The sequence below is a fragment of the Protopterus annectens genome, chromosome 11.part0, assembly GCF_019279795.1.
Source record: "Protopterus annectens isolate FY-2018-M chromosome 11.part0, PAN1.0, whole genome shotgun sequence".
Classification (NCBI taxonomy): Eukaryota; Metazoa; Chordata; order Ceratodontiformes; family Protopteridae; genus Protopterus; species Protopterus annectens.
The window spans coordinates 1,465,440,572-1,465,512,660 of NC_056745.1; positions in this window are offsets into that span (position 1 = coordinate 1,465,440,572).

Here is a 72,089-nt window from a genome sequence, read left to right on the forward strand (position 1 = left end):
GTAGTTTTTAACAGTTTAACATACAGGCAGATAACACATATGTGAGTTTATTTTCCTTCTTTTAAGGTGTCAGGGACTGATAGGCAATATCCACGCAAATGATATGGTTGGTATTTAGCTGGGGGTTTCCTGAAGAGTGGATGAGAAGCCTTGGATGAAAGTAGTCCAGGGGAAGGATGTCCTTTACCACCATGTAGCAGGTAGAAAGAAAGAGTGGTAATTTGTGATAAGTTGATAACAACTTGAAGTTTGATGCACATATCAATCAAACTATCAAAACCATTAATAAAAAACTTGGCTCTCTTTACAGAATCAAACCTTTCCTTACCCCACTTGCTAGAACTGCAGTTGCCCATTCCCATCTACTATCAACTCTTCTCTACGCCTCACCTCTATTCTCCAGCTTAAATAAACAGATCTTAATAAACTATCATCCTACTATAACCACATTGCCAGATTTGCTACTGGCACAGCCTACCAGACACACCACAGTCACAACCTAAATCACCTAGGATGGCTTGAACTGCCTAGCCTACTGCAGTTCAACCAGCTAATGGTGGCACATACAGTTCTTTACCAACCAGAAAATACACTTGCACTAAAAAAATTATTATCAGCCCCTACACCAGCACCCAGCCACTGTGATCATCCACTAGATGCCTAGTTCAAACATACAAATTCAACTACTCAGCTGGGGACTTTCTGTTTGCCAACTCTGTTGGAAAAACATGGAACAGACTCCCAGCTGACGTGACCCTATAACCCTCACTAACTCAATTCAAAAACAAACTCAAGAAATATTTCAAAACTCTTTGGTTATGTCCTTGCACTAACCCCGACTAGTGACCTCACTATTACTTAGGTGCCTTACCTTCAACTACTTTTAGCTTTTTACAACCACACCATTTCAGGAAGGGTCACTTGTATACCTGCTGCTCAATGTGTCTTAAACCTGAATGTAATATTATGTATATATAACTTTGAAAATAATGTTATGTTTTGTAAAGTGTTTTATAATAAGTTAGTACTATATGTGCTAAATGATGGTATTGCTTATGACTGAAATCTGCTTAAAACTAGCATTTACTAAATGTCCGATGTGTATTATTATCTTGGAGCTTTTCTCCCTTGGCCGCCACTGAAAATGGACATATATCCAGTTGGACTATCCCAGTCAACAAATGTAAAATAAATAAATCTCTGTCTTGTTCTTTTGCCCTCCTAAAATAAACATATAAGTTCTGTTTGCTGTGCCCCATATCTCCATATTTCCCTCCCTTTGGCACGCAGCCTTATCTGGATTAAGCACTAGTTATATATTGCTCTTTTTCTGGCTGATCTTAAGCCTCACTCTTCTTGCTAGTTTCTCCATGCACATCCATGCCTGGCCCCATTCATTTGTCATACCTGACATCTTTTCCTTCCTCCTCCATATTTTAGAAACTGATGCACTTTTGGCTTGTGACTTTCCCTCTCACAAGTCTTTATAAATTGCACTGTCCCTTCCCTTTCATGGTCCTCTCCACTTATCCCACTGTAATGTTATATGCCTCCCAACCTTGTGTTTCAATATTTCTTCTCCTATGGCTTCAAGTTGCTCTTATACCAGCCATTGGCTCTGATTTGCACCATATTTCTACTAAACCTCACTAAAGTGCATTAGCTTACAAAATGCTCTTCCATCTCTTTGCATCATGCTCCTTATCAACACAATTCTCTCTTACCTTCTGCGGGCACCTTAAAATTTCTGGTTGGCTCCCTATTATGAATGTTTGACCTTTCCCCCACTCACTGTCTCTTAATCTCATAGCATCCCCTTCCATAATTATTATCTTTTCCAAAACCAAACTTTTGAATCCCCGTTCTGTCCAGTCAGTGCTGTTACTTGACTCTTCCTTTGCGTGACGTGTGCCAAGTGAAACATCAAAGTCTACTGGAGAATGCTCACTATGTTCAGTCATCCATAATGACTTGCAACAGGCAAGCTGGTTGGGCTGACCAAGCAGTGTGCTCATTCTTGAATGTTAATGGCCAGTCAATGCATAATGCTGAATACTCACTAGATTCAATCTTCCATAACAATTTAACAGTTGCAGTTTTGCTTTGATATCCTTTTACCCATATTCCTTATTACACACTTACTGAGTGGTTATTGCATAGCAAATTGATGGTGGCAAGTCAAGGCAAAGAGGTAAACTTTCAGAATGCAATGGAAGTCCAGATCAGAGAACTACTGCTGAATAAACCTGTTAACAAATTTTTCAATCTATCATATAATGAACGTGTTGCCTTGAATAGTTTAAGTAATGATGATAGCATTGTATTACTGAAAGCAGACAAGGGTAATGCAATAGTGATGTTTGATAAAATTGCTTATATAAATGCTATGTCTGAATTATTGCAAGATGCATACTATTACAAAGAGGTAACACTGGACTTCATTAAGAAGTGTTACAGGTTTATTGATGCAGCCGTGAAAGAATGGTTATGCGAAAATAGAATTAACCAAAAAGTAGCTATTTTTTTCACTAAAGATAATCCTACAATTAGCAAAATATTTGGCTTGCCTAAAATACATAAAGTCTTGGATAATATTCTGTTTAGGCTGATTGTTGCCAGTGGGGGATGTGAAACAGAGGCAATGGCCATATATATATATATATATATATATATATATATATATATATATATATATATATTGACAAAAAGTCACAAGAAATAGTGAAAACAGGGGAAACATATATTAGGGACACCTTTGCTTTTGTGAAAAATATTAAAAGAATAGAAGTAGAGGACAGAGATATATTGGTGACTATGGATGTTAATTCGCTGTACACCATGATATGTAATGATATAGGGTTAGAATTTGTGAGATTGGAGCTGATGGAATCAAACCACTTTAAGGAGGATGAAATATCTATTATTTTAGAAATTTTAGATATAATATTATCTTACAATTTTTTTGAATTTAATGGTAATTGTACCAGCAAATTAATAGGGTAGAAATGGGGGCGGCTATGGCTCCTAGCTATGCCAATTTGTTTATGACAAAATGGGAAAAATTGTATATTAAAGCTAGTAGGTATTATAGTTAGGTATTGTTTTATGGTCGTTTTATTGATGACCTTTTTTTATCTGGAGAGGTGACTTGAAGGAACTTTTATGTTTTTTGGAGAAATTAACAATGCATGTGAATATTTGAAATTCACTTGGAATTATAGTATCTGTTTTTTGGATGTTGAGGTATATAAACAGGGTACATTTTTTTTTACCAAGATATATGAAAAAGTGTTCAAAGTAATACTTATTTAAGTTTTAATAGTATGCATCCAAGTTATGTTAAAAATAATATTGTAGCAGGAGAGTTAAAAAGAGTTAGCGTTTTAACCAATTGTGATGGGTTGTATGAATAAGAGAGTAGAATGTTATGTAAAACGTTTTTAGTTAGGGTTTATCCAAAAGAACTGATGGAAATGGAAAGTAAGAAAGTACAACTAATTAAAAATAGTAAGGGGTTGTTTGGTGCAACAGATAATACGGGTACTATCCAGAAGTCTAAAAAGAAAAACAACAGAGCAAAATACTATGGATTAGGAATGGTTGTACCTACCATATTCCATAGATGGTGGGCAGATTAAATATTTGTTTAAAGATAACTGGAAAATTATAGCTAGCTTTCCAGACGTAAGGGGGGTAGTTGGAGACAAGCCCATTTTTTTTAATAAAAAGGGAAAGAGTTTGAAAAATGTTTTTCAAGATAAGTTTAAATATTTATATACAAAAAAAGAAAGGGTGACAAAGTGTTTAAACTGTAAATAGTGCAAGCATATATACAAAGGGCAAACTTTACTGTGCATAAATAATACAAAAATACATGTTTTCAATGAAAATAGGTTTGAGTTGGGAGGGTGGCCTAATGGTTAAAGTGTTTGCCTTACAAACACAAAGTACAGGGTTTGAGTCACCCAAGGGATTACTGGCTAGGCTTAAAATGGCTCGCAAGGGCAGTTAGGTTAGTACTAATCTATGAATCTATGAAAATGTTTGCATGATGAAATTTGTTGTTTATCTTTCTATCTGCATACAATGTAACTCTTGCTACATTGGTATGGCAACTACAGAATTTTACAAAAGAATTAAAGAGCACTTGTACAGTGTCCAGAAGAATGATAATTCTAATGCATGGGGTAGACATTATATGCATAATAAATGCAATGGTAGTCCCAAATTTATGACACACAAAGTTTTGAATTGTGATAGTAGGTTAGCAGCAAACGAAGAGTTAAAATGGAAAGAGTACTGATGGATTGTGAAATTAGATGCAGGTCACCCTCCTGGGTTGAATGAAAAAGAAAATTTTAAAGTTTATCTAAAAAGAAAAAGGTTGAAACATTAGCATATTACAATCTGGAATGCTAATAGTTATGTGAAATTTAAGTGTTTTAAGTTATGAATGTTTAATAATTCTAAAATGCATTTTTAATGGATTTATATCTTTAAGGTAATTGTTTGGTTAATTAATTAATTAATTAATTAATTGGTTAAAATTTTAGTATTTAAAGTGTTTAACGTGGAACAATCATTATTCAGTCTGAAGAAGTCTTTGCACGACAAAAGCACTTACTGAATAAGGTGCTGCTTATCTTGGTGAATAAAGGCTACTGTAACAATTTATTCTTTGCTGTTTGAATTTGTTGTTTTTGTTGCTAAACTTTCCATTTTATTGTATTGTAAAGAGCTAAACTAACGCAAAAATGCAAATTTGTTATTTGTTAAGTGCTTTCGTTCATTTTATTACAAAACTTCATTAGAACAATAAAATCATTACAAATCACCACATTTAAATACCCAAAGAATTCCCAATAATAATTCAGTTATTCAAACACATCACAAAACATATTTAAAGCTATCATACCTATATATATATATATATATATATATATATATATATATATATATATATATATAGATATAGATATAGATATATATATATATTTACATATGAATATATATATGTATATATATATATATATATATATATATATATATATATATATATATATATATATATATTATTTATATTTAATAAAATGAAAACCTTTGCAAATTTACATAATAAATACATCAAAACTTAAGAACACAGATACAAAAAATACAAAAAAATAATATTTTCCTAAAGTTGTAGTTATAATTTCAGCTTCCTTGATGTAAACTACAGAAGACAATTAATAATTAGTACCAGGGTGCTGGTGGCATTCAACTTAAGCTGCCATACAAGTTCCCTTTTTCCTAAAAGTGCTTCCCAATCTCCATCCCCCAATTTCTTGTGGGACCCTTTCCAATACAAAGAAATATTTTTTTTAAATCGCTACATTCTATACTTTGTTTATAAAGGGCATTTCTAATGTCTTTTTTTCCTTTATCGCATACACATGTTCATAAAAACTTTGCCTCAATGCCCTCTCAGTTGATCTGCTCTAAAACACATCACATGCCAGGCATTCTGCTAAATAAACCATGTCCTCAGTGTTGCAGTTAAATTGACTATTACCATTCAACACCCTATTTTACAAAGCAACAGAAATATTATTGCCCTCATAAATGTATCAGCATTGCAGACAAGCCCCACACTTGGATATCCTAGCCTTGCCATTAAATGTAATAATATTCCCTTCAAATATATTTTTCAAATTATGTCCCTTATTTTATACAAATTTAGGGTTGTCGGCAAACTTACTAATCAGTCCAAAACATCCAAACACACCATCCCAATTCTTACTAATAATGCCCCAAAACCAGGCATTCAAACCATTGTACATCAAGACTTTTGCCAAATTTAAATCAGTTCCACTTTCCTTTTTTCTTTCTACAACATCACAAAAATCCCAACTTAAAATGGACTTAAACCACTCCTGCCTCTCTTTCATCACCTGACTTATAACTTCATCAAACAACTGCTTCAGACAAGCCCTATTCAGAAATATCTCCTTCAACCTTAAAACTTCTAAAGCCAATATATCATCATCAGAGACCATTCTTGGCAATCAAACAAACTGTCCTTTTACAAGATTACGTTTTTTTCCAAAGGGAGTGAGCACTACTAAAATGCAGGCAACTACTTATTTATTTATTTAACATTTGTTGACCGGGAAAGTCTGACTAGGACACAGCCTATTTTCCCGGGGAGAAATGCTCCAGATGCATGTCTTTGGAATGTGCGAGGAAACCAGAGAACCTAGAGGAAACTCACACAAATGCAGGGAGTGCATGTAGACTCCACACAGAAGAAGACAACCACTGCACCACTGTACCACCCAGTACACATATTACACTATGTCTCTTTCCTATATCCAAAAATTTAATCATATTGTCATCAAAATTCATAGTAAATTTTAAAAATGTTACTGTACTGTTTAAATAGTTGAACATTTCTTCTAATCTATCAATAGATCCTTTCCAAATAATTAATAAATCTTATAAAAATCTTTAATAAGCTACTACATTTTCATAAAATCCACATCTAATTACATAAGTCATTTCCCAAAATCACAAAACAATATTTGCAAAAATTGGTGTGAATGCTGCACCCATAACCACAGCCCTAATTTGCTTATAGTACTGTCTTTCAAAATATGCAAAGTTATTACATAACACAGACTCCATCAGATTACAGTACAGAGTCAATTATCTGAACTAATTAGGGCCTAGGGTAGTTTGGATAATCAGGCTGTTCAGATAACCAAACAAAGAATTGAACTGGATAAAAACTTCTAAAATCTTGCTTTTTCTGCATGCAGGGAATACCCTTTTCAAACATTCAGTGATTCCACTGGACAATAAAGAATATTTTTCACATATGGGCAGGCTACAAGCTCAAAAAACACGCACAAGTGAATATGTATAACATTTACATATTCAGACTTTATGATTTTTCCTACCTGAAAACTTTAGAAGGTTGAGTTTGGATAATTGACATTTCAGATAATCGAAGTTCGGATAATTGACTCTCAGTTGTAACTAAAAAACTGAACCTTAGCTTGCTCAGCTGATGTCCCAACATATAAAGCCTCATGGAACAGTCCAAACCCTGTTCATGGGGTATAACTAAAAACAAATCCTTAACATAAGTAGTCATCAAAATAACACCCCCATCAACGTTTAACTTGGCAAGCTCACTCAGGCAGTGCCAGGAATCCCTTAACACATGCTTTTTTATCATCAAAAAAGGTTTTGAGTACCTTATCCACAAACTTAGCCAATGGTTCAGTTTTAGATGCCCCAGATGCCACAATAGGTCTTAACATGGGGTCCAACAGATCCTTGTGTTGAATCCCACACAGCACCCTGGTATTAATGATAAAGTTTCAATTAATAGTAGTCTGCAGTTGAGATCAGGGAAGTTATAATTATAACTATAATTTAAAAAAATATATTCTTTAATTTTCTGTATTTTTGTATGTGTGTTCTTAACACACATTATTTGCAAAGGGTTTCATCAAAAGTATTTTGTAAGGTTTGAGCCCTTTTATTAAATGGACATAACAATATATAGGTTGGATATTTTAAAATCTAATACATCAGAAATGCCCTTTAAATCTATTTTGTTATGTGATTGGATAATTGAATTATTAATGGGAATTGTTAAGGTATTTAAATGGGGTGATTTGTAATGGTTTTATTGTTCTAATGAAGTTCTGCAATAAAATGAATGAAAGTGCTTAAATAACAAATTTGAGTTTTCATGTTGGTTTAGCTCTTTGCCATGACTTGGCAGCATTTTTGTTATTAATAGTTGCATTTTTACATGGTGTAGAAAGTTTTTTTTTTTTTTGGTGTTTGCTTATAAGGATGAAATGTAATGGTTGCATGGGTAAATCACTAACTATATATTAGATATAGGGAAATCATGACCTCTATGCCATGTATTTTACCTGAGGCTATGCTAACACTCCCGATCGTTTTGATTAAATCTGTTTCCACTTTCTTCTTTAACATAGGTAAGCTTCTGAAGCAGATATATTCCCATATTTTCCTAAATATCACTGTCAAATGTCTTGAGCATGCCTTCTTCTCTATATTAGAGTTTTCTTTAGTTTACCTTTTTTCTTTAGACTCCCTTTATCCCCGTTCTTAATCATAGTTCTTAATATACTTTATCCCCAACACATCTTCAAATTATTGGAAGATTTCCAATATTCCCTTGAGTACCACAACTATATTTTCACACATCAGTAAATATTCATCTTCAAACATATAATACAATTTTTATTCCTTTATTTTTTTATTTCCCTAACTTTATAAGTGATCTCCTCCATTATTAATATAAGTAACCTCAGGGAGAGTGGGCATCCTTGCCTCATTACCCTTACTATTTCTCTTGATTTTGAGAGTTCCCCCATTAATAAGCACCCTAAATGTGGGCATTGTGTGCAATACCCTTACCCATATAAAGCACATTTCTCCAAAATAAACCTTACAAAAAACTCCAAGGGCAAGTCCCGCTTCTTAATTCCTTTTCTCTTGTTAATTCAAAATGCTGCAGGATTCCATCAGTTTGTTGCTGTTGATCTAAGGAGGAACAAATTCATTCTTTTCTGGTTCAGTTTTTGTAGGCAGGATCTTTTCTATTAATTTTGCAAGGCTTTTTTGCTTAAATTTGAATGTCTACACTGATTAACAAGACTAGGTAAAACTTAAACCCCTGGGTTTTACTACATTAATTTTAGCAGTTCTACAATTATAGTCTGATTTGTTCCCTGTAAAGTTTTTGCTCATTTATCACTATATTAAAGACTCCCAATAACTGTGCTATTAATTACTCACCTCCCCATATTTGGCTTTCTATATCACATACCCTGCAATTGTAGCCCAGTGCTTTAAAAGCACTGTTGGAGTCAGATTAACTGGTTAAGAAGGACCATTCCACACCTACAAGCACATTCTAAAGTTGCCCTTCCAGTCTTAATATTCAGTTTGTGATAACTTTACCTGAAATGTATTAGGACATCCTATAAATGTAGCGGTGATCTTACAGGTGTTACCAGATACTTGCGATTCTGTAACTATGAAAAGGTATCTGTCAGTATATATTATACATATCCAGTACCTTGTTTTTGGTTAAACAATGCCCTTCACAATCTTTTTTTTTCTATTAATGGTCTAAAGTCTTTCCTCACAGCAATATTGATATATATTTTTCTCATGGATAAATGAATGATTGACCATTTCTACCTTTAATTAGATCTCATTATTCATGGACTATGTTTTACCATAGGTTCAAAACCTTTTTACTTAATCTATTACATAATTAGATGCCTGTGAGCTGATTTAGCTCAGATTTCTTCTCAGTGAGTAAAGATGAAAGTAAAAATGTTTAAGTACAGTTAGTTACAGATATTGCATATAATTACAGATGCCATGACTTTCACTTCTGAGACTCAGTTTATAATAAAAAAAAAATCTTACCTTTATTCTTGAGAATAGTTATTGCAGAACAGTTCACTGAAGCATTTTTCTGTGAGTCATGATTCTTGCAAATGATGCAATGAAAACACTCTTTTTTTAAAAGAATACCTTTTTAAAAATAAAAATGTAGTCTTTTCTTTCAGGAGCAGATGCCCAACTTCACATTCACATACTAACCACAAGGATGAAGGCAGATATAGCTCTTGCATCCTTCTAATGAGCTCCAAAATCAGTGTTTCTCACTGGGAGAGGAAATGGACCTCATCTGCAGTGGTTCCAGAGTAGCAGCATTATAAGCTGTCAGCTGCACAACAGCTTTATATGCTGTCAGCTGTAGGGAAGCATCATAAGCTGTCAGCTGTGCAGCAGCATCATAAGGTGTCAGCTGTACAACAGCATCATAAGCTGTCAGCTGTACAGAAGCATCATAAGCTGTCAGCTGTACTGCGGCATCATAAGGTGTCAGCTGTCAGCTATACAGCAGCATCATAAGCTGTCTGATGTACAACAGCATTATAAGCTGTCAGCTGTATAGAAGCATCATAAGCTGTCAGCTGTACAGCAGCATCATAAGGTGTCAGCTGTCAGCTGTACAGCAGCATCATAACCTGTCTGATGGACAACAGCATTATAAGCTATGAGCTGTACAACAGCATTATAAGCTGTTGGCTGTACAGCAGCATTATAAGCTGTCAGCTGTACAGCAGCATTATAAACCATCAGCTTTATAGCAGCATCATAAGGTGTCAGCTGTACAACAGCATTATAAGCTATGAGCTGTACAACAGCATTATAAGCTGTTGGCTGCATAGCAGCATTAAAAGCTGTCAGCTGTACAGCAGCATTATAAGCCGTCAGCTTTATAGCAGCATCATAAGCTGTCAGCTGTACAACAGTATTATAAGCTGCCAGCTGTAGAGCAACATCATAAGCTGTCAGCTGTACGACAGCATTAAAAACTATCAGCTGCACTACAGCATTATAAGCTGTCAGCTGTACAACAGCATTAAAAGCTATCAACTTTACAGGAGCATCATAAGCTGATGTACAACAACATTATAAGCTATCGGCTGTACAACAGCATTATAAGCTGTCAGCTGTACAGAAGCATCATAAGCTGTCAGCTGTACAACTGTACAAAAAATATAGAGTACAAGCCAGCATTTTTTTCTTCTGTTTTGTATATGTTAATGTTTCCTTTTATTTTTTTTGTTTCAAGTAAACCTGTGAAACAAGCTTTCCTTTTTCCATGGCTAGCCTGAAAGCTGTGCCCAGTTAAATGATTTATTTATATATCATTTGTTGGCCAGGTTAGTCCCACTAGGCTAGTGGCCTCTTTTCAGGGAGAGACCCGAGGAGGCATTTATTCCCTTATGCCATGGCCAAATTTCCCCTATTCTTTTCAATAGGTGCCATGGCTTCTTTTACATCCACCTGAGCTACCACTAACTCAAGCAGATGGGAACTCTGGTTAATGTCTTATAAGGACAAATCTGATCAGGGTCACAAATCAGGCAAAAAGAGATTTAGATAATCAAAGCTACATCTGTAAAATAAAGTTTGTTAGTAGCTCATGGCATTTACCTCACCCCCACCCCCACCCATCCTTACAGACATCAGTGTGTCTGCAACTTTCAGTAAAATGTCTTCCATGTTAATTAAATATCTCATAATTACTTGTAGGTCTGTCAAAGTGCATGCATTATATATCATAAGATAAATGTGACTGCTTCACAGAACTGACACAACTAGTCAAGCAACCTACTAGATCCAACCTTTTTACCAAAAAATACTCCCACATTGATCTCATCTCCAATAGCCAAAACACCATCTCCAACAACACAGTTCACTCAAAATCTTTTACTGATTACTGCCCCATCAGTTTCTCCATTTTATGCCAGATCACAAAACAAAACTAGAATTAAACTCCTTCAGTTCTAAATGTTCTACCAATATTGCACAACTATCTTCATTTCTCTCTCCGTCACTTCCCATGACGGGACTCCTATTCTAGACACCACAGATTCTAACACAGCAGCTGAACATCTTACACACCTTGTCTCCAGTCTATAAGCCAGTCACTTTCCCTTAATATCTAGACTTTCTAACTACAAACCCAGAAAGTGCCTCACCCATGAATTAAAGTGTGTCCTCAAACTCTAAGATGAATCCTGGCACTCTTGGAAATCTAATCTCAGTCCAGAAACAGGGAGCAGTATACAAATCTGAGGAACTTGACCATCAGAAGACACAAAAGTAATTTTATGATACACTTCGAAAACTATCTTAAATACAGCCCTAGGAAATTTTGTAAAGAAGTCAATAACCTCACAGGTAGTAACCTACCTCACATTTCTACAAGTACTTCTTTCATCTCGTCTGCAGATGATTTCCATAGGCATCTTAATGACATCCCCAAATGTGCTGCAAAAACCCAAACAATTGTAGGATCATCCCACCAGTAAGATCTTACTATCTTTTATTTCTGGCAGATCTCATCCAACAACAAATACAGCTTGAAGGCGCCCCATGTATAGACAACATACATCAATAGTTTGTATGCGACTCTAGTGACCTCACTGTTGCACCCCTAAAACACATCTTTAATTTTTATTTTATTACCAACACCATTCCTACTGTATGGAAAACTACCATAATAGCAACACTGCCCAAACAAAAACAACCCACATTACTATCACACTATCACCTCATTTCCATCCTCCCAACCATGTACAAAATCTTTAAGAAAGTTATCTGCTTTCATCTCACAGAATATATTACCAAGTACCACCTTTTCTCATAAAAAACATGCTTCTGGTTAGGGAGGAGCATGGCCACAAACATCTGGACTCTGACTAATGAAATTTCATGTCAATGATGAAGGCATGTTCCATGGTGCAATTTTTATTGACTTCACCTGAGTCTTTGACTTGGTCAATCACTCCTCTTATAATCCACCTTTCATCCCTGATGCAATTCCTTGGTGCCAAAGGTATCTGAGTAACTGCCATCTCTCAGTAAAATACGGATGGCGCAGTGGTGCAGCAGTAGCATTGTCACCTCTCAGCAAGAGGTTCCTTGGTTCAATTCTCGGCTGGAGTGCCTTCTGTGTGGATTCTGCATATCCTCCCCATGTTCATGTGGGTTTCCTCCAGGTGCTCCTGTTTCCTCACACATTACAAAGACATGCATCTGGAGCATTTCTCCATGGACCCCTGCTGAAAACTGGCTTCATTCCAAGTTGGACTTTCCTGGTTAACAAATGTTAAATAAATAAAATATGACTCCTGTATTTCTCTCTTCTCCACTACTTAAAGGTGTACTTCAAGAAACTTTTATTTCTCCCCTACTGTTCTTCATACACATCAGTAAACTTCCTCTCAATATTCCTTACCTTCCTCTCATTTTCTCTGCAGATGATATAGTCTTCTACTGCTCCATCCACTCCCTAATGACCTTACAGCAAGATGTACAATCTGACGTCAGTCGCGTCAGTGAGTGGATTATTACTAAAATATTCAAACTAAAGGCATACAATTCTAAATCTATGCATTTTGGGACTAAAAAAACTCAGCAGAATCAAGAAATCTTTAACAATTTATCACAATAATCATTCCTTAGAGCTAGTCTTCTCTTTCAGGCATTTTGGTCTCTGGTTAGACACCCTCCCCATGGAACTTCCACTTGCATCTTGATAATATGTTTAAAAATAATCCTCTACTTTTTTGGGCACAAAAAATATCCCTGTTCCTTTCAAGGTCCACCAGGTCTGCAATAGGGAAAAAAATCTTACTCCTCCAACTTGAATCCAACCTCCATCTTATGTCAGCAGTCTCTACGAAAACCCTTCCACTATTCAAACCCAAGAAGACAAAATATATAGATTTATTATACGGTCCCCAAGAAATGACCACCACTGTATAACACTAAAAAGACAAACTGGCTCAAGTTAACCAAAGATCAGACCTACTCCTTAGATCTCAACTGTACAAACTGTACCCCGGGAATCATCTCTGTGTCACTGCTGGACAGAGGCACAACAAACTAATGGGCACATTATTTCTAACATAAGGGGTGGCGTAAGCCACATAACTTTGGGCTAGGCTTATAAATGCCTTAGGGCAGATAGCCTAGTATAAACCTATGAACCTATGAACCTATGAACCAAACTCCTACATGAACTTACTCTCCCTCCATTAACATCAAAACTAATAAGACACCCCCCCTCCATAAAACCTAACAAACTTTAACCCCTCAGGCCCTAGAACACAAATCCCACAATCCAAGCTACATATCTCTGACCATGTATTCTTAATTCTTGAGCCCAATCTGTGAGAGTCTGTCCTACCTGAAATTAAAGAGTCATCCTCTTATTTCAAGTTCTGCACTCTACTAAAAATGCATTTAGTTAAACAAGCAGAATGTACCTGCTACCCCTCAGGTTACATCACTTAAGTCTACTTTAACTCATAAACACATCCAAAAAGATCCCTTTCTGCTTTTCACATTTCTTACTCTATTCTAATTTCTCAAATGTTCTAAAACTAAAGTATATAATTGAAGTCAATACACTGGATTTATATTTAGCACTGTTCTACTATTGTACTGTTTTACTGTCACTTATGTGTTATTTGGGGAGCACTACAGAATCCTGAAAGCCCAAAATCCTGAAGACCAAACTCCTGAGACCAAAATCCTGAAAGTTCAAAATACTGAAAACTCAAAATCCTGAAAACACACAGAATACCAACACTCACTATATTCCAGCACAAGTACATACAGAAACAAATAAAACACAAACTATAGTACTGTTTTCCAAGTATAAGCAGGGGGACTAGCACCCCTGCACCCCCCACCCACGCAGGTACTAGCTCAATGGGAAAAACAGTGGGAAGTAGATATGAGCAATACATGGAAAAAGAACATCATCATGTATAATAGATTTGTGGATGACATCTTTATTTTGTGGGAAGGGGATGAAAAAACACTAAGAGATTTTGTGGAGTTTTTAACCAACACCACTACTTTCCTAAGATTTTATGTCAAGATGTCTAAAGAACAGATGGAATTCTTTGATGTGAAAGTGCTACTGGATCCTAGAGAATGCATCAATACCATGCTATTTAGAAAATCGATGTGACATAATTATATGCTGCATTATTCCAGCATGCATCCAAGACATATATTCTGGAATATTGTAGATAATCAGGTGACTCGTATATCTAGATTGTGTTCACAGGATGAGATTTTTCATCCAGGAAGAAAATAAATTAGTACATGACTTTAAGGAACGTGGCTATAAAATAGATGAGACACGAATGACTGGAGAGAGGGAAAAGTATTTCCGTGTGAAAAAAAGCAGACCTTATTACGCTGCACAGCACTCCCAAAGAACAAATGAGAAACTAAACATCTCTAAGAATAAAAAGTCGATGTTGAGGCTTAATATTACTTACAGCACAGATAACTCTGTAATCTGTGATACAATTAAGCAGTATCCTTCCTTCACCAAGAATGATGCCACAATATAGAGACAAGATGATCAGCTTTAACAATTGGCTTAATGTCTGGTGTCATTCAAAGGGGATCCAGGGTCTGTCTGCCTGGGATGACATGCTTGACAAGCCACGCTGCTTCACAAGGGACGGCTTGCACCTGTCACCCCTGGGATTCCGGATATTGGCTAAGGCTCTTGCCACCCCCATAGTGCCTTTTTTAGGCAAGGCTCAAATTCTAAACCTACCACCCTAGAAAACAAAAATGGGAAGAAACTGAGGGTAATGCTGCTCAATGCCAGAAGTCTAAATCTCAAAATGCACACACTCGAGGCCCTTCTCAGTATGGAGAACATCGATGTCTGTGCTGTAGCTGAAACCTGGTTCAAGGCTCCTGAGAGCACCCCGGCACTATTAGGTTTTACCTCATATCATGCCCGCCCCAAAACCCGGACCACACCACAAAAGGAGGGGGTGTATCCGTATTCATAAAGGATACCCACACCTCCAGGTTGGTGGCAACGCACGAAGCTTCGGAAACCATCCAGGTGCAACTAACCATAGGCAAAACTGCTCTACAAATTGTAGCATGCGACAGGCCACCCTCTCAAATTCAGGAACCCCACACAGCCTTCCTGAAGACACTGGAGGGTATAAATGTATCTCCAAACACCATCATATTGGGTGACTTCAACTACCCGAATATAGACTGGGAACATTACTCAAGCCCTAACTTTCTAGCCCAACGGTTCCTGGAGTTCATAAATTCAAATGCCATGGAACAGCTAGTCACTGTTCCCATGAGAGGAGAAAATATACTAGATCTCATTATCACAAGCATGGGGACAAAATGCTCCACACCAGAAGTATATCCCTCATTGGTAAGATCTGATCATAAACTAATCTCACTGGAAATCCACATCCCGCCCCCACCCCAAACAAAAATGACCACAGTGAAGAACTTCTCTAAAGCAAACTTCACACTACTCAAGACTGGTGTGGTATCCTTCAAGGCCCCTGAGCCAGTGGAAACCACAACCCAAGCTGCGGAAGCCCTTACAAATGCCTTCTATGAACACCTCCAGGACTGCATGGGTCAGGCAATCACAAATAAAACCAAGACTCTTTCCACAAAGGGCAAACGTCCAGTCTGGTGGACCCCAGCCATTAACAAACTTTACAATAAGAGGAGAAAGCTATTACATGATAGAACAAAATCCATAAAAGGGAAGTCACCCCTGATCATTATTAGTAAAAAAACACGAGCACTCATAAAATCAACTAAGGCCAATTTTGAGAGAAAAATTGCCATGGATTCAAAGGACAATCATAAGGCCTTTTTCAGCTATGTTAGGAACCTGGGTGGAAACTCCCAGATATGCTCAGAATTAGTCCAAAATGATACAAAAATCACTGAACCCACAGACATTGCCAACATACTGGCAGACAGGTTCAGTGCAAACTTCACCCCCCCCCCAAAGGAGAGATAACTATCCCAGCGGAGTGTAGCCTCCCAGACATCTCAAATGTGCAGGTGAAAGCTGCTCTCTCTAAAGCTAAAAACACAGCATCAATGGGACCGGATGGTGTCCCCGGCTGTGTGCTACACGAGCTAAATGAGGAATTAAACCCACACATAAGGCAGCTGTTTAATCTCAGCCTTACCACAGGATACATGCCCAAGGAGTGGCATACGGCAACTGTTGTCCCACTCCACAAAGGCGGTGCCTCTACGGACCCTGGTAATTACCGCCCCATAAGCTTAACAAGTCTAGTCTGCAAAGCTATGGAGAGGATCATAATGGAGCTCATAAACAAAGATATAGGGGACTTGCAGACATTGGACCCGACCCAGTTTGGCTTTGTCAAGGGCAGATCATGCCTTTTGAACTTGGTCGACTTCATCGAAACAGTCACCAAGGCCATTGATGAGGGAAAGGCAGTCCATACAGCCTACCTTGACCTTGCAAAGGCTTTCGACACAATATCCCACTCGGGTATTGTAGAAAAACTTACCAGCTTAAATGTAAACCCATATGTCACAAGATGGGTTGCAAACTGGCTCAAGGACAGAACCCACAGGGTTAGAGTTGCTGGCGCTATGTCAGACTCCAAGCCGGTCACAAGTGGTGTCCCACAGGGCTCGGTCCTTGGCCCCCTATTGTTCGGCATCTACTTCTCAGAAGTACAGGCCAATGGGAGGACTTTGGCTGACAAAGTTTGCAGATGACTGCAAACTGGGCGCCATAGTGGAAAGTGCATCGGACACGGATATCCTTCAGAAGGGACTCACAGAAACAGATAGCTGGTGCCAGAGCCATGGCCTGAAGTTAAACACCAAAAAATGTATAGTCATACCCTTCGGGAAAAACAAGGTAACCCCAAGCTACCATATAGGTGGCAATCCACTAAGCACAGAAGAGGTTATCAGGGACCTGGGGACCCAGGTTGACAGTGGCCTTTCTTTTGACACTCACGTTGCTAAAGTGGTTAGAAAGACCTTTTACATTGCCCACCTGATCGTGAAGGGATTCACATCCAGATCTAGTGAGGTCATTGTTCCCCTTCACTTATCAGACCAATGATCGAGTACAATGCCCCATTCGGAATGTATCTCACCCGACATCTGCAGCAATTGGAGAGACCCCAAAAGTTCCTCACCAAAAGGATAAAGGGACTCCAAAATCTGTCATATGGTGCCAGATTGAAGAAACTCCAGCTCTATTCAGTCACATACCGTCTGCTCAGAGGTGACATGTGCCTGACATACAAGGCCATGTCCAACCCGGAATTAATGGACATGCTCCACCTCAAAAAATCCAAATCCACCAAAACCACTAGAGCAAGCGACTTAAACCTTAGCATGGATATAAATAGGACGTGCTGGAGGGATAGATTTATCACTCAGAGACTCCCTATGCTGTGGAATAAAATCCCAGTCCATGTGAGGCAGAGCACCTCGCTGGCTCTGTTCAAGAGAAATCTTGACCTGTGGATGGGAGATCGTAGGTTTACCCCGGGAATCATCTCTGTGTCACTGCTGGACAGAGGCACAACAAACTAATGGGCACAGTATTTTTTTATATAAGGGGTGGTGTAAGCCACAAAATTTTGGGCTAGGCTTATAAATGCCTTAGGGCAGATAGCCTAGTATAAACCTATGAACCTATGAACCTATTAGCCCATCATAACATCAGATAATAGGATTAGAGAGATAGTGGGTGAGACACCTCAATTTGCTTTTAAAAATAGAAAGAACCTGAAACAGACGTTATGCAATAAAAATGGGATCCATATAAATTCGAAGGGTGTAAAACGCTAAGCAGGCACATGCAAATTAAGGCCTGTATTGCAATAAATATCAGCAATAATTTCAGCCATCCAAACACAGGGCTAAGTTATAAGTTCTTAGGATGTGCGAATTGCACCAACAAAAATGTTGTCTATATTGCCACCTGTGTCCTCTGTTTGTCTTATTACGCAGGTAAGATGAAAAGGATGCTGAAAGAACATATATTTAAACATCAGTCGGACATTAGGAACAGAGTAGAGACTAATGGTCTATACACTCATGTCCAACATAAGGTTGGACATTCCTTTAAATTCATAGTTATTTCCATGATTAGACAGACTCTGTGTGAAGGGGACTTGTTTAAAAAAACTGAGGCAGAAGAAGCAAAATGGATTATGAATTTAAGAGCTGACTGCCCACCAGGACTCATCAGTATTGTCCCGTTGAAACCCTTAATGAACAAAGACTAAGCACGAAGAAATGCAGTTACATGATAGGCCAGAAAAGAGGAGTGTCCTGATTTACTTAATTCTATTGGAGAGTTAAAGCCATTCTTCTGAAACACGGAGATGAAACATGTGGTAATAATGGAGAATCGTGTTAAGCTTAAAAAAGAGGTTTGTTGTGTTTTCTATTTGTCACTGGCTAACTAAGGGAGATGGCTGTGAAATGATATTTCCAATTGATCTTCTTGAAATCCTTTTTAAACAATGGACTTGAAGCATGAAGTAATAGAGCTGTTTCACTATAGGTCAGAAAAGAGGTGTGTACTGCTCTATTAAATTCCATTGAAGAACTCAGGATGTTTTAAATAAGAGGAAGTAGTTGAATACTCTGACAGGCTAGAAAAAAAGTGATTGCCACAATTTTTGCCTGGTATTGGTTGTTTAAGGAGGATGATTGATCTGTCAGCAACCTCTTTCAAAATAATGTTGTTAAGCACAATGTAAGAGTAGTCTCACTATAGATCAGAAAAGAGGTTTATAGGTTCAGAGGTTCATAGGTAGGTACTAGACTATAGGCCCAAGGGCCTACGTAAGCCTTGCCAACAAGGTTCCCTGGCTTATGCCCCCCAAAGAAAGTTATTTTCTTGTGCCACTGTCGAGCAGAGACACAAAAGTGATCCCTGAGGTGTATTTCCTATTTCCCATCCACTCATCAAGATTTTTCTTGAAGAGTGCTAATGAAGAACTTTGCTTGAAATAGATGGGAAGCCTGTTCCAGAGTATGGGAAGTCTCTGGGAAAGGAATCTATCCCTCCAGCATGTCCTGTTTATTGTGACGACAAGGTTTAGGTCCCTAGAGGGTGTAGCTCAGATTGGGATTTCTTTAGGTGTAGCATGTCCAATAGCTCTGGGTTTGACATAGCTTTATATGTTAGGCAGAGATCACCTCGGAGTAGGCAATATGCTATGGAATAAAGTTGGAGTTTTTTGAGACGGTCAGTGTAGGGCATTTGTTTGAGGCCAGTAATCCTCTTTGTGAGGTACTTCTGTGGCCTTTCCAGCTGCTGCAGATGTCTATTGAGGTACATTCCAAAAGGGGCGTTGTACTTTATAATGGGTCTAATCAGTGTCGAGTAGAGGGGAACAATGACCTTTTTTTTCCCTGGATGAGAACCCTTTTATAATGAGGTTATAATGAGGTGTGCCACGTAGAAGGACCTCCTGACTACCTCAAGGGTTGGGAGGGTGGTCTAAAGGTTAAGGTGTTTGCCTTACAAACACAAGGTGCAGGGTTTGAGTCTCACACGGGATAATTGTCTAGGCTTAAAATGGCTTGCAAGGGCAGTTAGCTTAGTACTAATCTATGAACCTATGTGACGATGTGACTATTAAAGGAGAGACTACTGTTCACCTGGGTCCCAAGGTCTCTTATCACACATTTGGTGTTAAGTAGATTGCTGCCTACGTGGTAGTTCATGGGTACAGAGTTTTTACCAAAGGGGGTGACACTGCACTTTTTGGCATTGAACTTGAGGCCATGGCTCTGACACCAGGCATCTGTCTCAGCGAAGCCCTTCTGTAGGATGTCCACATCATTTGGGGACTCGACTATGGCTCCTAGTTTGCAGTCATTTGCGAACTTCATTAGCCAGAGGCCTTCTGTGTTAGCCTGTACTTCAGAGAAGTAGATACCAAACAGAAGAGGTCCCAGGACTGAACCCTGTGGTACTCCACTTGTCACTGGTTTGAGGTCAGATTTGGAGTGTGCAACTTTTACAATGTGGGTTCTGTCAGTGAGCCAGTTGGCAACCCATCTTTTGATGTAGGGATTTATACCTAGTTTAGTGAGTTTAACTATAATTCCAGAATGGAGGGTGCTGTCAAAATCCTTGGCAAGGTCAAGATAGACTGTGTGAGCCACCTTACCCTCATCTACGGCTTTGGTGGCTGCCTCAAAGAAGTCAAAGGTGTGTCATGTTTCATTAAACTCATTGGAGAACTGAAGCCTCATATTCAATTAATGGAGATAAGTAAGAGGTAGTAATGGAAGAATCTGATACGCCAGAGAATAAAAGCTCATTGTAATTCTTGTTTGGTATTGGTTGTTCAAGGAAGTTTATTATATTGTTGTTTTTAATTGGATTTACTCTTGGATTAGTATGGAACGTACTTACCGGTCAATACTTCAACATGATTGGCCGAAGGCATTTTAAATAAGGAAACTCAGGAATTTTTTTCAGGATCTGAAAAAGGCTGTATACCGAAAGTGCTTGTCTGTTACTGAGTTATCAGTTGGATTATTTAATAAAAGTTTTAACGTTTTGTTTTCTATGGTGAAATGCTCATTATCCTTTGAAGTTGTTTACAGTTTATTTTGAGCATTCTTCAGTGGTGTTTTCCTGTTTTATTCATTTTTGCTAAGTGTTTAAGGCCTAGGATCCTCTTTGCGAGGTACTTTTGTGGCCTCTCCAGTTGTTGCAGGTGTCTAGTGAGGTACATGCTAAATAGGGCATTGTACTCGATGACTGGCCTAATGAGAGAATAGTAGAGGAAGACAGTGACCTCTTTCTTCCTGGATGCAAAACCCTTAGTAATGAGATGTGCCACATAGAAGGACTTTCTGACCACAGTGGCAATGTGTTGGTCAAAAGAGAGGTTGCTGTCAATCTGTGTTCCCAGATCTCTTATAACACCTTCTGTGTTCAGTGGACTACCATCGATGTGGTAATTCATGGGAACTGGATTTTTCCCAAAGGGTTGATGACACATTTTTTGGCATTGAGCTTAAGGCCATGCTTCTGACACCAGTTGTTGGTCTCAGTGAGGCCTTTCTGTAGGATGTCAACATCACTTGGGGAGTTTATAATAACTCCCAACTTGCAATTGTCTGCAAATTTTGTCAGCCAGAGTCCCTTTGTGTTGACCTGGACTTCAGAGAAGTAGATACCAAACAGGAGAGGACCCAGGACTGAACCCTGTGGGACTCCACTCGTGACTGGTTGGCAGTCTGACTTGGAGTCAGCTATTTTCACAACGTGGATTCTATTTGTGAGACAGTTTGCAACCCACCTAGTGATATAGGGGTTGATGCCTAGCTTAGTGAGTTTTTCTAGGATTCCTAAGTGGGGAATAGTATCAAAGGCCTTCGCCAGATCAAGGTAGGCTGTATGAATCACCTTGCCTTCATCCACAGCTCTGGTGACTAACTCAAAGAAGTCAAGCTCTGTGTTTTCAAAGTATAGCCAAACAAACAAAATCTATGATTATTTGGGATATGATTTTGGTAAGTCTTTATGGTACATTCAGTCTAATAAAGCCACCCCCACTAGCAATAGACATGCCATCTTTTACTTAGAAATAAAGCTAGTGTAATGTGGCTTTATTAGCCTAAATGTATTTAAAAATCTGTGGGCATTCTCAAGCCTTATAGCTGAAATACTTGCATATATTCCATTGGCCTCAACTACAGGAGATTTAAGGTATTGCACATATCAATTAAAAAATCACACATCATGGGAAAGGAAGAAATCCCCAAACACAGGCACATCTGTCTTGAGCAATGCAGAAATTCAACCAATTGCAATCATATGATTGCACTATGATCAACATGCCCTCAGGAAGAAGCAATGCACCCAACAAAGAGTCATCTTGTCTAGTGAGTTTTATGTGTGAATATACAAAAAGTAGTTGGCATAACTAGAAAATCGCATGATCATTGGGTTTTGATATTTATTTAAAATCATTCTGTTAAACATTCATGGCTATAAAGATTAAGTAAATGCATATAACTTGATTGTATTGATCAGACAAAAAGGTCAAAATTATTTCCCATAAAACTTGTTACAAATACTCTGTCTGTGACATCTAAGAGCATTAGCTTTCTTGATCTGTACTGATGAGAATGTAATTGGTGTTTCTGATGAATAATTAATCCACTGGTATATTGGCTGTGGTTGAGACTATTTTAAATTGCATAAACCAATTTATTTAAAGAGGACAGATAAAGAATTGGAAGCAAAACTGCTTTAGAACTTATAGCATCTGTTTTATTTATAAGACTTGGTTAACTGATTAATTTAAAAATGCTATCTATTTGTGTCAGAGTGAGTTGGCCGTGGTGATGTAGCGGTTAGCATTGTCGCCTCACAGCAAGAGGTTCGCCCGTTCGATTCTCGGCTGGAGCTCCTTCAGTGTGGAGTCTGCATGTCCTCCCCACGGTCAAGTGACATTAAAAGACATGCAGGTAGGTGTGTGCGTGAATGGGTATGCCTTCTTTGAAGGCTGGGCGTCAGGCTGGCAACTCAGCACCGTAAAAATCCACTGCCAATCATTATCAGACTGGAGTTCTGCTGCGGCGACCCCTAACTGGAAAAAGCCAAAAGACATTATTTAACTATTTATGTCAGAATGAATAAAGTCACTAATTTAGGAAGTGTTTCAGCAGTGTTACTGTTTATTCATATGTATTGTAATCAACAGTGCAAAACTATGAAACTTCTAATGAAACAGGAAATTTCAAAACTATTTTATAGGGGAAACCCTGTAATATAAAACATTATTGACAGATAAGTTTTAATTTTAGAGCTCAAGTTAATTTTTTTTTTATTGAGAGCAAAGGTGGTAATAGATGACCTCTGAACATTTTTTTATTTATTTGAATATGGTTTGTGATCTGTCTTAGTATTAGCTGGCATGTTTATGGACCTATAAGAATACAGCTGTTTATAGTATTAGCCAATCAAACTGAAACATTTTTTTACCCATTTTATTTCTTGAAATCAACAGAGGTATATACCATGGTTTCAAACATCTGAAAGTTCAACTATGCCTAATGATTTACACATGACACCAATAATTTTGCTATTATATTTAATTTACTTCCTTATAGCTTCAGTTTTAATTCATGTTATAACTAGTTATGGATGTGTAAATTAGTCACTCATTGATCTACAACTATACAGAGATTACTAATCTCTAATTAACACCCAGTGTTAGACAAAAAAGTATGATGTCATAAAACAAGAAACTGCTTTTCTCTTAGCCCTGCTACATTGGTTCAGGAAGACTCTTCCATCCTATGAGTTTTTATGTTTTCAATTTAGGTATTAAACATCTTCACAGCCAAACCAAGAAATACCTTAATAATGCAAATACAGAACGTTTACAGATATAACAAACTCTCTAACAGCACCTTTTGCTTTCTTACTAAAGATATTCTGTAAATATATTTATATTCCATTTACTGTAGCCACTGCCTTCGAACATTTGATCAAATGTATGCTGGGATCTATAACCTTTGATGATCTTCCACCTGAAATCTAGAAACATCAGATGATGCAAATTTGTTCTCATCCATTATTTGAATGTGTAACAAGTGGGCTATGATCAGAGCCCCAATAATCCTCCATAGTGTATACTTGTATAAATTGCTTGTGAAAAGGGAACAGTGGACAGGGACTACAATGTTCCATTTTGCCGCACTGCTCACCTAATAAATTTATTTTTAATCTAAAAAAATCTTTAATCTGATAGCCACCAAAGGTATAGTTTCTCAAGTCACATAACTGGTACTAAATAGATTAAAGTATTATAAAAGGCTCACAAATATGAATCACTAAACCATTCACTATGTGCTGTGTGGTCATAAGGTCATGCAGGAAATGTGTGCTGTTGCCCTGAGTATAGCTCTACACCACCTACACCCAAGAATAGGCTTTATACTGACCTCCACACTGACCAGAGGATCTTTGGCCTAGCTGCACAGACCCCTTTCTTTACAATCTCTTAGGGCTTCAGTACCTTGCACTTCTTACTTGAATACAGTAACTGTACTTTGGATATATGCTAACACACACACACACACGCACACACACACACACACACACACACACACACACACACACACACACACACACACACACACACACACACACACACACACATGCGCGTGCACAAACACACATTAATTTTCAGGGAAGGATGGCAATTTTCTGAAGAATTATACCCTTATGTGTTGGCCCAACATAGCAAACTTCCATTATGAAAGACTCTCAGACTGGAGACCCACTAGTTACTGTTTCACTCTCATTACTATGCCAGGTAATTGTAGCCACAAATGATAGTGTGACACGAGATTGTAGCCACAAATGATAGTGTGACACGAGATTGTAGCCACAAATGATAGTGTGACACGAGGCAGTTTTACAAGTTACAGGTGGATTCCCAAAGCATGTCATTGTTGAGCAACAAATGATTAAAATGAAAACCAACCAGAGGTTTTAGGTCAACAAATAAAAGTGCTTTACTTAAGAAAGAATGAGTTGAGTAATATAGTCAGTAGTCCAATATACAAAGAAATATGTAATTACATAGAAAAAACAGAATATATTCCATTTGAGCCAAGAGATTACAAGAAAAAAGTGCCTGTAGCTAGATTTCTTCTAACATGTTCTGAACTAAAAGAATTACTACACAGATTTAAACAATGCAAACTTACAGACATAAAGCACAAGTCGCAAGGTAGTTCTTCTTTTTTCTCTTCTGTTTATGTTTTCCTAACTAAGTTACAAAGTCATGCGTCGGTAGTATTTCTTCCCGGGCGTCCGCTGAAAATTGTCTTCGTTCCAAGTCGGACTTTCCCAGTTAACAAATGTTAAATAAATTAATAAATTAATTAAATAAACTGATCAGAATCCCCAAACTGGATTTGGTGACAAAACAAAAGAACTGCTGAAAAACACTTTTTAAGTGTGTTTGCAGGTGGGCAAGTATCCTGCACCCCACAACCCTCGAAGTTATATATACCATGTCCACGGTCACACCAACATGAAGAAGAAGGTACCATTAGTGGCACAACTCACTGATGGTGAGTTCCTATGAAGGAACTCTGATCGTCGGTAAGTTGAACCTCAGGAATTTGAAGCTCAAGTGCTCACTCCTCATCTACCAGTAAGAAACCCATTTTGCTTGCACGTTTCATACAGAACCCACAAAAGCAACTGAGGAGAGTTCCACATTTACATGCTAATGACTTGTTTAACTTCTTTTGGTTAGCTATCACTCTAACGAAAATCTCTAATCACTTTTATGACTTCTTAGCTTTCTGGCCTAGAAATATTTGCAGACCTTGTAATCACAGGGCACAGTAACTACAATTTTTTAATTCACATGACTTCCATAAATTTCATATCCTACATATAATTGCTGCATTTCCTACAAGAAGGCAGATACAATCTTCATTTATAGTTTCATGTACATACCTTTTTCACACACTACATAAAAAGAAGACACAAGTTGTTCATACGTCTTTTCATGTCACTGGAAAACACACACTGCAGAAAACATCTCAAACTCACATATCTTTTCATGCCAATGAAAAACACACATATTGTATATCATATTGGTCTGTGTATGGTGATTTCCTCATTAGAACTCCACTGAAAATTGAACTCCTTAGATGGTTTATTCCTGTTAACAAAAATAAATGCTCAAACAGACATACATACTTACATGCATACGTACGTACATACATACATACATACATACATACACAGTTACATACATATATACAGACATACATACTTATATACATACATACATACTTACATACATACATACACAGTTACATACATACATACATACAGTTACATACATATATACATACATACACAGTTACATACATACATACATACATACATACACAGTTACATACATATATACATACATACATACATACACAGTTACATACATACATACATACACAGTTGCATACATATATACATACATACATACCTACATAAGTACATACGTACATATTTACATACAGACGTACATAAATGTACAGCTGACTAGATTCTTTAATGAACTATCCCACTCATAAATAAGTAAAATAAATAAATAAATTATATGTGATGTAGGTACTGTTTAATTGGAAGGAAAGCAAAGGAGATGAAATAATAATAATAACAATACTATTATTATTATTATTATTATTATTATTATTATTAGTATTATTATTATTATTATTATCATGAAGTTTGTTATTATAATTTTGTAAATTAGTTCCTGAACCAGTAAACATCGGGTATTTAGTAGCTTTTTTGTAAAAATCTTGAGGCACTGCCAAACACAAAGCTAATGACTTCTACTAGTTATCACCCACTTCAGTGTGATAAAACTGCTTTCTTTCTTGAACTGTTTGTAGTAAAAGCAATTAGAACTAGCGGTACTCTGGAATGCTAGTCTGTTTTCTGCAGGTGACAACATCTTATATCATAGAAGCAGGAAGCCAAAATCTGCTTTGTCTTAATCTGTGTCCATCCAATCAATGCAGTTGAGTCACAGTTGTACCCTGTAGTGAACCTATGAACAGCTGTTGCCAAACACTGAGTTCAGTGCCAAGTAGAAAATTAAGGAGAAACCATTACTTTATTCCATACTACACATATGCGTGTGCACACACACACACACACACACACACACACACACACACACACTGCACACACTACAAACACACACACGCACACACACACACACACACACACACACACACACACACATTACAAACACACACACACACACACTCGCACACACACTCGCACACACACACACGCGCGCGCACACACACATGCGCACACACTGCAAACACTGCACACACGCGCACACACACACACACACACACACACACACACACATGCGCGTGCACAAACACACATTAATTTCCAGGGAAGGATGGCAATTTTCTGAAGAATTATACCCTTATGTGTTGGCCCAACATAGCAAACTTCCATTATGAAAGACTCTCAGACTGGAGACCCACTAGTTACTGTTTCACTCTCATTACTATGCCAGGTAATTGTAGCCACAAATGATAGTGTGACACGAGATTGTAGCCACAAATGATAGTGTGACACGAGATTGTAGCCACAAATTATAGTGTGACACGAGGCAGTTTTACAAGTTACAGGTGGATTCCCAAAGCATGTCATTGTTGAGCAACAAATGATTAAAATGAAAACCAACCAGAAGTTTTAGGTCAACAAATAAAAGTGCTTTACTTAAGAAAGAATGAGTTGAGTAATATAGTCAGTAGTCCAATATACAAAGAAATATGTAATTACATAGAAAAAACAGAATATATTCCATTTGAGCCAAGAGATTACAAGAAAAAAGTGCCTGTAGCTAGATTTCTTCTAACATGTTCTGAACTAAAAGAATTACTACACAGATTTAAACAATGCAAACTTACAGACATAAAGCACAAGCTGCAAGGTAGTTCTTCTTTTTTCTCTTCTGTTTATGTTTTCCTAACTAAGTTACAAAGTCATGCGTCGGTAGTATTTCTTCCCGGGCGTCTGCTGAAAATTGGCTTTGTTCCAAGTCGGACTTTCCCAGTTAACAAATGTTAAATAAATTAATAAATTAATTAAATAAACTGATCAGAATCCCCAAACTGGATTTGGTGACAAAACAAAAGAACTGCTGAAAAACACTTTTTAAGTGTGTTTGCAGGTGGGCAAGTATCCTGCACCCCACAACCCTCGAAGTTATATATACCATGTCCACGGTCACACCAACATGAAGAAGAAGGTACCATTAGTGGCACAATTCACTGATGGTGAGTTCCTATGAAGGAATTCTGATCGTCGGTAAGTTGAACCTCAGGAATTTGAAGCTCAAGTGCTCACTCCTCATCTACCAGTAAGAAACCCATTTTGCTTGCACGTTTCATACAGAACCCACAAAAGCAACTGAGGAGAGTTCCACATTTACATGCTAATGACTTGTTTAACTTCTCTTGGTTAGCTATCACTCTAAAGAAAATCTCTAATCACTTTTATAACTTCTTAGCTTTCTGGCCTAGAAATATTTGCAGACCTTGTAATCACAGGGCACAGTAACTACAATTTTTTAATTCACATGACTTCCATAAATTTCATATCCTACATATAATTGCTGCATTTCCTAGAAGAAGGCAGATACAATCTTCGTTTATAGTTTCATGTACATACCTTTTTCACACACTACATAAAAAGAAGACACAAGTTGTTCATACGTCTTTTCATGTCACTGGAAAACACACACTGCAGAAAACATCTCAAACTCACATATCTTTTCATGCCAATGAAAAACACACATATCGCATATCATATTGGTCTGTGTATGGTGATTTCCTCATCAGAACTCCACTGAAAATTGAACTCCTTAGATGGTTTATTCCTGTTAACAAAAATAAATGCTCAAACAGACATACATACTTACATGCATACATACGTACATACATACATACACAGTTACATACATATATACATACATACACAGTTACATACATACATACATACATACATACACAGTTACATACATATATACATACATACATACATACACAGTTACATACATACATACATACATACATACATACACAGTTACATACATACTTACATACATACATACATACGTACATATTTACATACAGACGTACATAAATGTACAGCTGACTAGATTCTTTAATGAACTATCCCACTCATAAATAAGTAAAATAAATAAATAAATTATATGTGATGTAGGTACTGTTTTACTGGAAGGAAAGCACAGGAGATGAAATAATAATAATAATAATAATAATAACAATACTATTATTAATATTATTATTATTATTATTATTATGAAGTTTGTTATTATAATTTTGTAAATTAGTTCCTGAACCAGTAAACATCGGGTATTTAGTAGCTTTTTTGTAAAAATCTTGAGGCACTGCCAAACACAAAGCTAATGACTTCTACTAGTTATCACCCACTTCAGTGTGATAAAACTGCTTTCTTTCTTGAACTGTTTGTAGTAAAAGCAATTAGAACTAGCGGTACTCTGGAATGCTAGTCTGTTTTCTGCAGGTGACAACATCTTATATCATAGAAGCAGGAAGCCAAAATCTGCTTTGTCTTAATCTGTGTCCATCCAATCAATGCAGTTGAGTCACAGTTGTACCCTGTAGAGAACCTATGAACAGCTGTTGCCAAACACTGAGTTCAGTGCCAAGTAGAAAATTAAGGAGAAACCGTTACTTTATTCCATACTACACACACACACACACACACACACACACACACACACGCACACACGCACACACGCACACACGCACACACGCACACTGCACACACTACAAACACACACACGCACACGCACACACATACACACACACACACATACACACACATTACAAACACACACACGCACACACACTCGCACACAGACTCACACACACACACACACACACACACACACACACACACACACACACGCACGCGCACACACACATGCGCACACACTGCAAACACTGCACACACACACACACACACACACACACAAACATTGCACACACTGCACACACAGCTATGGAAAATTTAGAGTCAACTATCTGCCTGTATGTGGCTTTGGAATGTGAAAGAAGGCACTAAGCCTATAATTGCAAAGTACCTTGCAAAGGTAAGGGAAAACAGCTCTTGTACTTTACAAAAAAAGCACCTAATCAGGCATGTCCAAGGGTCAGCTTCTGGTGATTTCTCCTGTCCACCTTATGAATCTGGGCATATTGGGGCAATTCATCAACTGCTTCATGTACACAGACAACCCTCTCCTCATACCACCCAACACTACAACCTGTGAGAGATGCACTTACATAGCCAAACTGGAAGCAAAGCTCTCTCCAGCCAAGACCTGTGCTAGACAGTCAAGAGGAGAATGTTAACACCTGCACTACACCTCAAGCCACACATAGCCCTTCAAAACCCACACCATCAACACCCACCCATAGCAACACTAAACCCACATATGTGGAGGCCCTTAACATTAACCTGCCCAAGCAACAAGGACCTCTGAAGCTGAAATGCCAACACCAGTCACAACCAAAGTGACACATAGCTCACAACACCAGTGTGTCACCCAACAACAGCCCCTAAGGCAAGACAACATACCCAACACTTTAGTCATAGGTGACTCTATAGTCAGGAACACTGATGTCCCACTCACCAAGCTGAACAAGGAGAAAATTACAGTCAACTGCCTGTCAAGTGCCAGGATTCACCAAATAATGCATGCATTCAAGTCACTTCACAACAAGTACAAATATGACCCTGTCATTGTCCATGTTGGAGTGAATGACTTGAGATAAACCTCCCTGGACTACATGAAAAGAGACATGGAAGAGCTCTCAGATCATGTTGCCCAGGCAGGTATGATCCTAGCCCTGAGTAGCATCCTGCCTTCTCCCAGAACTATACCACAGTATAAGGACAAAATGATTGACTTCAACAATTGGCTAAGCATCTGGTGTCATTCAAAGGGGATCCAGTATCTGTCTGCCTGGGATGACATGATCGACAAACCATGATGCTTTGCCAGAGATGGTCTGCACCTGTCAACCCAGGGATTCAGGTTACTGGTTAAAGCTCTTGCCACCCCCATAGTGCCTTTTTTGGCAAGGTTCAAAGGACAAAACCACCACCATAACAGATACAAGCATGCATAATCTGAAGGTAATGCTACTCAATGCTAGAAGTCTAAACCTCAAAATGCACCCTCTCGAGGCACTCCTAAAAATGGAGAACATCGATATCTATGCAATAACTGAGACCTGGTTCAAGACTCCAGAGAGCACCCCTGCAATATCAGGCTACAACTCTTACCACACTTTTCGGCCACCAAACCAAGACCGGAACACTAAAGGTGGAGGAATGTCCATATTCACCAAGTGGCCCCCTGCCATAAACAAGCTATACAACAGAAGGTAGAAACTGTTGCAAAAAAGAGGAAAATCCCAGGATGCAAAAAACTCCCTTACCAGCCTTAGTAAGAAGCTGAGATCCCTCGTTAAATCCTCCAAAGCTAGTTATGAAAATAAAATTGCCAAAGATTCCAAAGACAACCACAAGGCATTCTATAGTTATGTGAAGAATCTAAATGGCAATGCTCAGATCTGCTCTGGGCTACAACAGAATGGCATTAAATATACTGATCCCAAGGATATTGCCAATATCCTGGCAGACTGATTTAGTGCCAACTTCACCCTTTTTCAAATCAGCCTCCAGAGCTGTAGATGAGGGTAAGGCAGTCCACACAGCCTATCTGGACCTCACCAAGGCCTTTGACACCATCCTCTACTCTGGAATCATAGATAAACTTACTAAGCTGGGCATAAATCTCTACATCACTCAATGGGTTGCCAACTGGCTTACTAACAGAACCCAAACTGTAAAAGTAGCTGACTCCAAATCCAGCTCCAGACAAGTGACAAGTGGAGTACCTCAGGGTTCAGTCCTGGGACCGCCCTTGTTTGGCATTTGCTTCTCTGAAGTACAGGTCAACACTAAGGGACTCTGGCTAACAATGTTCGTAGATGACTGCAAACTGGGAGCCATTACTGAATCCCCAAATTATGTGGATATTCTGCAAAAGGGCCTTATAGAAACAGATGCTTGGTGCCAGAGCCATGAGCTCAAGCTTAATGCCAAGAAATGTATAGTTATCCCCCTTGGGGAAAACCATGTACCCATGAATTACCACATAGGTCGCAGTACACTAAACACTGAAAGTGTGATGAGGGGCTTAAGGACACAGGTGGACAGTGGTCTCACCTTCAATAACCACATCGCCACAACAGTCAGGAAATTCTTCTATGTGGCACACATCATCAATAAGGGCTTTTCATCCAGAAAAAAGGAGGTCATTGCCCACTATACTCATCCCTCATTAGACCCATTATAGAGTACAATTCCCCGTTTCGTATGCACCTCACAAGACATCTACAACAGCTGGAAAGGCCTCAGAAATAGCTCACTAAAAGAATCACAGGCCTATAGCAGATGCCCTATGCTGACCATCTAAAAAAACTCCAGCTATACTCTGTGGCATATTGTGAGGTGATCTCTGCTTAACATACAAGGACATGTCAAACCCTGAGCTGTTGGACATGCTTCAATTAAAGAAATCCCAATCCCTCATAGCCACATGCTCCAGGGATCTAAACCTTGTCATCACAATGAACAAAACATGCTGGAAGGATAGGTTCCTGACCCAGAGACTCCCCATACTCTGGAATAGACTGCCCATACATGTTAAGCAGAGCGCCTCCTTGGCCCTCTTCAAAAGGAACCTTGATGATTGGATGGGAGATAGAAAATTCACCCTGAAGATGACATCAGTCGCCCTGCTAGACAGGGGTCCAGGGAAGTAAATATTGTGGGAAGAAATATCCGGGGAATTGTTTGGCTAGGCTTTTATAGGCCCTAGGGCAGATAGCCTAGTAACAACCTTTGAACCTACGAACCTAAGACCATATTACCCAGGAAAAACCCACATCAGCACAGGATAGATAGGGAGACTCCACAAAGAACACACCCCAGCCAAGATCCAAGTTGGAAAACCTCTTAAGGTATGGCAACAATGTAACAAATCATGCCACTTTGCCATGCATTAAAGTATCCAGCAGAATATAGACTATTGAACCATTTAATTAGAAAACAGTCTTATCTTGATATCTATTTTATAATTTAAATACATCATCACCGCTGCTTTGCAAAACAATTTAGACTAGAGACTCTCCATGTTAATTTTTGCCCTCATTTAATAGAAAAAGTAGCAAACTAAGAGTCATGGTGATTAGGTAGAATATTAGACCTTGTAGAGCTGTGTGTCTAAAACACTAAGCAACGTCAGTCAACTTTGGAGCTATGATTCCTGGGGGTTCTGCAGTAAACTAAGTGAATACTTTGTTTTGTTTTGTTTTTTAAAGGAAAGTAACAAATCAAAACAGTAGTTATGTTTGTAGGGATGGCTGCTGCCCCATAATTTATTTTTTTTTAAGATGGACAGTGGAGGGAGTAAATAAAGAAGCAGCCTTCCTTGCAAATGTACTGGCAAGAATCAATGATATACATTAACAGCAGAAACACTTTCTGAAAATAGTTTTGAATAAATAGGTTTATTTATGCTTTAAACCATGAGAAAATCTTAACATTGTGATGGGTGGTTGTTTTTTACCTCCCTGCAGAATCTGAGGGTTAGGTTCAGGTATAACCTCTAGTTACTGTTTCTCTTCTTCTTCATCTTTCACTTTTTCATGGTTAGGGGTCGCCACAATGGATCACCTGTCCACTCATGATTGGCAGTGGAGTTTTACAGTGTCGAGTTGCCAGCCCGGTGCCCAACCTTCGACAGAAGGCAGGCATGCATGCACTCATGCCTAGGGCCAATTTAGAGTGTCCAGTCTGCGTATTGTCTTCATGGCATTAATCTGGTGTCTTCCCAAAACATGATGGTTAATTTGATACTTTAAACTATCTACATATATTTCATCTACCATATCATCTACCTTTTCCTTTGCAACCTGGGTCATGATGGAAAAGGGTCTGTGAAGGATCAGTTCTATTATACAGTTAACAGCAAAGTACAAATGGGCTACAAGTATGACAGTTCTTAACATCACATTTCCTTTTAAGGAAACATTTTAACTTTGTATCGTATAACATCCAGTTCTACAACTGCTTAAAGCTTAATTAGTTTCACCAAGGTGTCATGTTACTTACTCCTTGATAAAAGAAAACTTGTTTATTAATTTTGTGCAAATAGTTTCCCCTGCAGGTGGAAGTGTTTCAGTGTTTTTTACTTTCTTAATAACTGTTGCTGCCTCTACAGATGTCATAGCTCTGTTCAACATAGTCTGACAATTATCATGATATACTTTCAGTTGTCTGTGGCTCAACAAGTACCACGATTGCCTTTGATGGTGGAATGTCAGAAGGCTGTGAGTTTTATTCCTATATCACATACTTGGATAGATTTCCAAACACTGACAATGCAGAGCAGCATAAAAAGGGGGGATGCACTTCTGAATGCACCGTCCTTCAGACGAGATGTAAAACCAAAGCCCCATCTGCCTGAGTTGGTGGCAGCTCAGGTGGATGTAAAAGATCCCGTGGCACTTAACAGAAAAAGAATAGGAGAAGTTCTTTGGTGCCCTGGCCAAATTCCCCATAGTCAGTATGAATACTACATCGGGTCTCCCATGAAAAGAGGACACTTACCCAATGGGACTAATCTGGTCAACAAAGAATAAATAAATACACCAGCTGATAGAAAGAAAACAATAAAAGCAGTTAATATAGGAGAAAATAGTCAATGCATTTTATTTTTTTTTTTTCTGGAGATACAGCACTAATCTCCAAGGACCATTTCCAGACTCAGCCCAGGAGTGGTGTATGGTTAAGTGACTTGCTCAAAGTCACACAGTTAGGCAGCAGAGACTAAGGGAATCAAACCTTGCACCACTGGATCACAGGAAAAATCTCATTAACAGCTCCATACTCCTCTAAGCCAACTGCCAGACAAACGTACCATTTGTTTAATCTGTAATGAGAGTTTATATCCTTAGTGGATCCTCTGAATGTAGCAGAACCAAGCAAGTACAACACTTTAATTCAGTTTAAAGTCAGAGTTCTAGCATTCAGTGCTTGTATTTGCAGCCTGTCTTGCTGAACCTTCATAAAGTGCGCTACTGACTGAGTTATGTGACTTTTTTTCTCAAGTTTTTGAGTTACCAGAGAAATGGAAACTCTGAAGTCATAGGCTAGGATCTACCTGGGTAATAATGATGATGATAAAAACCATTTCCAAAGATAGCTAGGAATACTTAAAATATGGGTACTTATCCGTTATCTGGGCAACACTTGTAATGCATTAGCAGGCGCATGCAATGATCGCACAGCTGTTAGCCCTGAGCTGGTTGTTTTGAAAAAATCTGTCCATTTCACGTATTTTTTGGCTTCGAGTCTTTGTTAAGCCCTTTACAAAACTGATATAACTATCTTATTTGCTTTCATATCTTAAGTATGAACTCAGCTGGATTATAACGGTTGAAGACAAGGCTTTCTATAGCTCTCTTTAACAAACACTTCTTTTAGAAAAAAGACAACAAAATTCCCATTAAAAGTCATAGATGTGGATAGTTAGAATTAAAGTAATTCTCATCAGTTACAACTGTCACATACCCACCAGAAATAAAGAAGCACACCTATTTCCACTTTTAACCAGGTTTTGTTGCCAAATTCTGCTTAACCATACTTGTTGTCACCTGTTTGTGCCATGCCCTTTAATAGACTTCTTTATTAAACTATTTTAGTAAAGCAGTTCTTCTCGAAGCACACTATCATTTAATTTGTATACCTTCTCTGTCATCGTCTTGGATTCTTTGCAGTCTGGTAAGTCAAAGTTCCATATTTGAGCAATAATACAGCCATCATTCATTGTTAAAAATGTTCTTGACTTTCTGGCAAACTGCTTAACTAGAATGCATTTTCTAAAGATACTGAAAACACCAGATGACTGCTTAGAAATTGCTTTAAGAACCGCTTCAGGGCTGACAGCTGTGTGAACATTACAAGTTAGAGCTGGTGCCCCAATAATGGAAAAGTACCAAAATATGTAATCAAACCATAGTTATATTTCTGTTATCATGAAGTGGATCTTCTGAGTTATTTGGAACAGTTCTGGAACCAACAGACTCCACTTTCACAAAACAAGACAGACTAAGAAGACAAATTGAAAAAAGAGACACATTGAAGTCTGAATAAGCACTTTAAGTACACATGTTAATCCCTATGATTCAAGGTCATAAAACTGCGACTGAACATACAGAATGAATCAGGAAGTAGTCACATTCTGTCATCAGGAAGTTGTCATAGTCTGTCATCAGGAAGTAGTCACAGTGTGTCAGCAGGAAGTTGTCATAGTCTGTCATCAGGAAGTAGTTACAATCTGTCATCAGGAAGAAATCATAGTCTGTCATCAGGAAGTAATCATAGTCTGTCATCAGGAAGTAGTCACAGTCTGTCATCTGGAAGTAGTTATAGTCTGCCATCAGAAAGTAGACATAGTCTGTCATCAGGAAGTAGTCACAGTCTGCCAAGCCTCTGTGCCTGAGCAGCTATTCCTGCCCCTCAGATTGATATAATTCTTAGATTTAATATCCACTGACTCTGGAAGCAGTCAGTCAGCTTGATGTCTGCTTTTTGCAGCAGGATAGTTGATTTGAACACCACTATTTTCTTGGGGAATTCTCTGCGTACTTTAATCTGGAAACATATCACCATCAGTATTAAATGGATTACCTTGTACCACAAGAATAACCTTTTAAATGCTCTCTGTCCAAGGCTTGTTTTATACATTTCCTGTCTGCACTGCTGTGCATACAGCAGTCTGATATCCCAGTCAAATTTACCAGCTGTGCCTCAACACAGCTTTGCCATATTCCTTTTGGAACAGACTGGTTTTGTTTTCGTTATGCCTTTCATCAAACTTTTGGTTATTGCTTCTGTATTTTTCCATAATGGTGCTATCTAATTGCACCTGCCACAGTCCATAGCTCAGCCCTTATTTTGTGTTCAAGAATGTTTTATATTTGTGCACATTTTTGTATGTCTTTCTATGATGGATGTTATGTAATCCTTGTTGACTAGAATGTTCAGCCACCAGTCACTTCAAACTTACTAAGAAGACAGATTAAAAAAAAAAGAGACACAACATCTTTAGTCAGAATTCTCATTTGGAGCTATCTGCAAATACCCTCCATCTTAAACTATAATATTAACTGAGGAAAGACTCCTAATCCCATAATTCTGTGGTTTAACATGGAAAACACGTCTAAAGTATATCATGGGACCCATTCTTCAAAAAAGTATTGGGGATTAGAAAAGCACTACATTAACCAAGTCAGTGACAATGCTCCAAATACTGCCTTTTTTACGAGAATGCTGCAGTTAATTGCTATTAATTGCCATTACTATGTACTGTTGTATGCAATTCATTATCTTTCGAAAAGATTGTCATGTTGTAAATGGTGCCTTATGTTCATGCCAGTCTCAGTACTGAGAAAACATTGTGTCCAGTAAATGTCTTTATTCTTGTCACTGTCATTGGATTAGGCAACCTTATGTATTAATACCACAAGAAAACTATCAAAACACAAAGTATTTGCCATATATGGAAGTATTTCAAATATTCTGTTGTTAATGAAGTCTGACATTTGTCATTTCAGTGTATTCAGAATGAGTTCTTAGGTAAGCTGCTAAGCTAGTTTACCTTATAGAACATTTGAAGCCTAACTAATTTTCTTTAAAGGTGAGAATCAAACCCTGGATCTCCTGTAGGTGAGGTAAACACCTTAACCATTATGGTAACATTCAACCTCTTTCTAAACTTGGTTGAATTTCATATCTATATTAATTAAACTTCACCTCTGTGTCTTGAAAAGAGTAATTCAACCAGCCTACCTAACAAGCAAACTGCAAATATTTACAATGAGTTATTAAGCTAACAAACAAATAATAAATACATAATAGAAATTTCACATTAGGCCTGCACTAGTGGCATAGAGGGAGACAAAGCTCTGACTATGACTCAAGCAACACTAGTTTGATTAGTGGCTTGGGTCATCCAAGCAGGAAGAATGAGTACCCATATCCAGCTTGAGAAGTACGCTGGGCAAACGTTTCTCTAAGCTCTGGCAATGATCATAGGATCATAGGAAATTACTAGGAGAATGGCCCTAGGGACCTTACAAGCCTAGCCAAGTTCTACCCTAATTGCTACAGTCAGCATCTATTGCCCCTATCCAAGAGGGACACAGGTGGAGACCCCATGCTGAATTTACATTTTCCATTTAAATGTTTTAAGTAGCATATTTAGTAGTTTGAGGATCTGGGTTTGATAGCCACACATGGACCTGCCCCAATAACAAAAGATCATCTCCGCTACTGACTGACTGAGAAACTGCTCATGAGGCATCAGATGGATCTGCTTAGTTTGTCCACAAGCATGCTGGTCTTCCTTGGAATGTGCACCACAATTAGAAAGCGGCTAATGAGAGGTATAAGACAGAGTTCTCCCTTGCTGGTTAAGATACCAGACTACAAGCATGTTGTTGGTCTGAACTGCAATAGTCCTCAAAGGAAGAGCATCTCAGTCAGAGTTCAAAGTGAGAAAACAACTAGACCGAGTGTGTGGGGAGGCAAGGTCCTGGGGTAGGCAGATCTTCGGGTCACCACTCATTCCCCACCAAACTTAGCATGATTATATCAACATGCTGGGAAGGACTATAGGACTGGGGACTGTTGACTAACAACCATACTAATGAAGGCTTTTGGAGCTTTGTTTTGTGTCTGCCTATGAGATCCCTCACTTCCCCGGAATAATTAATTGTGCATCATAAGGTCAACTCCTTGAGAAGTCTGGGGATGGGAGCACCTCCCAGTATTAGTGTTGCATCAGGAAAAGTCTGCCATAAGCAACTGCGAATCCATGGGTAGCACCGATAGGATAACCAGGGAGAACAATTAGAGGGCAAAGTGAGAACTTGCAAATGGGGGATACATTTCACATTGACAGAAAACATACACAGCATGAGGCAAATGTTTTCCCACAGAAACAACGCAGAGTGTTGTGAGGCTTGCTTGCTATAAATGACATATTTAAAAATCACTGTGCAGTTGTTATATCTTGAACAGCATTTGTCCAACTGCCCACTATAAGTGGTATCCTAGGCCGTCAGTACTGCATATCAGCCCAACTGCCCACTATAAGTGGTATCCTAGGCCGTCAGTACTGCATATCAGCCCAGCTGCCCACTATAAGTGGTATCCTAGGCCGTCAGTACTGCATATCAGCAAAATGTTCAGCAGCATCTTTCTGACTGCTGTGTGACATAGATATATAGTTTAGGCTCAGTCCTTCTAGAATCATCCATGATGCTTTGCTGATTACTGTATCTCTCCTGTTGCTCTTAATTTTACAGCACAACAAATCCTGTAAGCTACCTACCTTTCTTTTCTTATTGATTGAATATAGAAAACATTTCATCATCTTTCTTCCATTCTCTTCTCTTCACCCACTACACACCCTTTTTATGCCCCTTCTCCTTTCTGCTATGCTCTTTGGTGAACTTTTTGTTATTAATACATTGATCCTGCTGTGTAAGATACTCTTCGTAACAGCAGGTGACTAATTTCATCTTTCCCACCCTTGTTTTGATTGCTTTGGTTTTAAGGCCTGTATCTATTGGGCTGGTCTTGCTCCAGCTGTTTTCCTGAACAATAATGTAATCAACCTCTGATGCTTGAATTTCCTGGGTCTCTTAGACAGGGAAGCTGTAATCAGCACCCAGGGAGAAACTTTTCAAATTATGGAACCAACAGCCAATGTATATTCACTTTCCAAAATCACTAATAAGCATGATGGAAATAGATTCCTGATTCCAGCCCCTTAGTACATAAAGCAGTGTGTCAAACAGGTCAGCCTCCATCACTCAAATATTTACAGGCAGTAAACTGAGAAACACTAGAATATACTGCTATGTGACACTGGATATGGTGTCTAATTGCACATAACTTTTTTTCTTATAAGCATACATGCCATCAGCATCTGATTCTGCCACATAGTTGTAGAGTTGCATGCAAAGTTCTGTGCATCAATGAGGCCTACCCCACAACAACAACAAAGCCCCAGGACTAACAGTGAAAAGCTTTTAGGAAAAGTTGTGTAGAAAAGCTACATAACTGTGAAGAAATCCTTTAATTTTAGGGTAAGTCCTTAATATGATACTATGATATGCCTTCTTCTTTGTCTTCATGGTTTTACATGATACGTTATAAAAGAATAGCAAACTACTCATTCAACCACTGCTGTGGGGGTTCCTGCTCGCACCCCTTGATCAAATGCCGCCACCAAACTATCTCTTCCCTTTGAGGCGCAACCTAACCTACAATACTTAGTAACATGTAGGATGTGTAGGCCAAGCTCACATGATGGTTGAAGATGACAGTCAAAGATATCCCATTGGAATAGACTGCTGATGTGATCACTAGCAGAATGGGTCCATGAGCCCTCAGTGAACCCTTAAAGGAGTTGCCCACAGAATCATAACAAAACCATGCAAAGTCATTATTCCATTTTAAATTATCTAGATTCATAATGGAGATCACAATTTACCATGTAGAAGGGAACTAAGTTATTATGACTTCCAAAATTCTTTTACATTGGAAATTAAAGCAAAAAGAATTCATCTAGAATTCACAAGCTGCAGCTTACACATTCCTTATGACAACAGCAATGAGGGAAAAAAAAGGAGTTGAATCATTGGGTTTAAAGCAACGTATGGCATGACCTTTGGACTGAGGGAAGGGTTGTTACACAAACCCATCCTTTTCTCATGAAGTTCCAAACATATGCAGACTTTAAACTCTGATACCTTCAGAAATACACAATGCGCAATTCCAGAACAATAAAGGCTGTCTTCCACAAATGTAAAGACTGTCTTCCACAAATATATCGTACTGTTGAGTCCGTTATAATGATATTCCAAAAAATAAATCTAAAATTTTATAAATAGACACTTTAATTAAGGTAAAGTAAAAACAATAAAATTGAGTACAGATTACGCGCTTTCATCTCTCCACGGAGACTTCATCAGAATCATCTATTAACCATTCTAAAACCATTTTATACCTTTACATTCTCTATGATTGGCTGGCCATTTGAAGCTTCAATTATTTAATTATAGATTTATAAAAACCTTTTGGTGTTTCACATCAAACGTTCTAACCCTTTTAGTTACTTTATTGTAAAAGATTCCATACATTTATATGTTGCAAGGATATACATAAATGTTACAAAATGTATCAATCAACATCTACACAATAAATAAAAACATTTAAAAACCATTTTATATTCCCTCAAAAGAGCATAGTAAAATTAGATTTTCGGGATATGTTTTTATATAAAGAACTATATCAAATATATATATATCTGTATTCTGTAGGACTAAATACTCTTGATAAAGCACTGAAACTTTCATTATTGTATTAATGTCTTATTTACTTTTTAAATTGTGTCTTTTAGGATCTTCTGAAAGCAGTTTCAAGGCTGGGGTAATAGAAATATGGTCATTCAGACCTTTCCCACTACATGCATCCAGCCTGAGTTGCCATATCATATTTAAACTCTGATACCTTACAGATGAGATAACTACAACTACAAAGACCATGATTAAGATAGTAACAGCAACTGCATGTAATAAAATGTATGTAATATAGTGTCACAGATGGGGGCTTTCCAATTAGAAAAAAAGGTTGTGGAGGCCTCCATGCATACTGCAACTTGCTGGCTATGTGTGTTCGCATGTCTCATAGATCCTTCTCCACTTAATATTAAACTGAAAAGATAGTTACTTTTCAAGGAAAACACACAAGAGTTCTTGAATGAACATGACATTGTATTAATTACTTAACATGCACTGGCATATGAACTTTTTTCACAAAACTGAAAATTTGAAATCAACCTCACTGGAAAAGCTTCACTCTAGGAAAATGCTTGTCCAAACAAGAAAATATAAATAGCTATTCAATATAATTCAAAATATTTCAACACAAGTTTAGTAGTCACTATTCCCAGTCTGTAAGTAAAGCTGAATATAAAATAATTCTAATTAAGATTAAATGAATCAGTTTCTACCCTGATGGAATGTCTTAAAAGAATTCAGAAAAAAAAAACTACAAGTAGATTAAAAGTCAAGATCTATGTGAAAGAAAAGTAAACACAGAAACTAGTCCATTAACGTTAGTTCTGACCTCCAAACGGTAAGGAAAGAAATTATCTAAAAATGTCTTTGCAAAGGAAAAAAGAAAGATGTTCGCTGAGATTCTGTAATATGGACTAAAAAGGAAGGTTCTTAGACCTGGAGCTTGAAATCTGCTACACAACGTAACCTAAAGCAAGAGTCAGTAATGAAAAATATCTAATGCATTCTGAGAAATTGCTGGTTATAGGGGACCCTTCTACACACCTGGGTTCAGTCTTGGATAGGATAATGATATTTACTCAATACTTGCTAAACATAAAGGAAGTTTTTGCCTTCAATGAAACATCTTAAATCAAATCATGGACCTCATAAATAAAGATATTGGGGACCTACAGACACTGGATCCTACCCAGTTCGGCTTTGTTAAGGGCAGATCCTGCCTCTTAAACCTGGTTGATTTCTTTGAAATAGTCACCAAGGCCATTGACGAGGGGAAGGTGGTCCACACAGCCTACCTGGACCTCACAAAAGCCTTCGATACAATACCCCACTCGGGCATTATAGATAAGCTCACCAGCTTAAATATAAACTCCTATGTCACTAGATGGATTGCAAACTGGCTCAAGGACAGAACCCACATGGTTAGAATTGCTGGAGCCATGACAGACTCCAAACCAGTTACAAGTGGTGTCCCACAAGGCTCAGTCCTGGGACCTGTCTTGTTCGGTATATATTTCTCGGAGGTACAGGCCAACATGGAAGGACTGTGGCTGATCAAGTTCGCAGATGACTGCAAACTGGGCACCATAATCGACTCTCCAGCCAACACAAGCATCCTCCCAAAAGGGCCTCATAGAAACAGACTACTGGTGCCAGAGCCATGGCCTCAAGCTAAATGCCAAAAAGTGTGTAGTTATCCCCTTTGGCAAAAACAAAGTGCCCACAAATTACCACATAGGTGGTAATCCATTAAGTACAGAAGAAGTAATTAGGGACCTGGGGACCCAAGTTGATAGCAATCTCTCATTTGACAACCACGTGGCCAAAGTGGTTAGAAAAACATTTTATATAGCCCACCTAATCATGAAGGGATTTACATCTAGATCAGGGGAGGTCATCGTGCCTCTTTACTCATCCCTCATCAGGCCCATAATTGAGTACAATGCCCCTTTTGGGATGTACCTTACCAGACACCTGCAGCAACTGGAAAGGCCCCAAAAGTACCTCACCAAGAGGATCAAAGGGCTCAAACAGATGCCATATGCTGCCTGGTTAAAGAAACTCCAGCTCTACTCAGTGGCATACCGCCTGTTCAGAGGCGATCTGTGCCTGACGTATAAAGCCATGTCCAACCCGGAATTAATGGACATGCTGCACCTCAGAAAATCCAAATCCCATTGAGCTACGCGCTTGAGAGACTTGAACATCAGCACTGAAATAAATAGGACATGCTGGAGAGACAGATTCATAATCCAGAGGCTCCCTTCACTTTGGAATAAAATCCCAGTCCAGGTTAGGCAGAGCCCTCATTGACTCTCTTCAAGAGGAATCTTGATGAGTGGATGGGAGATTGTAGGTTTACCCCGGGTATCACTTCTGTGTCACTGTTAGACAGAGGCACAGTATACTAACCTCAAAAAAGGGCATAGCAAAATAAATTTAAAATGGGTGGCGAAAGCCAAACACATTCTGGCTAGGCTTATAAATGCCCTTGGGCAGATAGCCTAGTATGAACCTGTAAGAACGTAGCATATGTATGCTTTACTTAAGAAAAATCGGTGGTGCAGTGGTAGCATTGTTGCCTCACAGCAAGAGGTTCTCCCATTCGATTCTCGGCTGGAGTGCCTTCTGTGTGGAGTCTGCATGTCCTCCCCGTGGTCGAGTGGCATTCAAAAGACATGCGTAAAATGGGAGTACCTTCGTTGAAGATTGGGTGCCGGGCTGGCACTTGGCACCCGTAAAAAATCTACTGCCAATCATTAGCAGACTGTGGCGACCCCTAATCAGGAAAAGACGGAAGAAAAACAACAAAGGGTAATATTAAACTGAGAACAACATATGACTCAGTAAAAGATGCAATTGAAAATTTACGATAAACTAAGCACATCACAGAAGAATGTATAAAATAGTAACAAATTACAGAAATCCTAAACAGGAAGAAATGTGTCAGATTTCAGACTGCGAAAAAATGAAGAAAATAAACTTCTTTAAGCAATAAAAGAAAAGCAGTTTTCATTCCACTGCAAAATAATTCTGATTTAAGCAACCAGGATTAAAACAATATGAGTCATACCAAAATGTAATACAAAGAAATATTTATAAAGATGTGAGGGAGCAATTTATAGTTGAAAAGACTGGGAACAGAATATTAATAACTGAGGAAAATGTATTTGCTATAAATCTAGAAGGTAGATATTCTGTGAAGAAGCAACACAAAGATATTTTCACACTTACAGAAGTTGCAGTGTTATTTTCAAAGAAAATGTGTCATCTAGATGTTAAACTTTTAATCAGGTCTGTCTTCTAGACTCAAGTTCTGACATACTTGACAGAGATGTTAGTAATACATGAAATGAAAGGCAAACATTTGATTCTTAATAGCTTTTCTTTAAAGTGCCAAAGATAATGTAGTGATATGTCTCTTACCTGCAATTCTTTGTTTGTTTCTTTGTTTTTGTTAACCAGCATGCAGCTCTGATCCACTTGGAGCTTTCCCAGGCTCACCCAGGAGTGATATTGTGTTAAGTGAGCTGCTCAGAGCCTCAAAGTGGATAAATGTAGGCTAAAGGAATCAAACTCTATACTACAGGAAGCAGCTCCCTTGTAAGTTAAAGTGTACTGCACCCACTTTTTTATAAAAAGACCATTTACTATATATGACATACTTTGTAAGATTAACTTTTAGTCAATGACAGTGACTACAGGATAACACAATAATAACATGAATCCCAGTATAGTAACTAGTGTTTGTTTATTTATTTGTTTATTTATTTATTTGCATAACAAATGGAAGGTAAAAGCACCTTCACTGGACTGTTCACTGCCCCCAAAGTAGATTCTAAAGCCTTAGATCCCTTCTCAGCTAATATATGTCAATACACATCTGGCAACTCTGGATCAAGGCTGTCTATCTGACAAGAATTGTCACTATACATGTTGGTGATTTCCTGTATGCAATGTCATGCCCTCCCTTTTTGTAATATAACATAATGGACTTTGATAATGACCCACTACAGTTTCTTCTGAGTGATATTTTTGATTGCAATTTTGATTTAATATCACTTTCTCTTCCTGTCTTTCAGACAAGATATAGTTTTAATACTTCTATCATAGTATTGCTTCTGTATAAGTGAACTTTTTTTTTCTGAGAAGTTCCAAAGTTTGCATTTGACTGTTACTGAAGTAGAATGTTGGTAGTTTGAATCCCAGCCACCTTCCCAACACTAATTAAGAACGAGATAAACCTATAGCTTTTAATTCCATATTTCTATACTCTAACAATGCTAGAGGAATGTCTGATATAATGCATCCAATTTCTTCAGCATATTTTTACTGTCTGCGTTATGTGTTCTACTTGTACATTTCATTAAACACCTTGAACTCAGAGTGATTAGCTGAAACTCGCACGCTATTAAAAACTATTTGAATTCTTGAGAGATACATTTTACATGATTATCAGGAATCACTTTCTCAGGCATTCCATGTCTGTAATGATTGATGTGGCTGATGTCTCTTTCAACTAAATAACGTCTAGGTATTTTGAATAATAGTTAACATGTAGTACAAGAACATTCAGATGATTATGCTAAAACATGGCAGTGTCCTCTTTTATCCAGGGTAACGTCAGAATTTCATGAAGTATCAGCTCTGCTCCGTAATTGCTGTGTCTACAAATACCATAGAGTAAAACATATTGTAACATTTAATGAAACATATTGTAACATTTAATGAAACATACTGTAACATTTAATGAAACATACTGTAACATTTAATGAAACATATTGTAACAGTTACTCCTTCTATGCTATCATCTTGTTCTACTGCACATTGCTAAATGTAAGTCATATATTTGCAGAAGCATTTGATTCCTCAGTTGTGATACAATTACAGCTCCCTCACTATTAAATAGAACACCTTGAATACAGGACACTTCTTCTCTGACTGCACAATATGGTTGAGTCAATGGCTATAGAAACTTAGAATTGTCTTGCCATCCTAACATCATGGCTTCTCTTTTTTTAAGTTTTTATTAGAGTTTTTATTATCAGTTTGTAAAATAATCACAATATTTACAGTCAGAGTATCATGGCTTCTCTTGAGAGTTGAATGTCATTATCTCGTCTGGTACCTGTCTCCAATGTCTGCAGTTTCTCGAGAGTTAATGGAATATGTGCCTTAAACCTCCAGCAAACCCTGCTTATGATTATGCAGAAAACACCTGCTAAGAATCCAGCAATATGCATCTTTCCAGTTTATTCTCTACTTTGAAATCATATTACTGTACCACTGCCAACTTTGCAGATGCTTTATGCAATGATTTTCTGAAGAAGCTTTAGAGAGTCTCATTATCTACCTCTAATATATATATATATATATATATATATATATATATATATATATATATATATATATATATATATATGGATCTACTTTACATGGTCGATATTTCACAAAGCCGAAGACCATATGATCGATGTAAAAAAAAGAAAAAACACAACAAACACTAACCTAAACATTGCTACCGGTGGGGCAAGCCCCCCTGCACCCCCCGTGGGGGGCTCCTCCCACCCCACCCCCAAAACTTAAATATACCAACTCCAAGATAGCACTACAGTGTGGAAGATGGAAATCTTTCGATTCCACAATGTACAGAGATACCCGTTCCGCATGGTTGACATTTCAAAAGTCAATCATATGGTCTCGGCCATATGGTCTTTGGCTTTCTGAAATGTCGACCATGTGAAGGGGACCCATATACACACACACACACACACACACATATATATAGATATATATATATATATATATATATATATATATATATATATATATATATATATATATATATATATATATATATATACTTTCTATATACATAATTGTAACATTTCTTTTTCAGTCTGTGCATATTTGTTATGCTCATCAGTGAGAGTGCTTGATTAACAGCACTAGATCTGTTCTCTTGCAGTGGTGCTGCTCATATTCTTTCTAGCTTGTGCCACTTGAAGCATCACAATATTTAAGTGCAGGTGCAGTAGTCATCAATCTTTTCAGAAGATCAAAGCTTTCAGTTTGCTCTTCAGTCTCCTGTCTCCCCTTTTGTGGTGGTAAATTGTCTTAATAAGAGTTTTACAGGGCACATCTATTCACACTATGGAATAGCAGGATTTTGTTGCTGGGCGAATATTCGCAGGATATGTTTTCCAGTGCACAGGCAGTTCTGGTGCTCACCAAAAATAGCTGCACTCAAAGGAGAGCTCACTGAGTTAATTGAACTCCTTTCAAAAACCTCTTGTTCAGGGGTTGACAATGGCATCCTATGTAGCTGCCCTTTCTGGAAGATATGAGAGAACAAATCTTACACCTCATCTGAAGGGGCAGGTAATGGAAATAATAATGAAGTACTTCATCAGGTTGATGACAACAGCAGTTGTTTCTTCAATGGCATCCTATGTAGCTGCCCTTTCTGGAAGATATGAGAGAACAAATCTTACACCTCATCTGAAGGGGCAGGTAATGGAAATAATAATGAAGTACTTCATCAGGTTGATGACAACAGCACTTGTTTCTTCAATGGCTCCTTCAATGAGCAGGGATTACACATGGGAAGGCTAACCGATGATTACACATGCACAAAAGAATTGGATAGATGCAGAATTCAGTCCAACAGAAAAAGAAAACTCTAAAGGTACTGTTTATATTAACTTTAATAACATGGACAATCACCTTAGTTATGCGGTGGTTACCTCTGGTAACCGTAATTCGAATGATATTAACGAGCATAAGAGACGCGACCTAAGAGACAATAACAATGGATCTGATGCCTTTGTATTTAATGATTGTATAAAAAAATCCTTTTCTTTTATGGATATGAATCAGGTTTTCCCACATTTAGGTGAGTTAAATGTTGACAATTTGAAACAACTTAATGACAACTTTGAAAAAAGCTGTTAAAATTGAGAGGGTTGCAACTAGAGAACTCTTATTTTAAGGGATGCTTGCAAAGGAGAATTGTACCACAGGGGGCTGAGGGCTTTTTAGATCCTTAACAATCTTAATAGCTTAGATCCTATGTAGCCTGAATTTTTGAATTTGTTTGACCAGCACAGTTTTGAATTAATTGAACTTATAATCAAATGGAACAGTAAAATTATCAATAACTTGTTAATGGAGGTTGAAAAGTTAAATGAGATTATTCAAAATATTTTTTTCAAGGCTTGATAATAAATGTGATGCTAATTTTAAAAAGAAGTATAAGAAGTTGTAAAGAGATATTGAGCAATATAAAAACAAAGCAGCATATCCTGATCACAAAGCTATTTATTTTTCATGGAATGATGCAAATGACAGGGACAGTAGGGAAAATGTATTTATTAACAGTAAAACCTCAAGGGAAGGGAAGGGTAGGAACCACATAAGGTCAGAAAATATTAAATATCCCATTATAGAATCAGACCAGGCTAACATTAATCAGGATTTTCCATCTCTCCAGAGATCAGAAAGATTGGCCAATCAATAGTTACAAACCAGGGATATGGGGCCCAACAATTGGTATCCAAAAGGGAATAACAAAACCCCTTGGAACAGGAACAGGAATATGAATATGGGCTACAATAATTAAACATAGACATGATAGAATTCGTTAACAAGGAATGGACTTAATATTTTTAATTATAGTCATCTGGTTAATACTTAGGATTATTTGTCCCTTTTAGAGAAAAGTTTAAATCTATACAGCCAGGCAAGCCGATGTTGCAGATATTATTTTGTAATTTAAACTGTATGTAAGGAAAGTTAATTTTGCACTATTTTTTGCAAGAATTACGGAATAATAAATCATAGAGCTAACGACAATAGATTTGGGAGAAAGAGTGCTTTTAAGCCCCCACCCACCTCATGCTGGTTGCTTTTGAAAAGGAGTTTGTCTTTTCGGCATTTCCCGGTTAGGGGTCGCCACAGTGGAACTCCGATCTGCTAATGATTAGCAGAATATTTTTTATGGTATCGAGTTGCCAGTCAACGCCCAACCTTCAGCGAAGGCACACCCATTCACGTATATCTTTTGGAGGTCACTCGACCACGGGGAGGACATGAAGACTCCACACAGAAGGCACTCCAGCCGAGAATCGAACAAATATAAAAAAAGAAAATATAATTTAAGTAAGGAAGAAGCTTAATAACTGAGTGTCCTGACTAAGCATAAATCAATTAGAATTACGAAACCAGATAAGGGAGGGGGAGTAGTGATTTCTGACATTATATATTATATTACTAGTATGTCTGATATTTTACATAATTCAGAATTTTATGCTACTGTCTCAAGAAATGAAGTCAATATAGCCTACAGACACATAGATTTATTTTTAAAGGAACTTTTTATGGAGAGCAAAATCACTCTTGAGGTATATATTTTTTTAAAGTAGAATAATGGATATTCCTACTATGTTTGGGATTCCCAACGTGCATAAATATTTAGTCAAACCTCCCTACAAGCCCATAGTTTCTGTTAATGATTCCAAAACTCACCCAATAAGTATATATGCAGACAAGATATTAAAACCCATTTATGGTCAGGAACTGCATCTTTCAAAAAATTCCTGGGACTTTTTAAGGTGATTGACACTGAAAATTGGGGATGACAGTGTTTTTTCTTTTTGACTTCATTCCAGCTGAAGAGGGACTATCACTCTTTCGTGATATTTGAATTGAATGAGAAATTGTATCAGTTGAAAGTACTAGAGTTTTATTGGATAGGGTATATTTAGTGCTTAGCAATAAATGTATTTATTTTGAGTGAGAGACTTATAATCAAACAAAGGGAGTAGCAATGGAGGCCACCTCTGCCCCATTTATACAAAGTATTACTGGCTTGGGAAAAAATAAGATTTTTTTTTCTTCTGATTATTTTAAGTTTATTAAGTTATATCTAAGATAATTTAGATGGCATTTTTATTTTATGGGTTGGTCCAGAGGACATAGTTAAGGAATTTTGTTGAATTTTTAAATAGCTGCATGCCTTTTTTTAAATTTACTTATACTTTAAATAGGACTATCAATTGTTTAGCTGCTCAATAGAACACTCTGGGGTTAGTTTTAAAGCAAAAATTTTTAACAAACCAGCCCTCAGTTATTTATATTTACACTACACTAGTTTACATCCCTTTGTATTTAAGAAAAACCTTGTTAGAGGGTAATGCATAAGAGTTGTGAGAATGAATTAATGTATTAGTGATTTGGAATGTGACATGAATACACTCAAGAAGATATTTATGGAGACATGATACCCAGAACCCATGCTTCTGGATATTATTAGTGAGGTAACAAATTCATGGGAATGTATGAATGAAATGTAAACCACTATTAGGAAAATAAATGCACCAAAATACAAAATAATAAAAAGGTCCAGGCCACCAATGAAGGCAAAAAACTTTTATATATATATATATATATATTAGCGCTTTTGTCTTGACATAAGACTTCTTCAGATATAAATCACAGGTGCTACACAGTGCTTATAATAGGTTTTATAAGCACTGTGTAGCACCTGTGATTTATATCTGAAGAAGTCTTGTGTCAAGACGAAAGCACTAATATATATATATATATATATATATATATATATATATATATATATATATAAGTTTTTTGCCTTCATTGGTGGCCTGGACCTTTTTATTATTTTGTATTTTCGTGCATTTTGCTTCGTTTTACCTATTAGGAAAATAAACCAATTTGGTTATGAAAAAAACCCCAACAATATCAGGGCACAACACCTGCTTTGAAATGGCTTGTGTCATAGCCTATAATGAGTTATCAGGTGGTATCAAGAATATTATAAAAAGGCAACTAGAAATTTTTGATGGGTAGTGACAATGTAGTTAAAATTGTGGATAATGAACCTTTGTTCATTAATGAGACCCTTTTTAACTTTAAAAAATTTTTTGAAAGTAAGTAGTTCGAAGAGGGATGGAAATGAAAAAAAAGAACCCACACGTGCGGAGCTTCTAAACAATAACCCTGGATATTAGAACAAGATATTATTGTTTTAAATAATGGTGTAAATTCCAAAATTCATCTTATAAAAGGTAATTGTGGAATAATTGGTGTTGTCTATTTGGCAAAAGCTCGGGATGTGGTAGATTTTACATAGGTAAAACCAAGAGGGCATTGAGAAAAAGAATATATGAACACAATTATGATAATAGTAAAAATAATGTTAACAATGTCCTTGCTAGACATGTAGAAAGCCATAGGAAATATAATATATTTTTGTTTGGTATTATAGAAATAGTAGAAAAGGATGGGATTATTCGCAGAATATTTTTAAAATATAAAGAAGTATTGTGGCAATTCAGGCTTAACGCAGCACCCCCACCTGGTTTAAACAGCAGTTTTATTTTACAATCTGCACTCAAGCTTAAAACCATGAAAATATGACAATTTGATAAAGAAATGAATGAACCTATATATATTTCTATAATTACTTAATACCTAGTTGATGGATTTTTATAAATTTTGAGTATAATTTTAATATTTTTACATCATGAATCATTTAACATTTTACAATAATTATTTATTTATAGCAACTGTACAAATTTGTATGTCTGTTTAATTATATATGAACTATAAGAGAAAGACCTTTTTAATGAAAAGTTTGGACAGGGTGTATGTTTCTTTTAAAAACATTTTTCCTATTGTAAATTAATTAAGTTGTCTCCATTTATTTTTAATTGCTAAGGGGAAAACTGTGGCATAAAAGGAAACAGAATTTATGTTGTAGCATTCTGATGAGGTTCCCCGACTGGGACAAAAGCATTTAATCATTTTGGTTGTGTGTTTGATTTTGTATTACAATTATTATCTACTTATTTTCAGCAGTTTTGTCTACCTGCATTATCATTTGAGTCTTGGTTTACTGTGAAGACACTTGTCTGTGGAGGTCCAAATTTTTATCAAAAGTATTATCCACTTATTTTTGCCCTTTTTTCCACTTGAGTCATGGTTTGAGTCTTTGTTTACAGTGCAGATATTCTTTTGTGGAGGTTTGTGGTCTCAATATCTGATCATTTTGCCAAAACAACGTCTGCATAAATTAGGCAAAATAGGGGCGACCATTTCTATTAAAAGTGGTAGTTAATTCAAAATTTCTGCAAACATCATATGCATTTATTTATTTAGCTAGTTATTTTTGTTTACTGAGGTATTGTACTGATCTCAATGGAACATTTGCAGGCACAGCACAGGTGAATAGAATCAGATAAGAAATTAACAAAATATACTTATAGGTAAAGGGATATGATAAATATATATATACATATTTACATATGCAATACTATTCTACATTTTGTTCAAGAAACAGTTTTGGAATATCAACGTATGGATGGAAAAACATAATCATGTTGAGAATGAGCTGGCTTATGCTACAGGGGTAGCAGCATATCAGTATATAGAGAGGTATGAAGACATCAGAAGAGGAGAGTGTGAATAGTTCCAGGAAAGGGTACCATGGGCAGAAGACAGAGAAATGGAGAGAGAAGCATGCAGAGGGAAGAGGAGTAGACAGGAGAGGAAGTGAGAGAGATGCAAAGGAAGATGGATGTAGGATGAATGAGAATCAGTAAGTGAGGGGGTGACAAGATGAGAAAAGGGAGGGTGAAATAGGGATAAAGGGTTATGGAAGAGCTGCATGGTCCATGTAACGTCACCTGTGTGAGTGCAGATGCACTGTGAGTTAAGAGGTATTCCCTGAGATGTTGTTTGAAGTCAAAATACTTTTAGACATCTCTGATTGAGAGATGAATGGAGTCCCATAGTTTAGGTGTTAGGATGGAGAATGCATGGTCAGTGCAATGAAGTTTAGTTTTTGGAGTTGGAGGGATAGATTGAGCTTGTGAGATACTCCTGATATTATATGTGAGGACTTTGGTGAAAAGTTTAAGAGTGAGGGGGGAAAATGTCTCAGGAGAAAGGGCTTTGTTACTTAGTGTACCTAGTAGAAGGATGGCTCTCAAATGTATTGAGAGCCATTTATCTTTGGCGAGAATTAGGCAGTAGTGTTCATTAACTGGGAAACTAGTAACAAACTGGTAGATTTTATTGGGGATGGTTTGCAAAGTGGTGGCATTTTTCTTTGAGGTTACAGCTACTATATATATATATATATATATATATATATATATGCTATATTTGAGTTATATATATATATATATGCTATATTTGAGTTTTATATATATATATATATATATATATATATATGCTATATTTGAGTTATATATATATATATATGCTATATTTGAGTTTTATATATATATATATATATATATATATATATATTTGTAGTTTTATATATATATATATATATATGCTATATTTGAGTTATATATATATATATATGCTATATTTGAGTTATATATATATATATATATATGCTATATTTGAGTTATATATATATATATATATGCTATATTTGAGTTATATATATATATATATATATGCTATATTTGAGTTATATATATATATATATATGCTATATTTGAGTTATATATATATATATATATATATATATATATATATATATGCTATATTTGAGTTATATATATATATATATGCTATATTTGAGTTATATATATATATATATATATGCTATATTTGAGTTATATATATATATATATATATATATATATGCTATATTTGAGTTATATATATATATATATATATATATGCTATATTTGAGTTATATATATATATATGCTATATTTGAGTTATATATATATATATATATATATATATATATATATTTGAGTTATATATATATATATATATATATATATATATATATATATATATATATATATATATATATATTTATATGCTATATTTGAGTTGAGATGAGAATAGTCCTTTGCCTATGACAACTTTGGCTGGCTTGGACAGAAAAAATGATAGTCTGCTTGCCCAGAACAATAATATGATTATCTTTTTGTGTGTATGTTTGAATGTGTAATTGAAAGTTAAGAGATTGGTCTATCCAAATGACAAGGTATTTGAAGGATATGGTAGTTTATACTATGGTATTGTTATCATCTTTAATATTAAGGAATCTGGGTGATTTCACTATTCTTTGGTTGGTTCCAACTAGCATGTTTCCGGCCTATCAGCCATTGGCTGAGAGTTTAAAGGTCATCTTGGAGATGAATTTGAATAATGCAGTGGGATTTGTTTGACCTGTAAATTACCATGTCATCTGCATAAAGAAGGTAAATGACAGTGGCCAGATGGGAGTTTGTTGATAAATACGAAAAATAGCAGAGAGGATACTCTGGGGAGCTCCTTTCATAAGAGGAGCTGTTTCAGAGGTGGTGGTGCCGACTTTCACTTTGAAGGGTATACTGGTTAGGAAATCTACAGACCAAAGTTTTGCATCATCATTAATGTCTATTTAGTTAGTTTTTCAAATAGTAAGTTATGGTCAATTAAATCAAAGTTGTATGTGAGGTCAGTGAAGATAGCTCCTGTCAGGTTGTCTTTGTCCATATTTGAATACGATGTCATCTTTGAGAGAGTAAAGAGCTGTTACAGAGCAAAGTAAAGACCACAATTCATGTTGTTTCCCAGATAGAAGATGGTATTGATATAAATACGCAGTAATTTGGTTGTAGATAATTTTTCTAGTATTATACTTAACGTGGGAGGTATTGATTTGGGAACAATTTCTTTCTTTAAGTTGCCACAGTCTAAAACTCAGTTATGTTAGTTATTAGAGAGTGTAAGCCTGGAGACTTGTATATGATGGGTAGGGCTTGTTGCTTGCCTACTGATGGATTTTAGGGAGTGTAAGGATGCAGACATGTATATGATGGGTGAGGCTTGTTGCCTGCCTGCTGATGGATTTTAGGGAGTGTAAGGATGCAGACTTGTATATGATGGGTGAGGCTTATTGCCTGCCAGCTGATGGATTTTAGGTAGGGTAAGGCAGCAGACTTGTATATGATTGGTGGGGCTTATTGCCTGCCTGCTGATGGATTTTAGGGAGTGTAAGGCTGCAAACTTGTATATGATGGATGGGGCTTGTTGCCTGCCTGCTGATGGATTTTAGGGAGTGTAAGGGTACAAACTTGTATATGATGGGTGGGGCTATTCACCTGCCAGCTGATGAATTTTAGGGAGTTAAGGCTGCAGACTTGTATATGATGGGTGGGGCTTGTTGCCTGCTTGCTGATGGATTTTAGGGAGTGTAAGGCTGCAGACTTGTATATAATGGATGGGACTTGTTGCCTGCCTGCTGATGGATTTTAGGGAGTATAAGGGTGCAGACTTGTATATGATGGGTGGGGCTTGTCACCTACCAGCTGATGGATTTTAGGGAGTGTAGGGGTGTAGACTTGTATATGATGGGTGAGGCTTGTTGTGTGCCTGCTGATGGATTTTAAAGAGTGTAAGGCTGCAGACTTGTATATGATGGGTGGGGTTTGTTACTTGCCTTCTGATGGATTTTAGGGAGTGTACGGCTGCAGACTTGTATATGGTGGGTGGGGCTTGTTGCCTCCCTGCTGATGGATTTTAGGGAGTGTAAGGCTGCAGATTTGTATATGATGGGTCAGGCTTGTTGCCTGCCTGCTGATGGATTTTAGGTAGTGTAAGGCTGCAGATTTGTATATAATGGGTGGGGCATGTTGCCTGCCTGCTGATGGAGTTTAGGGAGTTTAAGGGTGCATACCTGTGTATGATGGGTAGGGTTTTTCACCTGCCAGCTGATGGATTTTAGGGAGTGTAAGGGTGCAGGCTTGTATATGATGGGTGAGGCTTGTTGCCTGCCTGCTGATGGATTTTAGGGAGTGTAAGGCTGCGGACTTGTATATGATGGGTGAGACTTGTTGCCTGCCTGCTTATGGATTTTAGGGAGTGTAAGGCTGCAGACTTGTATATGATGTGTGAGGCTTGTCTGCCTGCTGAAGGATTTTAGGGTGTGTAAGGGTGCAGGTTTGTATATGACTGGTGAGGCTTGTTGCCTGCCTGCTTGTGGATTTTAGGGAGTGTAAGGCTGCAGACTTGTATAAGATGGGTGGGACTTGTCACTTGCCAGCTGATGGGTTCCCGTTTATTTCTGGCACATATTCATCTTGGACATGCTTACAAAATAATGTATTGATGATGATGATGACGATCAAATATTCATAGTCCATTTACTTTTGAAAAAGGCCATATTGGACCAACGTTTGTTTTACATTGGGCTAAAAATAGCAAATGTGACATTTGTGGTGGTACTAAAATGACAACAACTTCTGAAATGTTCAATATTTGTCAGATAAGTTAAAAAAATCTCTTTGGAAATGGTTGCATAGTGACATAAAAGTGTTTCTAAATGCTTTTTTTATGTTGAAAGTCTCAGTAATATTTCTTTGATCCCCTTGAACCTAATTACTACTGGCCTAGCACACACTGCCTCATGTCCATGCTGGTTCTAATAGCATCCTTCGACCTCCCACCAGACTTGGCATTGTGTTGCAGGGGGTGGGCTGTTCATGGATCTTAAGGGTATCCTTAGTGCTGTGCTGTCTCTGCCTCTGTCTGGTGTTATTTTTTGTTATTATTTGTTCATTTTATGTGCTCTAACCACTTTTCCCTTTCCCTGCTCCCTTATGCTTGCTGGTTGCATCCAAGGACAACTCCCTCTTTGGACCATGCCTCCCCTTTGGGAGCATCACCAGCAAGCAGTCTCCCCCTCAGGATGCAGAATACAAAGGTAAGATAGAGAGCTTGAGTCAGGTCTGGTATTCCACCTATGATCCAGAGGGTGACAAGACTAACAACAAATGGAGTACAAAGGATTATTTATTTACTTATTTTATTTATTTATTGACATTTATTGACCAGGAAAGTCCACTGGGTCAGAAACCCATTTTCAGTGGAGGCCCAGGGAGAAAAGCTCCACAAGGAGTAAAATAACATCAGATGACAGAAGGTAGGTAGTTATACAATTTTAGAAAGAAAGACTTTAAACTATATAAAAATATAGACAACAATTATCACATCATAGCAAACATTTTACAAATACTGTAGCACATTCTATTTAACACAGAGGTGAAGGTAAAGACATCTTGTAGGAAAAAAAATATATATATTTAATTCAATTTAAGTACTTTGCCTAAACACTAAGCTATACCCTTGTACCCACTCACTATATTATATTTTTTCCACCAGGGAATGAGTTAGGGAGAACTAGTAGGTGGATTAGTCCAGATAAAATCATTGCAGCTAGCAGATCTAGGAGACTTTCTCTCTCTCTCATACCCACCCTGTGTGAGGGATAAAGTTGCCTTGCTGTAGTCTGCACTAGTTTATTAAGTTAGGTGGGTAGATGAATGAGTGTTCTTGTTCTAATATATTACATTCAACGGGTCAGTTATTTAAAGGCAGTTATAGACAATGGTGGGAGGGTCCTTGCGGGCTGATTAGAGGAAAATCTGGGAGATGGAAAAACAAAGAGCCAATCCCAAAGTTTAGTGGTTATTCCTTAATTTGAATATTCCTGAAAAAAACATGAAGGTTTACCTGCTCAGCAGCCTGTGGAACCTCGTTTTTACTTAAAAGGCTTTTATTTTTATTTACAACAAACAGGAAATGACACTTCTTGAGCTAGCCAGACCTTTTTATATTTGCAGGGGAGGTAGTCACTTAAACCCACACTAGTTGAATCACATTTTTTGAAAAATGCATGCATCCAGAGAAATAGCTTACAGTGGAAACAAGTCACAGTTCTCATTTTTACATAGCTCATGGATGTGCACAAGTAGAGAGAAAAATGTAAGTACAGTTTGAGACCTCAGAAGATTTTGTATAGGCTTCATACTTCTCAACTTCTTCAAGCAAGATATCTGGACAAAGCCATAAATAATTGGGGGGACAAAGGTCCAAAATAGGGACACCCTTTAAATATTGTTATTACAAGCTTATACATTTGATAGAATAACACATTTTGCATCAGCATGAATTTTATGAAGTATATGAAGTCTGAAACTCAAATATTTCTCAATTATTTTCTGACTTCAACTCTCAATGACTTGCCAATGATTTGCCAGAAAACCATAATTTTATGAGAAACAGGCCAAAAATATGAAGCAAAAATCTGGGCATTCTGTGAAAAATGTGTACAGTTGAAAGGTATGAATTAGGCTTTTTATGCCTATGGAATAAAAATCCACCAAATGGTGAGCTGCAGACTATACAAAACCTTCAATAAAAATAATAATACTTTTCTCAGATTTTTTTTGTGCATAGACAAACTACACCTGTGGTTTAAAGAATACAGCAGAGTGGAGTGGCCCTGGGATAATTTTTCACTCTACTGCAAATTACAGAAATTATGTTAATGGAGGCCAAGTGGATAGAACATCTATACCTGATTGCTGCTGGGTATACACAGTGACAGGGAGAATACCACTGGTCTCCAAGCCTGGTTTTATGGTATTCTAGTCTGGGGTCATCCCTATTAATCCTCTTCCTGGGTCTAGCAGTTAGTGAGAGCTCTTCTATTCAGATTCTTCCTCTCTAAAGGGTTAAAAGTGGTGAGATCAGACATATATGTACACGCTCCACCCCAGGATGGCACACCCATCCCTACCTGCTACTCTCAGCTGCTCGAGACATTAATTGAATCTGGGTCATCTGGGCCACAGTTATGCCTTTACCACTCTACTCAACCAGAATGGCTCATATCTCCAAAAATATTGATCCAAACTATGTAATTTTAACAGCATAGTATCTTAATGCTAAAGTCATTTCATTCATTCATTCATTCATTCATTCATTCATTTTTAATCCCTTTTAAACTATTCAGGACTGCAGGGGAAACGAAGCCTGTTCTGGTACTAGAGGGCATTAGGCAATAAAATTAATCATGGTTGAAATGGCAGTCCATTGCAGGACGATAGGATGCACAAGCTCATACACACACACACACACACACACACACACACGCACAGACACGCACAGACATGCACAGACACACACACACACCTACAGGCAATTTGGAGACTCATCATTTCACTTGCTGGCATGTGGTTGGGATGTGTGAAGAAACTGAAAACCCCACCAAAAGCTAAAAATGAAATATGCAGGACAAGCAAACTCCAAACAGATGAAACCTCAATGGAAAATACTGAACCACAGAATGAAGTTCAGTGAGCAGCTATACTAAAGGCTGCATCACTGTCACCAGACTAAACTCAGTGTGTCAATATTGTGAGCATTTAGACAATATCACCATATTTATTCATGACCATGTTACCTTAAAGCACAGTAACTGATTACAAATGCCTCTGCCTGTGTGCACATGAGACACTGATGCTAAAAGATGTTAATGCATCAACTCGAACTCAGTCATCAACAGAAAAGCAACAAAACTTAGTACTATGACACAAATCTCTTACCTCTGTATTCCCTTTCTCATTTCAAACTCAGATGTTGTCAGAAGATGACCTGGCAGTTTTGGTTAATAGCCTCACAATAATTCGGCTAAAACTGAATCACTGCAGCAATAACAACTGGTGTCTTTTATATGACTAAAGAAATCATCTATATTCTTAAAATCTACTTTTGTTGCATAACAACATATACCTCCTATCTTACAAATATTTCAGCCTCAAGACTATGAGATTAATGTCACCTCTCACCCCACCTGGTTCCACTTTCAAAGTGTGGAGTGTTATAACTAATTGCTCTTGCCTTTCACCTATTTTGAGTGTATTCATATGTGTGTGTGTGTGTGTGTGTGTGTGTGTGTGTGTGTGTGTGTGTGTGTGTGTGTGTGTGTGTGTGTGTGTGTGTGTGTGTGATACAGACTTTACAGTAAATTACAATAAAAAAGACAATGCCAGAAGGTGCATGTCCTGAATTGTCAAGAAAAAAGGTGCTCTAAAGGCCAATGACACCAACTGCAAACATATCATTAAAGTGCTTTGACAGCAATGCTTTTTAAGGATGTAAACTGAGCATGAATACTTGTGTGTCCCCTTGTACCTTCCATGTGTATATGTTTATGTTTGTGTGTGTGACTGTACATTTGTGTGTGTGTGTGTGTGTGTGTGTGTGTGTGTGTGTGTGTGTGTGTGTGTGTGTGTGTGTGTGTGTGTGTGTGTGCCTGTGCATAACTTTGTGCAACAAGGGCAAATACACTCTTGTAGCATCTTTCATATATTGTAACTACCCAGTATATAGATTTAAGGCCAAATTATAAAAAGAACAGCACAGTGCCAGGAAGTTCATGCCATAAAATAGCAATAAAAAATGTGCTGTAAAGGCCAATGATGCCAATATAATTGTAAATGTAGCATTAAGAAACTGTGATAATGGCAATACTATTTAAGAATATGACAGCTACTGCTGCATGTTGTTTGTGGATGATGTCACTTGTTAATGATGAATGCATTAGACCTAAATGCATATGGACAAAATATGTCAGCTGCTGTACATTATTTTATAGCAGTAGAATCTATAATAGTCCATATAACAGCTTTTGAATGGCAGTGTTTATTGCACAAGCAGCATCACTTATTTCTTGATTTATTTATTTTTATTTATTAACCAGGGTAGGGTACTGATTAACACAGACATTTTTCAGACTCATCTCAGGAGCAGTGTAACTTTAAGAGGCTTGCTCAGACTCATATAGTAGGCAAGTAGCGGTTGTGGGAATCCAACCCTGTTTTGCTGGGTGCAGTGGGTAAAGAGCTCATTATCCTTAATCTACTGTTTTAACTTCCAGACTCATCACTCCATTTTCCTTCTTCTCATTACAGATTAAGGTTTATAAAATGATATTCGCCGGGATTCAATAAACGTTGCTGATGCTTCGTGCAAAGCCTACACAGATTTTACATGTATGCATAGCGGTGTGTGGCGAGCAGCAACATGCAAGTGAGGTTTTGTAGCTGGCAACAGTGTTGCCAGCCAGGAAACCATGTAAGCAAATACAAATCCTGTTAAAATCAGAGCACTGACAGTCCGCGATTTTGGGCGGAACGCCACAGTGATCACCAAGGCTTCACAGATAGCTCTCAAATCTCTTAGTGCAAGACATCTGGACAAAGGTCAGCATAATGGGTAACAGTGACCCAGAAATAGAGACATATCTGACATTTTTGCCCTATAGGCATATGCTAAAATAACCAGGGGTTTGTATTAAGATACATGTTCTGAAGGCTTAAAGTATGAAACTCAAATGTATGTAACATTGAGTCATATCAGTCTTGCACTCATCCCAGTGATATGGCAAAAGCCACAAATTTGATAAGGAACTCATCTGGATATTCTGTGAAAATCTGGACAGTTGAGAAATATGAATGCTAAGTATATGGTCCAAACATAGTACAGGACATTGCATCTACAGTGCAGAGTATTGTGATATCCAACTCCTGGCATTCTGTACTGAAGCTGTGTTAATGATCTGTAATGGTACATGGACTGCCATGTAAAATAATCACTCAGGGAAGTGTGTGTATTGAATAGGGACACACAGATGAACTGTAGAAATGAAATGTAGGAATGAACACAGGGAAAGAGGACAGGAAAAAACCTAACGTACAACAGATGAGGCCATGTCAATGGAAGATAGTTGCAGCAGCAACACCAGTCACACATGTATATGGTACAGAAGGAACTGTACAGTAAAAATATGTATTATGTGACTGTCACACAAGGTGAAATAACAATGGGAAGGATGTCTGTGTGAAATGTTCATCCTTATATAAATAATGCAGAGGACATCCATCAGGGATCTGACATACAATTTGTGTAGGCTGCATATTGGGAACCTGTGCAAACCGATTTGCCTGAATATGAATGTAATCTCAGTAGAGGTCTCCAGCAAGTGCAACAGAAGTAAAGACTCACAGACAACATTAAAAGAACCAACCACGATCATGGACACTATTAGAATAATACCACCAGTAATCACCTGCCTCTGACATAACATGTGATGTAGAGTGATAAGAGATGAGTCTGCACACACACATTTGTACAACTATTATGATATGTACACACTTTATGAGGGTAATCACACACACTGTCTTGGCACGGAGGTGTTAAGAGGAACACTGCTATATCTGTATGCGAAATTACGAGCAATACAGGCCAGTTGCATTGTGGCATATACATATATATATATATACATATATATATATATATATATATATATATATATATATATATATATATATATGGCACAATCCACACCGTCATGAAAGATATACATGCCATCAATGTTGTCAAACATCTATGTATGTAGTATGTGCATCAGTAGTACAGGTAGTACACATGCATCTGGTGTAACAACTTGATTGGTGTTCTGCACGATCAGATAGTCATGTTTCTGCCACAAAAAGAATACCTAGGTATGGCCATTAAGTTGAGTGACAGCTCACTGTGACAAAGGTGGTACACTTCAATTACACATCAGTGGAAGATGTGTAGGGAGGTACATGAAGAAGGGTGTATTGTTCTCAGTTATTGGAGTGATGAAGGCTGGGAACTATGGAAGTATTATGGCTTCTGATATGGGCGTCCTTCACATAGTCAATACTTGTGTTACATTCAAGGGAGTAGTCAGCACTGTGACCACATGTTGGTGGATGTTCCACTTACCATCTACCCCAGGACACAGGTCTGATTATAGGGTGGATGACCACATTATACTTGGGTTGTGTGTTTGCTTTCCTGACTTAACAAATCCCCCCATGTTTTCTTGTCATTGCAGGTGTTGTCATGGCTGTGGCAGCAATCGTTGATATGTGTTGATAGTGTCTGTATTATACTACTATCACAGTCAAGTTAATGACTGTCCGCAATCTGTAGTCCTTCTGGTAGCTGTTTGGACATGTATGTCATGTGTGATGTCCATCACTTAAATAATGAACAGGAAAGGGCCTAGCAGACAGCCCTGATGTACGGCCTGATCACTGGACCTGAGATATAGGTCACTTCACACATTTCAACATAGTGAGATGCCATGTATGTGATACACTGGCCTACCCACTTGGTGATATAGCTGTTTATGTTCACATTTGACAGTGTTGATAGTATACTTCAGGGCGGATTTGTGTCTAATGCCTTGACCAGATCAAATTCCATAAGATGATAGTGTTGTCATCATGCATGCCCTCAATGACCTCTTTGAGGACAAGATATAACAAACATGATGTAGCATGAACAACTCAAACAGGTCTGATGTGCAGGAAGAAGAGACAGGGCCTACAATTCATGCCACAATGTATGTGAATAGACAGAAAGCCATGTCACTGTAATCTGTATTGTATAGGATGAGGTGACTTGTGCCTGGCCTCCAGGCCAGTCTGTGACCCTGCCCTAGTGGGAATATTGCATATCCACAAATCAGATATAGCTGATGACATCAGCAGTTTCTGATGAGGAGACTATGGTAATAACAGTGTCCCACTGGTGTAAAAGGCTCTCTGTAATGTCAAGCATGAGCACAAACACACACCCAGTTGACAGAAATGAGAACAGAATCCCTACCTCTCTAAGTACACAGACTACAGATATCTCTATTTAAGACAAGCACCACAGCTCAAGTCTGACTTGTGTCTCAGACAACACTTTATAGCTGATGACATCAGCATTTTCTGTTGAGGAGAATATAACAATAACAGTGTCCCACATGCTGGTGTAAAAGGCTCTCTGCAATGTCAAGCAAGGGCACAACCATACACACACACCCAGTTGACTGCAATGAGAATAAAACCCTTACTTGTCTAAGTATACAAACTACAGAACTCTGTATTTAAGGAAAGCATGAGAGCTCATGTCTAGCTTGGAGTGTCTCAGACAGCACTTTATAGCTGATGACATCAGCAGTGTCTGTTGAGGAGAATATGGTAATAACAATGTCCCACATGCTGGTATAAAAGGCTCTCTGTAATTTCAAGTAGGAACACACACACACACACACACACACACACACACACACACACACACACACACACACACACACACACACACACACACACACACACACACACACACACACACACACACACACACACACACACTGCAGTGAGAATAGAACATCTACCAATACAATACATGGACTACAGACCTGTGTATCTAAGGCAAGCACCACAGCTCAAGTCATTGCCTTTGACTCTCTCAGATAACACTTTATAGCTGATAAAAACAGCATTTTCTGTTAAGGAAAATACGGCAATAACAGTGTCCCATATGCTGCTGTAAAAGGCTCTCTGTAATGTCAAGCAAAAGTGCACACACACACACACACACACACACACACACACACACACACACACACACAAACACACACAAACAGTTGACTGCAGTGAGAACAGAACCCCTACCTATCTAAGTACACAGACAACAGAACTGAGTACTTTTACGCAAGTGCCATGGCACAAGTCTGGCTTTTACAAGTCTGCTGGTCAACATATAGTGGATGAGTGGATGACTTCAGTAGGCCATGTTAGGCAGAAAATGCTGGGAATTATGCATAGGTTCATAGCTTTATAGGTTAATAGGAGGTTACTAGCCTAATGGTCCTAGGACATTTACAAGCCTAGCTGTGTAAAAACACATAGTTAGATGGTCATTGTTAGCAGAATGATTTTGTGAACAGCACTGACTGGCCCTGTCCATGAGGGACATAGGTGCCACCCTAGGGGTGAATTTACAATCACCCATCCAGTTATTAAGGTTGCACTTGAACAGGGTCATTGAGAAGCAGTACTTCATATGCAGTGTGAACCTATTACAGAGGAGTGTCAATCACTGGGAGGTGTATCTTCTCCCCAGCATGTTCTGTTTATGTTACAGGCTAGGTTGAGATCCCTGGAGCAAGTTATTCTTGTCCATTTGATTTTCAGATGTCCAGCATTTCCAGTTGGGCAGGGTCTGAGACTGCTCTGTAGACTAGGTATAGGTCACCTCTCAGTAGCCTGCATGATACTGAGTACAGTAACAGGTCTTTCAGTCTTTTCATGTATGTCATGTTTTGGAGGCCCTGGATTCTCTTAGTTACAAACCTCTGTGTTTTCTCCAGTTGATGCAGGTGTCTGAAGAGGTACAGACAGAAGGGATCATTGTACTCAATTAGTGGTCTGATTATGGTAGAGTACAGAAGAGCTATGTCCTCCCTGGTCTTGGATGTGATGGCCTTATTTATGAGGTGTAAAATGCAGAATGCTTGTCTCACTACTCTGGACACATAGTGATTGAAGTGAACATTGCTATCAACATGTGTTCCCAAGTCTCGCAACATTGCGTTTGAGCTTAAAGGGGTACTACGTATATCATAATTTTCAGAGGTACTTCACCGCCAAAGGGGACAATTAGGCATTGTTTCCTTCAAGGTTCAATCCATGACTTTCCCACCAATCATCTGTCTTTGTCAGCTCTTACTGTATTATGTTACCATCATTGTGGGGCTCTATAACACTGTGTCCAGTTAACAGTCATTTGCAAACTTGCTAAACCACAGGCCATCTACCTATGCCTGGGCTTCAGAAAAATAGTTTCCAAACAATTGAGGACCCAGCACAGATCCCTGTGGTATTTCACTGGTAAGTGGTCTAGTGGTGGAGATGAGGTCCCCAACTTTGACAGTGTGTGTTTTGTCAGTGAGTCATTTGGCTATCCATCTAGTAATGTATGGATTAATTCCCAGTTGAGAGATTTTCTCTATGATACATGAATGGGGGATAGTGTCAAAGACCTTGGATAACTCATCATAGGTGGTATGTCCTATTATCCCTCATCCAAGTCTTTTGGGTCAGTATCAAAGAAGTCCACTAGGTTTAATAAACAAGATCTACCCTTGACAAAATCAAAATCAGTTGGGTCAAGTGTGTTGAAGGGCACCTATGTCCCTGTGGATAAGGTTCATACCGGTTCTTTCCCTAGCCTTGCAGATAAGGCTTTTTAGGATTATGAGTCAATAGTTCTAGTTCTGCATATCACCAGATTGATGTGCATTGCATGGGTCTACTTCACAATGTTGAAAGCCAACAATATTGAAGCTGATATTGTCGGCACCACAACATCGAAAGCGCAGAACATTGTGCAGGTAAACAGAAATCTCTATAGGGGGAGATTTACATTTACCTCAATGTAGTGTGATCTCGGAGTTGGAATGTTTAAGTAGGGGGGTGTGGGGGTATAGGGGGGCTTGTCCCCCTGCCTACGCTAGTTAGTTTTTATTTTTGTTTTTTTTTAAACATTATTCGATGTTTTACTACATTGATCACTAGAGGTCGACCTTTAGTGATTTGATGTAGTAAGATTTCGATAACGTGATATAGACACCATTGCATATCACACAACATGTGATATTAATTTCTGTAGTGTAGGCAATATATGTGTAGAAAAAGTACTGAGACACCAAAATTGCAGTGCTTGGGGGGAGGTAACACATGCCAATATTTTAAATATGTGACATATTGTTTGATAGAGCCTTCAGTTTATGTTTCATATGTAATTTTATGTCATAGACAGGAAATGGCTAGTAAACAGCAGTAATACGTAATATTATTTACTTTTTCTTAGCGAGGCGAGGAGCAGGTTTGCACAACAGTTGGTAAAGTGTTTGCACATGCGAGATACACATTTCCAATACTATTCATGTTTACACATACCTAAGCAGTGCATAAATGCAAGCAACATTGTTAAAGTTTGAGATTTCATACTGAGTCTATGAAACATACCTGCTGCTTAATTGATTCTGTGGCAGCAGGTGTAAATGCATTGACATATTTCTTGACATGAATTTTTTATAGCAGAATGGGGTTAAGAATCATTGGGTGGAGGTAACTGCAGCATTTTGCTGCCTCTCACTGTCATTGTGCATTAGTGCACGATGCGTACCTCTGCACAACACAGAGCCCAAAAAGTTAGGGATCCATTGCTTTTTCTCCTGTTTATGTGTGTTGTGTGTGATTCTATTTTTAACCAGATTAATGGTGTTAAAATGTGGTAGATTGGAAAGTGGTGACATGGGGAGCAAGCTGGGGGACGAACAAAGGGAAAGCAGTACAGGAATGTGCAGGAGGTAAACAGAAAAAAGCCACACAACCAGTTATGATTATTGCTTGCAAATATACAGCTCGGTCTTACCTCTTTTTGTTTGTTGGTCATTCTTTTGTTATCTGATCAGTAATCTGAGACATCCAGTCTGTAAGCCATTCTATGTTATTGACCTTAAAATGTGTGAGGATATTAAATGGAAATAATATATGTAGTTGTCAACAAATGAAAGGGAGGTTGTATGTTAATGAGCTGAACCTGTGAAATTGTGAGCTGCTTACTTACACTTCCAACCTTACATCTAACACTTTGTAAGTCTAACCTGACAAAGCAATGGACATAGTGCAACCTGCAGTGCGGTTGTGTTTTCCTTCTCCGAACCAGTAATCATTCATAGTTGCAATCCATTAAAAACAAACACTGAGGAAGTGCCTGCACTAACATCTCCTACATGGAGCCAAGTATTTGGGGTTCAGCTATTCTAATCAGTTCACACCTCATTTGCATCTTCACCATGCTAACAGCCCTGAATCTACACCATATAAAAAGGCAACAGTGTAGCTAGGAAAACTGAAGGTGAGGAGACGGGTTTATATGGAAAACACTGAACAGAGGCTATTATTTTGGGATATATCTGCACAGAGGATTATTAAACTTGAGAAGGTATGCTTGCATTTTGTTAGCTACATACTGCATATGCTGGAATGTAATTAAGAAAATTCTGAAGCAAAGGCTTTTACACATTTATCTGTATGCATTAGTTACAAATGTACTGATACCATGGGCATGTTTGTCAAGGCATTTCACAGATATACATGACTGGCAAAACCTTAAAATGGAATATTCTGTGACAAATCTGTAGACATGTTTCAGGGACAGTTCATTTGATAGCGCATTTAGCACTTCAAAGATGGTTTGTTATCAAAATGTGTCATTTGCCTGTTCTTTGGGGGGATCAAAGCTGCATTTCTGTTATGGCACAAACAAGTATATATTGATAGTGTTACTTTCCTTTGTTTGCATCCAGCCTGTTGGTCGTATTTCAAATCTCTAGACTGTTCTATGTTTCTGCAGTAGGGAATACTGAGATGCTACCTTTTCTGTTTTATCTAGGAACAGTTATTTTGTAGTTATGTAATACTTGTGTTGTCTTTAGGACACCTAAAACTATGTCACCCAGGCATTTCAATCCTCAAAGGCCACCATTAACTAATGCTGAAAATCAAGTTATCATCAATGCTTTTTGGCAATATGATGCCTTCCTGCTTGAAAGAGGATGGGGAGATATGTCACGCAGAATGCAGATTTGGCAGCAGATTGTTGACGATGTTACCTACTGCAGGACATATGAGTAAGCATGCCATAGGACCCCTGACATAATCACATCTGCACAGAGGAGACCAGCTGCAGTGGGCCATGATTGGATGGGTACAGGTAGCCAAATAATTTTTTTCTTATCTGACTACAGAATTTTTACATGTTCATCTTTTTAAAAATAATTATGAAAAATTAGAAAGTAAGATTTTTAGGAAGTTTTATTTGAAGAATAATAAGCTCCATTGGACTAGTATTCATCCGTCCCATATTTACAACAATTCAATGAAAGGACAGTTTTTGAGGACATCTAGATTGCATACAGATGCTGTAGGTGTCAAGAAGGCTTCTCAAAGATTATGTGATAAGTTTGAGGAAAGGGGATATAAACCCCAGAAAGTTATAGATATAGTCCAACATGTAAGTATGAGGGGAATAGTTGGTAAACCATATTTCTCCTCAAGTGGACATCCAAATATTCGCACCAAACCATTATGAAATGATGTGAGGGTTAACCTCTCTTATACCAGTAATATAGGTATGGTATGTAATATTATTAGGAGAAACTGGCCTGTGTTATTGGTAGATGAATGTATTAAAAACATAGTTGGTGAAAAGCCGTGTTTCATTTTTAAGAATAAGCCATCTTTGAAACAAAAGTTGTGTTATGCTAAGAATACTACTCTGAAGAAGGCCTTATTGTTGAACAGGATATCATGGATGTAAAGCACACAGCTCCATTTCTAGTACTAACTATTTTATTCATCCCTCAACTAAAATAAAATATGAAATTAAATTTTACGCTGACTGCAAGAGCAGGATTTAGTTTATTTGGCAACCTGTAAAGATTGCTCTTGTTTTTATGTTGGTAAAACCAACCATAATTTAAAAGGCAGGATTTTGGAGTACTTAGGAAAGATTAGGAGATATGTGAATAGTAATGCACTTAATAAACATATTAGAGCAAATTCTGGACACTCTTTTGTTTTTCTGGTACTGCAGTTAATTCATAAGAATATTAGGGATGGACCTTTAAAAGATAGGACTGAAGCTGCTGAAACAAAATGAATAATTACTTTGCAATCTGATAAATTCTTTGGTTTGTATGATAGTGTTCCCCATAAGCATGTTCTAAAATTATGCAAATTGAGGCATTAATTAGTGGTGTGATATGGTAATTAACTGATTTTATCAGACTTAAAAGAGTATATATGGTTGTTGCTTTTATTCTGATGATAGGCCCTGAAGAAGTACTCTTTGCACAAAAGAGCTAACTGTTTGTTAATAAAAATAATTTTTTTTTTATTTTAACAGTCTTCAGTCATGTGTTTTTTTCTGCATTGTTTTGCTGCTCTGAATTTGCACTCTACCCAGTCCCTAGTGTTCCTGGATGTTTTAAAAAACAAACCAAGATGAGATTATAGGAGTTGTTTCAGCTGCCTTTTTGTAATCTACTATAAAAGTGAGTGCAATGCTTCTTTTTCTTTTGTCCTCCTGTGTATTCCAGGGTTGGTTCCTGTTGATCCCTAGAAGTCTCCCAGGGAGGTCTTTCAAAATAGGGTCCTCTACATCTTTTAAAGTTCTGATGGGGTTGAGGATGGAATTCAGTAATCTATGGCTATGACTCCCCTAACCAGGAAATCTTGGATGAAATCTCTAAGTTCTTTGGAGACATTTTCAATTCTCATATTTATCCAGCAGTTCCTATTTTATTACAGGCAAGGTGCTTGCTTGTTTAATTGATATGAAGGAGGTCCATCAAAGTGGGGTCCAAAGATGCTTTGAATGCCAGGCATAGATCTCCCCTCAGCAGCCTGTAGGATACAGAGTATGAGGACAGGGCTATGAAGTGGTCTGGATAAAACATTTTATTCCTTTCTTTCATTGAGAAACCTCTGTGGATGCTCCAATTGCTGGATGTGCCTGGTTTGCTACAAGCCAAAGGGGGGCATTGTATTCAATACTAGATCTAAGGAGCACTGGAACAATGACATTAGTAAGCCTAGATGCCATACCTATGCTTATAAGTTGTGCAACATAGAATGATTTTGTCACTACCATAGACATGTGATGGTCAAATGCTCAATAATTGTCTATGTGTCCCCAAATCCCTGACTACTGGATTGACTCCTAGAGGGGGGGGGTGTAGTCAATATGGTAGTTACAAGGGGTGGATGACTTCCCAAATGATACTATTATGTGTTTCTTGGCATTTAGATTTAATCCATGTATCTGCCAACAGTTAATTGGTTGTGTCAGACCTTCTTGAAGAACATTAATGTTAGTGGGGGAGTCTATAACTGCTCCTAATTTGCAATCATCTGAAAATTTGTTCAACCATAGACACTTGACACTGGCCAGCCTTGACTTCAGAGAATCAGAAGCCAAAAAGAAGCCATCCCAGGAATGACCCCTGAGGGACTCCACTAGTGACTAGCCTCTCTGTATAAGTGGACTTCCCATTTCTAACTTCCTGGGTCCTGTCTATGAGCCATCTTGCTATTCATTGTGTGACATAAGGGTTTATACCTAACCTCTTGAGTTTTTCAACAGTGTCTGAGTAGGGTATTGCGTTAAATACCTTTGCCAGGTCAAGCTAGGCTGTGTGAATCATTTTACCCATGTCCATTGCTTTGATGACATTCTCAAAGAAGTCCACAAGGTAGGCATGACCTGCCCTTGACAAAATCAGACAGGGCTGGGTTCAGTGGCTGGATGTTTCCTGTGTCATTACTGATCATTTCTATGATGAATTCTTATCTTGACATTACATATCAGACTAGTGAGACTTATGGGTCTGTAATTTCCAGGATCTGCAGATGGCCCACCTTTGTGAGAGAGATGATGGTTGCCATTCTACAGTTTGAAGGCTACAGTTAAATAGTGATTCCAGAGGGCTGGATATTTCATATTTAATATTGTTTAGAAAGCAGCCAGGGATGTTGTTGGAGCCCATTAATGCAGTGTTCCTGGCCTTAGAGAGAGCATTGATGAGCTGCCTAGTTATCTTTAAGGGAGTTATATTCAATGGTGTGTCTGAAGGGAGGCTGGGGGACAGAGTGGGGTAAAGTTTGAGATGACATAATGAACCAGCTTGAGAAATACCTTAACAAACAAACTTGGAGAGATGAGCAAACAGCAGCAGGAGCCAAAATTCTTATCCAAAGTTAACAGGAAAATCAAAAGTTAGAGTT